This window comes from Amborella trichopoda, chromosome 4 (assembly GCF_054954075.1).
Source record: "Amborella trichopoda isolate Santa Cruz 75 chromosome 4, AtrichopodaSantaCruz75HAP2 v2.0, whole genome shotgun sequence".
Classification (NCBI taxonomy): domain Eukaryota; kingdom Viridiplantae; phylum Streptophyta; class Magnoliopsida; order Amborellales; family Amborellaceae; genus Amborella; species Amborella trichopoda.
Genome location: NC_142339.1, coordinates 41,494,222 through 41,566,310, shown reverse-complemented (window position 1 = coordinate 41,566,310; position 72,089 = coordinate 41,494,222). Strand labels below are relative to the sequence as shown.

The 72,089-nt window shown below is 36.7% G+C and overlaps 1 protein-coding gene across 2 annotated transcripts; it reads left to right on the top strand.

Annotated features, from left to right (window-relative positions):
* The first annotated feature begins 29,106 nt into the window (after positions 1 to 29,106).
* Positions 29,107 to 61,312, top strand: LOC18425054 (dimethylallyl, adenosine tRNA methylthiotransferase). 2 transcript variants are annotated; one of them, XM_011630921.3, is made up of 7 exons: positions 29,107 to 29,444; positions 29,587 to 29,675; positions 29,816 to 29,945; positions 43,243 to 43,341; positions 43,532 to 43,663; positions 43,903 to 44,162; positions 60,962 to 61,312. In XM_011630921.3, exons 1-7 carry the CDS (start codon positions 29,258 to 29,260, stop codon positions 61,070 to 61,072), a joined length of 1,008 nt encoding a protein of 335 aa, XP_011629223.1. In that variant the 5' UTR covers positions 29,107 to 29,257; the 3' UTR covers positions 61,073 to 61,312. The 2 variants fall into 2 exon arrangements, with proteins under 2 accessions (XP_011629223.1, XP_011629222.1); XM_011630920.3 differs by having other exon boundaries at positions 43,900 to 44,162.
* Positions 61,313 to 72,089: the final 10,777 nt, after the last annotated feature.

Sequence of the window (72,089 nt, the reverse complement as noted above, 5' to 3'; positions counted from 1 at the left end):
ATCAATAACCGAAAAGAAACAGAGAGCAATTTTTGATGCTTGAACAAAAGAACACCAACATGATACAACAATTTGAATAGAAGTAATCTACATCAGAACTGCATAGGGTATCAATCGGACGATGGTTATTATTTAGGCCAGAAACCTAGGCATCAAAACTGCAGAGTATTTATGCGTTCTTTATTATTTTAGTCATTTTAGGGTATCAATAGGATGATGGTTATTATTTTATTTTAGTATACTTGAGTCATGGCTTTAAAAATCTAAGCTGATGTCATCTCTGTAAGATGATCAACTCTCTCTGTAAGATTGGCGTTGTTGCCTTCTGTTAGGGACTTCTTTTATTATTTAATTGAGTCTATCAATTCTCCAATTTTCTCCCTCCAATTATTCTCTGGTATGTTTCTTGATGACTGCTTGTAGTTTAACTAGTTTCAATTGGTCTTACTTTGATTTGTAATGCTCCTTTTTTATGGTTCAGTTTTTGCCATGCTTTTTTTTTTTGGGGGTAAGTTAGTGGGGTAGAAGGCCCTTTACCCATTTTTCATTAATAAAAAACCAGAGGAAAACAATTAAGGTACAACCCTACGAAAGGGAACTTCTGTCAGATCATGTAATAAAAGAGAAAAAAGAAAATCTGGTGATCTATAGTGCCACATAGTGGCACCAGGGCCAGCATCTGCCCTCTTAGCAAGGGCATCGACAACCATGTTAGCCTCACGAAAGACATGTGTGATGGACCATTGATGAGAAGACAGTTTGGTGCAACAATTGTCAATAAGCAAGAATTTTGCATGTCAACAAGCAAGAATTTTCAACAAACAAGCAAGAAGATTTGTGCAACCATTGATGAGAAGATAATCTTTAGCCTCCATGGAGCATTGCATCGATTCTGAATGACATTCACAAGCAAAGCCGTCACTTCAATCTGAATTGGAAAACAATTACTTTGAATAACCTATTGAACTACTTCCTCAAAAGCAAAAAATTCTGCATGGTTATTGGAAGCAAGACCAAAGTGCTTTGCAAAAGCAGCAATAAAACCACCTGCACTGTTCTTAATAACTCCACCACCCACCTGCTAAGCCTGGATTTCTTAAGGAAGCACCATCAATATTTAGTTTGTAAATTGTGAGTCTCAAGAAAAGACCACGCCATCAATATTCAGTTCCTGCCATGCTTCTATGTCTATTATGCGCTCTTACTATTTTTGTCATTTTAGGGTATCAAAAGATGATGGTTATTATTTTATTTCAGTATCCTTGAGTCCCGGCTAAGCTAATGTAATCTCTGTAATCAACTCTCTCTAAGATAGGCCTTGTTGCCTTCTGTTAGGGCCTTCTTTTAGTCTATCAATTCTCTGGTATGTTTCTTGATAGATTGCTTGCAGTTTAACTAGTTTTGATGGATTTTGTTGAATCCTAATGCTAATAGCACTCGGGCTGGCCTCTGACAGGTGTTCTCTTTGTTCAAGCTTCGAAAATTGATCTTCGATTCTTCTTGGTTATGGATTAGAGAGCTTTCATTGTAACCATTGTAACTTGATTCTATAGTTTGCGATAGTTGAACTAAAGAACACCAACATGATACAACAATATGAATAGAAATGATCTTCAATAGCTTAGGCATCAGAACTACATAGGCTAAACAACAATAATGCAATTCTATTTTAGTCATTTTTTGATATCTTCGGATGATGGTTATTATTTTTGTAATTATTTTATGTGTATTTATGCACTCTATACTATTTTAGTCAATTTAGGGTATCAATAGGATGATTATTATTTTATTACAGTATACTTGAGTCACGGCTTAAAACAACTAAGCAAATGTTATCTTTGTAAGATGATCAACTCTTTGTAGGATATGCCTTGTTGCTTTCTGTTAGAGCTTTCTTTTATGATTTAATTGAGTTTATCAATTCTCCAGTTTTCTTCCTCCAATTATTCTCTGGTACATTTCTTGATGATTGCTTGCAATTTAATTAATTTTGATTGGTTTTACTCAGTTTTGTAATGCTCATTTTTTATTTTCAGTTTCTGACATGCTTCTATGTACATGTATGTACTATTTACTATTTTAGTTAATTTAGGGTATCAATAGATGGTTATTATTTTATTTCAGTATACTTGAGTCACGACTTCAAATGTCTAAGCTAATCTAATCTCTATAAGATGGTCAACTCTCTGTAAGATAGGCCTTGTTCTTTTATGAGTTAAGTGAGTCTATCAATGCTCCAGTTTTCTCCCTCCAATTATTCTCTAGTAAGTTTCTTGATGATTGCTTGCAGTTTAAACTAGTTTTGATTGGTCTTGCTCAGATTTGTAATGCTCATTTTTTATGCTTCAGTTTTTGGAATGCTTCTGTGTATTAATGCACTCTTTACTATTCTTGTCATTTTAGGGTATCATAAGATGATGATTATTTTTTTATTCAGTATACTTAAGTCGCGACTTCAAAAGTCTAAGCTAATGTAATCTCTGTAAGATGATCAAACTCTCTGTAATATAAGCCTTATTGCCTTTTGTTAAGACCTTCTATTAATCTATCTATTCTTCAGTTTGCTCCTTCCAATTATTCTCTAGTATGTTTCTTGATGATTGCTTGCAGTTTAACTAGTTTTGATGGATTTCGTTGACTCCTAAAGCTATTGCACTCATGCTACCCTCTGTTTCTCTTCTTGGTGATGTTGTTTTGTGGTATCGATTCGAGAGGTGTTCTTTTTGTTCAAGCATACCTAATAAGGTTTCATCACCATACTTTTGTTTCTGGCATGCTTATGTGTATTTATGAGCAGTATGGTGATGAAACTTTATTCCTCCGCACACAATAGCAAACTCTAATCAATAACAGAGAAGAAACGGAGCAATTTTTTATGCTTGAGCAAAAGAAGACTAACATGATACAACAATCTGAATAGAAGTAATCCACAATAGCTTAGGGATCAGAATAATGCTATTTTTGTCATTTAAGGGTATCATAGGATGATTGGTCATTATTTTTGTATTGCTCTTTTTTTATACTTTAGTTTTTGGCATATGCTTCTATGAGTATTTCTGCTCTCTTTACTATTTTAGTCCTTTTAGGGTATCATAAGATGACGGTTATTATTTTATTTTAGTATACTTAAATCATGGCTTCAAAGGTTTATTTTATTGAGTCTGTCAATTCTCCTGTTTTCTCTCGCCAATTATTTTCTGATATGTTTCTTAACGACTACTTGCAGTTTTTATTTTATTCCTTTTTTATGCTTTAGTTTCTGGCTTGCTTTTCTATATGTATTTATGCACACTTTACAATTTTAGTCAGTTTAGGGTATCATAAGATAATGGTTATTATTTTAATTCGGTATACTTGAGTCGCGGCTTTAAAGGTCTAAGCTAATGTAATATCTGTAAGATGATTAACTCTTTGTAAGATAGGCCTTGTTGCCTTCTGTTAGGGCATATTTTTAGTCTATCAATTCTCCATTTTTCTCCCACCAATTATTCTCTACTATGTTTCTTGATGATTGCTTGCAGTTTTATTAGTTTTGATGAGTTTCGTTGACTCCTAATGCTATTGCACTCGGTTGCCCTCTGACTCTCCTCTTGGTGATGTTTTGTGAAGTTCGTAAAGAGGTGTTTTTTTTTCAAATATCGAAAATTGCACTCTGATTCTTCTTGGTTATCGATTGGAGAGCTATCATTGTAACCATTGTAACCTGAATTGCTTCTGGAATGTTTTTGTGTATTTATACGCAGTATGCTGATGAAACCTTATTAAGTATGGTGATGTAACGTTATTCCTCCTCACATAAATAGCAAACTATAAAGTCAAATTACAATGGTTACAATGATTGCTCTCCAATCGATAACGTAAAAGAAACATAGAGCAATTTTTTATGCTTGAACAAAAGAACACCAACATGATACAACATTCTGAATAGAAGTAATCCACAATAGCTTAAGCATCAGAACTGCATAGAAGTAATCCACATTAAACAACAACAATTCTCTATGTTTTTCATTTTAGGGTATCATAGGATGATGGTTATTATTTTTGTAATGCTCCTTTTTTGTGCTTCCATTTTTGGCAGCTTCTATTTGTATTTATACGATTTTTACTATTTATTCAGTTTAGGTTAACATAAGATGATGGTTATTAGTTTTGTAATGCTTCTTTTTTATGCTTCAGATTTTGGCGTGCTTCTATGTGTATTTATGCGCTCTTTACTATTTTAGTCATTTTAGGGTATCATAGGATGATGGCTGTTATTTTATTTCAGTTTACTTGAGTCACGGCTTCAAAGGTCTAGCTAATGTAATCTCTGTAAGATCAACTTCTCTGGTGTGTTTCATGATGATTGCTTGCAATTTAACTAGTTTTGATTGGTCTTACTCAGATTTGTAATGCTCCTTTTTTATGCTTCGATTTTTGGCATGCGTCGGTGTATTTATAGGCTCTTTACTATTTTAGTCAATTTAGGGGATAATAAGTTGATAGTTATTATTTTATTTTGTGTATACTTGAGTCATGGCTTCAAAGATAGGCTTTGTAAGATGATCAACTCTCTGTAAGATAGGCCTTGTTGCCTTCTGTTAGGGCCTTCGTTTAGTCTATCAATTCTTCTTTTACTACATCAACTCTCTAATATGTTTCTTGATGATTGCTTGCAGTTTCATTAGTGTCTCCTAATGTGCACACGGGCTACCCTCTAACTCTCCTCTAGGTGATGTTGTTTTGTGAAGTTGGTAAAGATGTGCTTTTTTTGTTCAAACATCAATAATTGCTCTTTGATTCTTCTTGATTATCGATTAAAGAGCTGTCATCATTGTAACCATTGTAACCTGACTTTATAGTTTGTTGTGTGCAGAGGAATAAAGTGCGGAGGAATAAGGTTTCATCACCTTCCTTCAGTTTCTGGCATGCTTCTATGTTTATTTATGCGCTATATGGTGATGAAACAATATTCCTCCACACACAATAGCAAACTATAAAGTTAGGGTACAATGGTTACAATGATAGCTCTCAAATCTATAACTAAGAAGAAATAGAGAGCAATTTTTTATGCTTGAACAAAAGAACACCAGCATGATACAACAATCTGAATAGAAGTAATCCACAATAGCTAAGGCATCAGAACTGCATTGGCTGAATAACAACAATGCTCCTTTTAGGGTATCATAGGATGATGGTTATTATTTTTGTAATGCTCATTTTTTATGTTTCAGTTTCTGGCGTGCTTCTATGTGTTTTTATGTGCTCTTTACTATTTTAGTCATTTTAAGATATCAATAAGATAATGGTTATTATTTTATTTCTGTATACTTGAGTTACGACTTTAAGGGTCTAAGCTAATGTTTTCTCTGTAAGATGATCAACTCTCTGTAAGATAGGATTTGTTGTCTGCTGTAAATAATAAGTGCATTATAATGTAGGTCTTACTTTTGCTTCTTTTTTTTTTTGTTCGATTTTTTTTTGAAGTGTATGATATAGTTATATTTGTAACAATTGAAATGGGATTATAATTGCAATTGTTGTAATAATGGAATTGAGATTGTAATTGTGTAATGGAAATGGAATTATAATTATGTTGGCAAAGGCATTCACAATTTCAAATTTTTTATTATAAAAAAAAATTGATCTTGCTTTAAAATAAATGTCTTGGATTTTGAAATTTACTTAGGATCAATAATGCTCAGTTCCTTCTTAATATTTTGTTTTTAGTCGGTGTTTTTATTTGATTTAATAGCATCAAGCTAGTTTTGTTATTTGCAAAAAGTGCATAAACATTCATTCCTAATGTGAGCGATTTTTGTAAAAAAGAAACTAGAAAGTTGTAAGGTTTGGGATGAATATGTTAATTCTTGAAAGATGATATTACATGAGAAAAATATCTTCAATGAATATCCTAATCTAGAAAACAAAAAGATTTTTGTGACCTGCTTGGGATCATGCACAAGACCATAGTATTCAAATGTTAATTTATAAAAAGTTGTTTCAATTTTTATTGTAAGATAAAGGTATGTAATAAGATATAGTACATTTAATCTAAGTTTTTCTATTTTTATTTTTATTTTTTTGGGGGTTTTTGACCCATTTTAAATAAAAAAAATCTACTTGACCAGTTAATCCGGTTACCTGCCCCGAATAGTCCGGTTCCGGTTTAAACCGCTCCCAACCCCATATCTGGTTAACCGTTCCGATTCAATTTTGCAAACATTGGGCGAAACCAAGTACTCCTGGAGTTGTGTCATGTGTGTACAAAACTCAGGGCATTTAAAAAAAAATCCAAAAAAAAAAGTAAAAAATAATGATACGATGTCATACAATTTTTTTCTTACATAAAGTTTTTGGCAAAGATTGGTAAGTGGTTTATGCCATAATCGCTATTTTTATATTTTTCTTTTTTTTATATTTTTAACACTCCCAACTGTAAATCAGGTTTTTTTAAATCCATGATTTTCTCTACTTTTTTTTAAACTTGTTTAAATTTTTTAAAGTTGTTTAGGTTTGAATACACGTTTTTTTATATTTCAATTTCTTTTTTAAAAAATTTGTTTAGGGCCTTTTGTAGGGCCTTTTGGCCTTGTACTGGACTTGAACCTTGCCTCGGCCCAACGGACGAGTCCTGTCACACCAGTTCTTCTGCAGAGAAATGAAAGCATGCACCTTATGCAGAAGCTAATTTTGATCATTTAATAACTAAGAACAGGATCCTTGAGGATCACCTTTTAAACAAGGTAGAGATCACCGACATCATGAGCACATGAAGAGAATCCAAGAGGAGCATAACGGAGGGTCAACTATAACTACGAATCGTCAAGGAAATGCATGAAAGACTTAAAAAATGGATGTTTGGACTACCCAAGATGGGCATTTTCCAGATTCTCATATTGCTAGAGAAACATTTTGAAGAAGTTACCACAACAAGAAAAATACATGGCATGAGGTTGTCGAGCTTCCGGGATAGCAGAACGAAAGTGAATGCATAAACAAAATAAAGAAGTGATTGATGCACAGTTGAAAGGCATGTTGTACAATTACAGGAGAAAGGATTCCACAAAAGGCATAAACTCAAATAAAAGACTTTTTCTTGTAGTACTGCATCAGTTGAATGCTCGACTTGCAATTGGAAGGTATGTTCACCAGATTGGAGGCTGAATCAGAGAAGCTGCCTGTTCAGTTTGCTTATTGGTCTAACCAATTAGATCAGGTGACTAAAATAAAAAAAATAACAAGTTTTAAAGGTGCAGGATAAATTTCCAATTCAAAAAGGCCAATTAAATGTGTTTCATTCAGTTTTTCAGAAAACCTTATTTTTTTATTGAAGCAGACATGTTTTGAGCCTATTTCCTGGTCCCAATGGTTGAACACCACAGCTTAGTCTGGTTTCCCAACAGTGACTGGACAACTAGATGCCAAAATTGCATTTTGATAACAGTAAAGAGTAGGCCAGTTTTTACAAGTACACCAAAGGTTTTGCCTAAATAAAAAGAAAATGCCTTTTTCACATGTAAAAGAATCCATGCTGTGCATAACCGCACCCAAGCTTCAAATCAATGGCACAAAGTTTTAATCCTCACTGATGAACCAAAACTTGAACGGAGCAAATACAGTTAGTACAATATTGCAAGCATCAAATGAATGTAATTTTCATCAAATTGGTACATCAATCATTCCCTTATCATCCACAAAAGCGAGGTTGCGATAAATAATGAACCAGCAAGGTTGGGATCTTCAAAATGTATTTATGATTCATCAAATAAACAACGATCTTCTTGAGATCCCAATGGTTAAAGGCCCATGAAGAATGCAAAGCCAGATCTTTTCCAATAATCAAACTATGACCTAAGACTGTCTTATGCCTAGATATCACTGAGGTAGTACAGTCTATCATTAAACATGTCACCAAACCCTGTTGTGATATATGGGATAATCTCAATTTTACAACCCTTCAAATTACAAAAGTTCAAGATAGAAAGAGTTGTGAAGGGTGGATTTATTAATTTTGTAGTTTATTTTTTTAAAAAAAAGTTACTTTTGTGGGGTAATTTTGTAAATATTACTACAAGACAAATGGTACTTTGTTTATCTCTATAATGGGTAAAGTTGAAATTTTAACTAAAAGACAATAGTACTCTACCAATAAAGTTTCAGAACATTAACTTCCAAAATGCCATTGTACTTTTGTGAAAGTTTCAAATTTACCCTTGTTTGATGGTAAAGTTACCTATTTAAATAATTTTTTTATAAAAAAGTAATCATTGTTTTAATAAATACATTCATCACAACCCCTTCTAACTTAACTTTTGTATTTTGAGGGGTTGTTAACTCTAAACAAACCCTATATATATATATATATATATATATATATATCTTGTAATATAATGAAACCACACTTCTGAAAAACCATATTTGTGACATTTGTATCGACCACAAATTTTTTACACACTCACTTAATCCCAATAGTCAATCACAAAAAAACAAAATTTAATTTGTATCCTATGGTCAAAATAAGTCTCTTCCATCAATGAATCTAGACCATCCAATTGTTGAGTTTCAAGATCTAGGTCTTTACAAATTCCAAATCAAATTTTCTTTTTCAATATTGTTAATCCAATGATAATAAAGCCATCTAAAAATTTTGAAAAGGAAAAAAATCTCTTAAAGGCCTAGATCTATACAACTCACTCAAATGGACGGCCTATACTAATTGAACTATAAAAACATTTTTTCGATTATGTTTTTAAATTTTAGTTTTGAAAAATTGTTTCATGCAGGCTGGACCGCATTTCTACATATGCCGTCCAAAAGTATAAAGCATCCATCTTAAAGATGGATGCAAATATGTGGTTCATCTAAAAACAATTGAAACTAACGGTCCAAATGTTTTCTTAATATAATTATTATTTATAGTTTTTAAAATTTATTTATTTTTTCATGTTCATGATTTCCATGTTAGAGATTACATATCCTTAAAAATTAAGTTAAAAAATCCATCTCAAAAATATATTTATTAAGGAGCCCGCATTTCTACATGTTCGGGGTTTGGCCCCGCATGCTAACCGCGTCCTCTATTTTTTTGTCATTATTTATTAGAATGAAAAGAGTGTATATTTAAAAATTGGGGTGAAACAAATAGGCCTAGCATAGTTTTTGAAGAATTTGCTTGAAACAAAAGATTGACCAAAATTGTTCGTCAAACAGTGTGTAGATTTTGTACAAGAAAAAAAGCAAAAATGGGAAACACCCCCCAAAGAATGGGAATGATTAATTTCACGATTTACACTGCTGGCCCCTCCTTAGCAAGTGATTCTGGACACAATCAAGTGATTAAAAGTTAAAAAATAATCAGAAAACTCTACAAATTTCAGTGATATGATCAAATACCTGTCCTAGCCTCGAAGGACACCCTGAGGCACTACTCGCCCAGCTCATAACTTTCTTAGAATCAAAATAAGCACTAGGCCCCAATATTGGTCAAATAGTTTAAGGCCTTCAGGGAGCGCCTTCGCCTCTGCCAAAGTTGAAATCTCTAACCCAACAAGGCCAATTAGGATGGCAGCAGGGTGGATGAGGTATCTGAAAATGCCCACGACCCCGGCTGACCCATGGTTTCCTAAAGAGCAAACATCAAAATTAAGTTAGATGGCGCCTTGCTCTGGAGCCACCCAAGAGTGCAGTACAGCAATCGCCATTAGAGTGGGCTGCGACATTGATTTCCACTTGCACAGCCGAGGCTAAGAAGGACTGGAACTCCTTCCAGTTATTTTCCCAAAAACTGATAACGGCCCTGGTCTTGTGTTTGATAGCTCCTAAATGTGAGTCTTGGCTTTTGAATGTTCTATTGCATTCCAGCCATATTATCTATAAGGAGGCCAGGACAGGGGCTCGCCAAAGGAACAAGGCCAGGCCAGGGAAAGGGATGAAGAAGTAGGCTCGAAAGAGTTGTTGCATCGTTACCTGGAACATAAAGTATAAAGATGGACTGTGCCTGGACAATGGAGAGTGGAGAAAAAGGTGGTCCACAGTCTCTTCCCTAACTCCGCACATGACCCACCAGTTTGTGAGGGGAAAGCCCCTTCACTGCCATGAGGTGTCTATTTACTTATCAGGTAAACACCTGGATCTTCAAAGGGCTGTGACAGCCATGTCTTGTTAGAGCTGGGTTCTCACTACCGGCTTGCTAATTTTTGTAAGGGGCACCAGTTCCGAAAGCACTTTGCCCCTCCCTCTTTGGCGGATGAATTGTGAATTAAATATAATGCAAAAAATCAACATTAAAAGCAATGGACAGGTGCATTAAGTATTTCAGGACTTCACCGATTCACAATGAAGGCGTATGAAATTGCGGCAATAAAATTACACAATTATCCTAAAATTTGGTTTATCTCCAAACGAATTCAAACACTGAAAGATCAAGGTGTCAAGTATCCAGATTTCCAGGTATATCGCATACAAATTTCCAGGTATATCGCATACAAATTCAGGCAAACTAAATTTAAAAAATCAGAATGGTACTTCGTACTTCAATACCACAGCAAATCATATAAATCAATGTCTTGATGCGTTAAAAAAAGCTCAAAGTAAGTCACATTTAAATCGTTGCAACAGAGTAAGCCGGCCCTCAAAGTAACTACCATAGAAGACAATCACTCAAATCCAAATTTTTCTCATGTACAAAAAGCCTCATCTTATTAAATGCTTTTTGACATCAAGAAATGCAATACTTCTAAAACTCAACACCCCAATTTGTCCTCCACCACTAATCTAACACGGTAAAATCCCATCTCTCTCTCTACTTTGATTTATACAAAACCCTTTTACAAGTCATAAAACGACAATTAAATCCACCCATGTCCATTCTGGTTCCACAAATTTCCCCAAAATGAAAACAACCCTAAAATCCCAAAGCGATAACAATTCTCACGCACCCAAACGTGAGCTCGCAACCCCATCTTTATGCATCAATTACCTCCTTGTTTCTATCATGAAGTTGCAGGGATGTGATAGACATGAGGGAGTGGATCTTCGCTAAAGCAGAGGTCTTATCGGGAGGACATTTGGCAAGAGCAATTCGAAGAGAAGCGAGAGCAGGCTCAAGCTGACCAGAAGCTATGGCTGAACAGGCTGACTTGTAAGCCTCATCTGCTGCCTTAACATCATGGAGTTGAGCACTTTGCTTTGATTTTGAATTCGATTTTGGAGCCGCCATTTTCAGATAGGCAGTGGCGCGCTGGTACTCGGATGCAGCAATGGCCGCATCGATTTCGGCCATTAAAGCTTCAGGAGTCAGAGAGCGGGGGTCGATAACTCCTCGCCCCATGAAATAGAGAGAGACAGAGAGCAGAATAGGAGGAAGAGAGATGGAGGGGGTGTATTTGTATAAAACTACGTTTTCACGGTTTCACCCTGTGTTCACAAACGCTAATGATGCGTCGAATCGGTCTTCCAAGTGTTTCGAACTGGATCGCCGTGATTCCCCTTTTTTTTTTCTTTTTTTGTCTTTTTTCTTTTTTTCATCCGTTTTGTTTTTCAAATAGACTAGGTTACGGCTGGTTTGGATGTCAAATTAATAAATCCTCACGGAATTAGGAGTTAGGGCTAGTTTGGATGTCAAATAAAAAACCTTCTCATCAGAAAAAATTGTAAGCTTTTTCATCTTTTATTAAGAAATATCATATTTTATTATTATTCTTGCTGGATTGTGGATGGTGTTTAACATGCTTAAAGCAAATTTACATTTTACCCTTCCAAAATTGTCTTGCCAATCCAAAAGGTTTTTATGCATCCCTCCAAAATTTTCTTGTCGATCGAAAAGCTTTTTATGCGTCGCTCGCATCAAAATAAAATTTGCTTCCATATAATATGCAAAGCCTGCAACCCGAGCGAGATCAAAGCTTGCAACCCGAGTGAGATCAAAGCTTGCAACCCGAGCTTCTCGCTTATAAACTTGAGCTCTAAAACGGGCCATATTGATCCCCCAGTTATAAATTTGAGCTCTAAAATGGGACAATCCCCCCCCCAGTTTCGACCATGAGCCAAGTGATCCCACCCCAAATGCTCAATAGGGCTTTGAAGGGTGCACTCTTGCAAATATCGAAGGGGATCATGGCGTTATTTGCCAATGACACAGTGTACCGCTTTAATGGAAATATGGTTTCGCAGAGCGACAAGGCTCTGAGGAGAATTTCTTGAATCCAGCTATTAGAGAGAAGAGTTATGGGCTTTGGATTACAGGAAAGTGGTGGCGATTTCAAAAAAGATGAGGGATTCTGGGGTGAAAAGATTGTTTGGGAGATTTGGGGTGAGGGGGGTGAAGTAGAAGCCTAAGAAGGAGTATTTGGATGCGCTGATTAGGATGCTTAAAGACGCTGCTTAGGGCTCTCTATGGATGGTGCTTGTGCTTGTCTGGTTTTCTTAGAGAGCGAAAATGAAAATGCTCCGCTCATTCAGGAATATAAGGGGTTTCCCATAGGTGGGGTATGAGAGAAAAGTTTTGTTTTGTAGAGAGAGAAAGGACCTTGGGCTTACAAAGATACCACCCAGGCCTTACCATGGATGGGGCTTGAGCTTCTCTAATTTTTTAGACAGAGAATGAAAATGCTCTCCTCCTTGAGGAGAAAAAGGGGTTATCCCGTGGGTGTGGTATGAGAGAAAAAGCTCGTGTTTTGCACGGGTGAGAGAAGGCTGCACTTTCATCCGAAAAGATTCAAGTCTAACTTGAATTATTTTGGATGGTAACTTTGTCTTGATATGGCAGTAATTTTTGTTTTTCAATCTTAAAATCTAGCGGTTGTCCAAATAGGTCAAAGACAGTTTCACAAGATTTTTGGATTGCAATCCAAAAATATTCCAATTTTGGGTACATCTAAACCGACACTTAGCTTTTTGAAGTTATTAGTAGGGTGGTGCTAGCGGTGAGAATGGAAACCACAACGTAGTGACCCCAATTTTTTTTTTTTTTTTTGGTCATTCAGTGGGGAAGACGAGCTCCTACCCGTTTTTTCAAGTGGATTAGGAGTTAACTTTTTGAAGTTATTAGAGAGATGGTGTTAGTGGTGGGAATGAAAACCACAACATGGTAACAAGGGTGTGGAGTGCTACCATACCACGACGCAAGCCCCTTTCTCCAAGTTTTAAAAAGGAAAAGATTTATATCCTCAAGTCTAAGTGTCAGTTTGGATGTACCCAAAATTAAAATATTTTTGGATTGCAATACAAAAATGTTGTGGAACTGTCTTTAACCCATTTGGACAACCGCTAGATTTAACTTATTTTTAGATTGCAAGAAAAAATTACTGTCATATCAAGGCAAAGTTACCATCCAAAATAATTCAAGTCTGACTTGAATCTTTTCGTATGAAAGTGCGGCCCTCTCTCACCGGTGCAAAATGCGAGCCTTTTCTCTCATACTACACCCATGAGAAAACCCATTCTCTTTCTCAATAAGGAGAGCATTTTCATTCTCTCTTTGAAAAAACAAAGAAGTTCAAGCCACATCCATGGCATGCCCTATGCAATATCTTTGTAAGCCCAAGGTCCTTTCTCTCTATACAAAATGAGTCCTTTCGCTCATACCAATGGGAAACCCCTTCTCTTCCTGAATAAGCAGAGCAATTTCATTTTCGCTCTCTTTAAAAACTGATTGCAAGCCCTAGGCGACGTCTATCAACGTCCTAATCAGCGCATCCAGAGATTTCTTCTTAGGCTTCTGCTTCCCCCCCCCCCCCCCCCCCCCTCACCCCAAATATCCCAAACAATCTCTCCTCCCCTAAATTCCTTATTTTCTCTAAAATCACCACCACTTTTCTGTAATCCAAAGCCCCATAACTCTTCTCTCTAATCACTGGATTCAATATATTCTTAAGATGGTTACTTAGCAAAAGATTCACCATCTGCCTGGCCTCCGCCAACCGTTGCTTCAGCTCCTCAGAGCCTTGTCACTCTGCAAAACCCTCAAGCAATTGGAGGTCAACGTATAGCCCCAAAACCGCACTTCCATTAAAGCGGCCTCCAATATTTGCAAGAGTACATCCTTCAAGGCCCTATTGAGCATTTCGGGTGGGAGCACTTGGCCCATGGTTGAAACTAGGGGTCAATATGCTCCTTTTTCAGGCTCAATTTATAAGTGAGAAGCTCGGGTTGCAGGCTCTGCATATCGTATGGAAGCAAATTTTGTAGTGATGCAAGGGATACAAGAATGCAAAATTGCTTTTAGTATATTAACACCATCCAAACAGTCCATCAGAATAATAAAAAAAGATGATAATATTTCCTAATAAATGATGAAAAAACTTACAATTTTTTCAATGTGAAGGTTTATTAATTTGACATCCAAACTGGCCCTAAACAATCAAATTAGAGCTTACCTCAAAAATTTCACTAAAAGAGGTTGTTTTGATGCCCAAATATCTTCAAATTGATCATCTTGACATCAAGATATATGGACATGAGAAAAAATAGATTTCAAGTTTTCGGAAATATTGCATCTTGTAATGTATTTTTGGACCGTCAATCTTCCAAATTTTCAAGTTGTCATAGAGCTGCTCGATCTACACTATTTGTTAAGCTTGAAATTTTATAATCAGAGTTGAAAATATATTTTAAGGCTATCACAAAGATTTCTAGTGTTAAAACTACATTTGTCGACACTAGTTGAAGGTGCTCTTTACTTTGATTGTTTAGAGACTTGGTTCTATACAAACCGCACTATTTTAAAAAACAAAGGCTCTATAACAACAACACCCTTTTAAAAAACAAAGGACCTATATCAAAATAAGTAATGCTTCGTCTCAAAACTCACCAAAAACCATATTTTTTCATAACAAAGCTTCAAAACAATCATCTCGTGCTTTACTGTTGTAATTGAAAAACCAAATGGGATTTCAAGCCTTAAAGATGATGTATATTATAACGTATTATCTAGACTGTATATTTGACCCTAAAAATAAATATTGAGGATCCGTAGGATCTGTACCCTTTTTTAAGCTTCAAAATTTATAGATAGTGTTTGAAATTGCTTTTTGAGCCTAATTGAGATTTGATGCTCAAGGTGCTTTCTGGATTAGGATTCTAGGCAACATGTTGCTTTGTTTCTATAAAGCCTAGGTCTTATAGAAACTGCATCATCATATCATCATCATTAGAGTCTTTTTCTAATAATTTGGGCTCAGCTACAAAAAACATGTTCTACCGTCCTGCTCTATCAAGGGTCACACCCTTAGTGAGATTATAAGTTCTCATATCTTTTTTCAATACTTCAAACTATGTCGTTTTAGGTCTACACATTGCCCTTTTTGGGCTTTCCTCTTGAACACCTTCCAACATGTGTTTGTATTGGGTCTGTGATGCACATGGTCAGCCAACCAAGCTTACTTTTCTCATCTTATTGCCTATTAGACACACATGACTTCTCCTGAATGCATTCATTTGAATTCAATCACTTATGGGTCGTTTGGATACCTAGAAATATATTGTCTGTAAAATATATTACCGGCATAATACATTGTTGTGTAATACATTACTTGCAAATGAATTATTATTGTTTTGGTAGTATTTAGATGCAACTTGGGAAATACATTGCCACTGTTTGGCTATGTCTGAAAGAAAAAGTAGAAATGCATTACCAACATTTTACCAGTACTTGCCTATAAACTATCATTTATTTCTTTTTTGTCACAAATTTCTATTGAAATGTGGAATTAAAGTCATCACCACAACATTCTAAAAAGATTTTTTAATAATAACATCATCACCATTCCAAAAAGATTTTCTAGTAATAACTTTTACTATTCTAAAGTCATCATGACACCATTTCCTATTTTGCATGCATTTGGCACTTACATGGAATCACATGTCTTCTAATATGATGGTTTCAAATGATAAGTTATTGGAATAATATGATTGGAATGACATGCTTTTATTATAATAAGCCTTATTTTTATTTATTTATTATAGAAGTCTTTCAAATGTCTCTCTATATAATTTCAAATAAACAATAAATTTATGATACCAAATTCAAAATCTGTATGGTACACATTAAAAATGGGAAGAAATTTGATTAGTAAACTAGAAGGTTTGGTAATTGCAATAGAAAATTTTGAGGCATTAGAGGAAATTAAAGATAATTACAGTAGAAAATTTTGAGGCATTGGAGGAAACTAAAGAGGTATCTTATTTCAATTGAGCTTTTACTAATCTCTTATGAGGATTATGTTGTGTGAATTTTTTTATTATGATTGTATTTTGTAATTTATCATTGATTATCAATTATTATTTTTATTATTTTTGTTTTTATAAGAGAGTTGGTGGATTCTGAGTAGGGCTACAACCCAAATTGGAGATAAAGGGACGTAGAAATGGATATGCACGGTAGTGTAGAAATGGATGTGCGCAGTATGTGCAAACCCTTTTAAGGGGTGTTGAGAGAGAAAGTATAAATGAATGTCCCAAGAGAGAGGGAGAATAGCAGGAGAATGGATGTTCACAGGAGAGAGGGAGAATGTGCACTACTGGAGTTGAAAGATAAAATATATTAGAGTTGAAAGAGAGAAAGTAGAATTGGATGTGCGTAGGAGAGAGGTGGAGTTGAGAGAGAGAAAGTCGAGTAGAGTTGAGAGAGAGAAAGGAGAGTAGACTTGAGAGAGAGAAAATAAAAATGGATGTGCATAGGAGAGTTGGAGTTGAGAGAGAGAAAGTAGAGTAAAGTTGAGAGAGAGAAAGGAGAGTAGAGTTGTGAGAGAGAAAGTAGAAATGAATGTGTACATGAGAGAGGTTGAGAGAGAGAAAGTAGTGTAGAGTTGAGAGATAAAGTAGAAATGGATGTGAGAAAGGGAGAATGGCAAGAGATTGGATGTAAACAATAGAGAGGGAGAATGGCAGGAGATAGAGGATTTTTTTTACAGGTAAGAGACACTCATAGTTATAGTACTTACATATTTCGGTCATTGCGCAATTTCATGTATTTTGTGGAAATCTTGTGTAATTTTTATTTTCTTACTGTTGAAGTGCACCCAAACATGGTAAATCTCATATTTCCTTGTAATAGATTTTCAAGTACCCAAATGACCCCTTATTATTTTGCCCTTGATCCATCTCAACATCCTCATTTCACCTATACTCATCCTAAATATATGTTGTTTCTTGACTGCCTCATAAAAGCAAAGTCGGTTTTGTGTGAACTTTTCTTACACTTCATTGGTATGGATTATGGAGTGGTCATATAAAACTACAGTCGCATATCTCCATTTTGCCTACCCAGTTTTAATTATATGTGCGATATCTTCCTCGATCTCTCTATTTTCCTAAGTTATCAACCCTAAATATCGTAAGTGTGCTCTTTTTTATATTTATTAGCCGTAAATCTCAACTACTTCTTTGTTTCTACTCCTATTGTTATTAAACTTACATTTTGTATACTTTATTTTAGTCCGGCTAATTTTAAAACATTTAGAAATGATATCATTTATATAAAAATTATTATATAAAAATTATTGATAATATTTTAAAAGTTTTATTAGTTTCGATTTTGTTTTTCTTAGTTACATTACTCCCATGCTATTTTTCACTGTTTTTTTTTAATTCTCGAAAAACGACCTTCACAGACCTAATATATTCGTAAAAGCTCGTGCTTGGGTCAGGTCCATAGGACCCCAATCACCCCTTTACATACCATCAACCACTAGGAGTTGATATTGCTAAATCTCTCAAACTAACTATTGTTTAGCTTGTCTTAGTAACCCTACACTCAGGTCCAGCCCTCCATACTCCGTCAGCCCAAGCCCCGATTGCTCGCCACCACTCCTAAGTATCATCTCTTCCACAATAAGCAAACAAGCAGTCAGCCCAAGTCCCATTTACTCACCACCACTCCTTAGTATCATTTCTTCCAAAATAAGCACACAAGCCATAGTAGGGCCTTTACTAACCTTGTAGGTCAAGTTTTCAAGAGCGGCAAGAGCACATCTAGTATTTTAATTTTATTTTTTATATATCAAATTGATTTTGAGTGTCCATACATGTTATTATAATACAACCATATAAATATAAATGTAAATACAAATAAACAAAATGACCAAAATATCAAAATACCCTAATAATTTTTTACTTGTATGAAAAGTTTAAACAAAAATTTAGAATTTGGAGATGCTATCAAACACGCCACTTTCTAAAGAAAAAAACTTAAATAAGGTCGCAACTCTTTTTTTGACAAATATTATGGGCTTTTATTAATAAGATGCTTCAAAAGCATGAAATCACAATAGAGTCAAAACATTAGAAATAAGAAGAGATGGGAGTGAAACTCCAGATTTGGCCAAGCCATTTGCTAGATAACATTTTCTTCACGAAGAGTGTGGCCAAAAGAAATCCTCATATTCGGTAGCGCACAAAGGTCCAAAATTTTGATCCAAAGAGAGAAAAGGGACCAATGAACCCTTTTTTCTCTCCTGCACCATTTGATAACATTAAATGAATCCTCTTCTACAATAATATCTCCTGTAAAACCCTTGTCAATAACAATTAGCAAACCTTGATGGAGAGCAGTCAATTTAGCTTGATTAGTGGTCATATAACCACATGGACCATAATAAGAGAACAAAATCCCACCTAAACTATCACGTAGTAGACCTCCAACAACTAAGGACCTGGATTTCCAAAAGAAATGCCATCAAACTTAAGTTTGAGGCATGCTTTTGGTGGAGCAATCCAAGGCATGTTAGGACGTTTAGAAATGGTAAAGGAGTTTGCTAGATGTTTTATATTGACATAAATGTCAGTTCGAAGAACTCCGCACCCTTCAAGAGTAGATGAGAACCAGTTCCACAGAGTCTCTAAAATGGAGTTCTTGACCCGCTCAGCTCTCTAAGAGATTCCATCAAAGGCTCTTCTGTTATGCTCTAGCCAAAGGTGCCATAGGATAAAACTTCAAAAAAATTTCCATAGCAAAACACCCTTCTTGGGAAGACCAGATACAACAAGATGATTAATGAGGGCAACCACGTTTCAGGGGAGCATAAGGGAGAGATCCATAACCGAAAAATCCCAAAACTATAAATCGGAAGCAAAAGGGCAACGGAGGAAGAGATGTGTACTAGATTCTTCATCAGTTTCACACATCAAACAAATATTAGGAATAATTTATCCCTCTTTTGTAGATTGTCTATGATTAGACATTTGCTTTGACAAGCAATCCATAAAAAGGCTTGCATTGTGGTAGGGATAGGCCCCTTTCAGATAGAAGCAAGAGAGAGATTTGTGTTGCAAACCCTATCCATAAAAAGAAGTATGTAGGTAGATTTACCAGAGAAACGGCTATCAAATTCTAATTCCCAAATAATGCCATCCTCAAAGTAGGAGAAATATAATCAGTAACTAACTGAAGGAGGCTATGAAGCTACAAGGTAACCATGTCTGGCAACCTATTATAAAGGCAATTGATGTTCCAGACCACTGTTGGAAAACCCAGTCGATCTAACCCCTAATTGCCAGGTTAGATCAGAACAGGCCAGTTCTGGTTTAGGATGGTTTTGGTGACCGACCGGTATTTAAAAAAAAAATCAAACAAATGTATATAAATTTTCAAAAATAAGGAATTTGGTTTGTAATGTATTTTTTAATATTCTTTACATTATGATAAATATTAAAAATTGTTTTAGAAATTAATAGTCACTTTTATATTTTTCCATCTTTTTAAAAAAAATTTAAAAATATCTCTAGGCATAAATCAATTCATTAAAATCTATTTTTTCATGAATTTTCAACTTCATTTGAATGTGTTTTGTTTTAATAATTCTTTATATACCTTTCATATTTTAGTAGATTTTTTTTTTTGCATCTTTTTTTATTTTTTTAACATTTTTTTGGCTGCCTGGGACTTGCTCGGTTAGAACGGTTGAATCGGCCGATTTATTGATTAGGCCAATTAAACTGCTTTCTGACCAATGTCCGGTTAGCCGTTCCAGATCGATTTTGCAAACACTATTTCAGACTACACGGTTAGAGGATGAAGAGGAAATCAAGTTCCAAATTTTAGCCTCAGGATTAGCTACTTCAGCAAATAGTACTGGATAAGTACAAGAAAGAAATGCATCATCTAGCCATTTATTGAATCAGAAATAAGTATTATCTCCATTGCCAATAAGCCATATGATATTACTGAAAACAACATTTCTGCAACAATAGATATCCTACCAATTGGCAGAGAAAAAATAACACCATAAAAATAAAAGGAAAAGGTTGAGAGAATATACCCTCCCTCAAGGTCTGCAAGGGAATCCATCCCAAGGTTGAGAGAATATACCCTCTCTCAATGTCTACGAGAGAATCTACCCCAAAAATCTCTTCATGAGACCAAATTCTATTAACTCTTTCACTTTTCTTACAATAAAGAGAAACCCTATTTAAATAGACTAAAAAATAAAATAAATATTAACAAAAAAACCTCTCTCTACACTTTTCCTATTTTATCTGTTCCTCCCTATTTTCTCTCTCTTAAAATCACGTGTCAAATATTTGCTTCTATCCCATGTTTTACTTAAAATTCTCCTCAACTTTGATTATTGTTGATAAGGATAAACTCTCTCTAAACTTAACCTTATCCTATTTATATTCCTAAACTAACTAACCCAATCCATAAATATCAACTCACACAAACTCTATGCCCACAAATATCCATGCGCACTTCCTCTTCTATTCCTGAAGAGATAAACTAAAGAATAATAAAAATTTAAAATAACCTTAATATTATTTGCACCATTCTCCTCGGGTTGGGAGAAGCTCGACCTCGAGGTCAAAAGTTGGTGATGAAGTCCCACCATGAGCCTTGATACTTTTTCTTCAAGACTGATATCTGCAACTGCGTTCCAAGAGTAATTGTTGAATACGAGATTAGGTTGATTATTCCTAACTATGAAGGGGTCCAGCTCCCAAAAAACAAGTTCAATCGATGAACACGCTTGACCATAAAGTTTTGGGAGATCTATTTTAATGTCAAAATTTCATAGTCGTTCTATAGGATGTGGTGGATCTGGCTTCTCTATAGAACAATGCGGATCTGGCTTGTAAATTTCTTTAGTATGCTTGAAATCAACATTCTTGGTTTGTTGTAGAATTACTAGTGCAAGATGAATGTGGTTGCGAGCACTTTCTTCACGATGAAGACTGTTTTCCATTTGTTGCAACCTCTGATCCAACCGTTGTATCCCTTGGTTCATCTCACGTAATTCAGTTCGAAAATCCTCTACGGCTTTAGTCAAATTTTCTATAGCTTTTATCTAACGATCATCCATAGCGAACAAACTGGATATCTCTGGCTCTTACTAGCTCTTTGTAGATCTAACTTCTCTTCAGGTTCTGACTTTCTCTGATACCATTTAATGCAGCTCTAATACCAATTGATGTAGAGAAAAAATAACACCATAAAAATAAAAGGAAAGGTTGAGAGAATATGCCCTCCCTCAAGGTCTGCACGGGAATCCACCCTAAGGTTGAGAGAATATACCATCTTTTAAGGTCTGCAAGAAATCCACCCCAAAAATCTCTTCACGAGACCAAATTCTATTAACTCTTTCACGTTTTTTACAATGAAGGGAAACCTCCCTTTAAATAGACTAAAAAATAAGATAATCATTAACAAAAAAAAGCTCTCTCTACACTTTTCCTATTTTATCTCTTCTTCCATATTTTCTCTCTCTTAAAATCATGTGCCAAATATTTGCTTCTATCTCATGTTTTATTCAAAATTCTCCCCAACTTTGATTATTGTTGACAAAGATAAACTCCCTCTAGACTTAACCTTATCCTATTTATATTCCTAAACTAACTAACCCAATCCATAAATATTTACTCACACAAACTCAATGCCCACAAATATCCCGGTGCACCTCCTCTCCTATTCTTAAAGAGATAAACTAAAGAATAATAAAAAATTAAAATAACCCTAATATTATTGCATCAAATTTTGAGGGTATGCAAACCTGGTCTCAATTCACTAGATGGAATTTTCTTCGATTATCATCCACATTAATAGAAACAAAATTTAGACAAGATAAAAAAAGTGTATCACTCTTTCTTTTTGAGAGGAGAATGTAATAAAATAGGAAATTATGTATTACATGTAACAAGATAGGAAAGTATACATTCCACCCTTGTATTACCATTATATATACAATGAAAGAACCATTACAAGTATTGTGTGGGGCATAATTATTTTTTCAAATAGTTCATCTCTCTCAAATTTCTTTATGGTATCAGAGTCGAGCCTATAGGCTTGTCACATGTCAAATATTCGCATTAGTTTTCTCAGGAACTAATATTTTTTTGTTCTATGGCAAGCAACTAAAGATCTATTGTCTAGGTTTGAAGCTTCGAATTCAAAAAGGCTGGTATGCACTTTACCCAATCCTATATTCCTACTAGTCTTGTTAAATCCCTTTCTCTTTTGCATCCAAACATTACATGCATTCACTGATTATTGCTTGGTAATGCTTTTGTCTTTTGCATCCAAAACATTACACTTTTTCAATTGTTCATTGGTTATTACTTCTCCTAGTGGCCTTTGTAATGCCTTTGTCTTTTGCATGGAGAACATGACACTTTTCATTGTCTTTTGCACCTCATCATTCTCTCTCTAGAAAGTAGGAATCAATTCCCTTTTCTCTCACTCACACGGATTCTCTCCTCTAAATCCACTCTCATACAATCTCCAATAATAATAATAATGATAAAACCCTCAAAATCCAATGGATGTTTCATCATCATTAAACAAATATCCCTATTCTTCAACTCTTAATATAAGAAATTTTGTGTTTATTAAGTTGACACATAACAAGTATCTATTATAGGAAACTCAAATGCTATCTCTCATTGATATTCATGAACTTTTTTTATCATATGAGTTGAGGCACCAATGTCTGGGAACTATTCCAAGTCTTAGGAATTTGTTATAGTCATTGCAGCAAGAGCTTGAAGAATGTCTCTTTCTTGGTACATATGATTGAATAGATGCCAAACCTATTGCAACACCAATAGCAATGAATAATAATATTCATGTGCCTTCAGCTCAATTTCCTAATCCATCCCTTTTTTATCGGATCATTGTTGGTGTACTTCAATACATTACCATGACATGGCCTGACCTTTACCATAGTGTTAATACATTGTGTCAGTTTATGCATGTCCCTACAGTTGCAAAATTTCAGACAGTGAAGCAGATTCTTCATTATCTCAGTGGTAAACGGTCTTGTGGCATAAGAATATTATATGATAGTTCCCTGGAGTTATATGCTTTCTCTAATGCAGACTGGGCTGGGTGTCCAAATACTCATTGTTCAACCACTGGTTTTTGCACCTATCTTGGTTCTAACTACATTCTTAGAGTGCTAAGAAACAATCAATTGTGGCTTGTTCAATCCTAAACCCTAAACCCTAAACCCCAAACCCCAAACCCTAAACCCCAAAACCCCTAAAACCCTAAACCTTAAACCTTAAACCTTAAACCTTAAACCCCTAAACCCTAAACCTTAAACCCTAATCAGAATACCGATCTATGACATCCATTGCTGCAGAATTTACATGGCTTTCTTGTATTCTTCAAGATATTAGGGTGCCACTTCCTCAGCCACCAACACTTTTTTGTGACAATATTAATGCTCTCTACATGATAGTTAATCCTGTTTTTCATGCTAGGACAAAACACATTGAGTTAGATTATCATTTTTGTGTGTGAAAATGTTACTCTTGAATTACTTATCACACGATTTGTTTCCTCTCGAAATCAAGTAGCTGATATCTTAACCAAGCATTTGAGATGTTTTTTTAGATCTTTGCTTCAAACTCGAGCTTCAAATGCCCCCTCAGCGAAGTTTGAGGGGGAGTAATATCAACAACTCTTGAACAATATAGAAAAGTGTATCACTCTTTCCTTTTGAGAGGATAATGTAACAAAATAGGAAAGTATATAATGCACGTAACAAGATAGGAAAGTATACATTCCACTCTTGTATTACCATTATATGTACAATTAAAGAACCATTACAAGCACTGTGCGGGGCATAATTATTTTTTCAAATAGTTCCTCTCTCAAATTTCTTTACACATCACCCTATATGAAATTTCTCCATATGCTTGTCAATAAGCTTGATAACATCACTAGGTATCTGCAAAATAGACATCAAATAGACTGGAAGATTTGCATAAGATGATTTAACCAAAGTGATGCGCTCACCGAAATACACTCTTTTGATCTTCCATAGGTCAAACTTTACCTGATATCAATGAATAAGAGGGTCCCAAACAACTCTAAAGAGTTTTCGATCAGAAATAGATACCCTCAAGTATTTTAAAGGGAACTTGTCAATTTTACTGTTCAAAACAAAGGCAGGAGAGTTCAATAGACTGTTAGAGCATGAGATACCCATAATCAAAGTTTTGTGAAAATTGACTTTGAGACCCAAAGCAAGCTGGCAGCAAAGGAGAAAGGTGCTCAAGTATCGAAGTTGTTCAATCTTAGCATCACAGAAGATCGGTGTATCATTAACATATTTGCAGATGAGAGATGGTAGGGCCAATTGATGATACTTGAAAACATGTAAGACGACTTGCATTCACAATATTTTTAAGCATAGACTAAAATCCTCAGCTACCAGAGTAAAAAGGATAGCAGAAAGAAGGTCTCCTTGTCTGATGCCTCCAGTAACACGAAACAAACCCTTAGGAGATCCATTAATAAGACTTTAGAAATGTGCCGAAAAGATGCACCCCATAATCCAAGAGATCCGTTTGATACCAAACTTCTCATAATCTTTGAAGTACCTGCCATTCAACTATATCAAAAACCTTCTCTATATCTAATTTAATAAACACATCTGGCAAGTTTGAAAGTTTCATAGAGTGGATGCATTCTTGGGCAATGAAAATGTTATCCGTAATCATACGGTCTCTAATGAAAGCAGATTGTTCATTAGAGATCACAAAAGGAAGGACCAGCTTAAGTCTTTTTGCAAGTATCTTGACAATAATTTTATAAAGACTACTTAAAAGGCTAATAGGTCTTATATGACCAATCTCAGCAATAACATCTTTTTTAGGAATTAAGGACATGTAGTAGATTAATGCTTTTAAGTACTGTCCTAGTAGTCATAAATTCCTTAACCATGGAAACAACATCAACTTGAAGAATATCCCAGAAATGCTGAAAGAAAATAAGGGGGAAGCCATTAGGGCTAGCAGCTTTGTCCCCAGGTAGAACAAAAATAGCCTGTTTAACTTCTTCAACAGACACTTCTCTCTCTAAATCTGAAGCCAAATAAGATGACATGGATTTAAAGGGAACTCCACCTAAAATAACCCCAAGATTATATCACTTGAAAAATCCCTTTCAAAGTGATTAAAAGTTGCCAAATCACGAGCTAAATTGTCTCCCTCCATAACCCTGGTAAGCTCAAGGCCGAGATGTCATTTTGCCTTCTTCGCAATTCACAATAGCATGACAGAATTTAGTGTTCATGTCACCTTTCTTAAGCCATTTAACTCCTGATCTCTGCTTCCAATAAATTTCTTCCATCCTGAGTTTATCATGTAGCTTATTAAGAAGGCCATTCATGTTTACGATCATCTCATCAGATAGACTTTGATTTTCCTGTATAGTGTTTTCAAGGTCCAACAAAGTGGTTTCATAATTCCTTTTGAGCTGGTATTGATTATATTTTTTCCAAGAGATAATTTATGTTTAAGGCAAATAAGTTTTTTGTGGAGACAGTAACCAAAGCTACTCAAAACATAACAACTTTGCCAAGTTTGCTGGATGATATCATTGACCTCTGGCTCCTCCAACCAATTAATATCAAAATAAAAAGGTTTATGCTCAGATAAAATATCATTAGTACAAAGGCAAATAGGTAAATGATTAGAGGAGAGCTTGGTTAGAGCATTAACCTTAACCAATGGAAAGGCTCTTTCTCATGCCTCTGTAACAAGAAATCTGTCAATCTTTGACATAACCAATTGAGATGAGCTATTATTGGACCAAGTGAAGTGAGCCTCAGAAATAGGAAGGCCTAAAAAATCATTCTCCATTAAAATCATTAAAAAGTTGTATTTGAGAGTTAAACCGAGAGTGAGAGAAAATTTCATCAAGATGACGAATAAAATTGAAATCCCCCCCAATACATACAAGAAGCCCCGAGGAAGAGATAAAGGACTTCAAATTATCCAAAAAAACCACTTTAAGAGATGCAATATTCAGTCCATACACATTTATAATCACCCAACGAAAATCCCTGGTCGGGCCTAACAGCAAAAATCTATCAGATTTGAAAACATTCAAGCACATAAGAATTGCTGGGTCCCGGAGGACCAGCATCCCTCTAGAAAAACCGATAGCATCCATACCCTCAAAACATACAGAACCATTACCCCACAGGGACTTAACTTCCATAAGAGAGGGAGTAAACACAATTAGTTTCTTGCATGACAAAAGTAAAAGGCTTAAATTTAGAGATTAAGAGATTTACCACTTTTTTGTGACACTTGTCACAGAGGCAGTGCACATTCTAACTTATAATCTTCATGGGAGGGCTCGCTAGGTCCCTCGAATCCACCATCTTCAAAGGAGCTAAGAGAACTGGAGGAGGAGGTACTGCCATTACTAGAGGTGAAAGATTTAGACTTCTTCTTAGAGAAGGTCCCCCGACTTTGCTTGAAGACAATTCCACCAGGCGGTGGAACAGAATGACCATGGTTAGTAGCTAATTAAGCCGAAGAGTGTTTAACCTTAGGCTCAGTCCTCTTATTGACCTCGGGATCAAAGAGCAAGGAACAGTCCTTCAGATTAGATGGTCCAGTAGAGATACGCTCTGGTATCTTGGCCAAATCAAAATGGATATCTTCATTAGTTTCTTTAACAGTTTTTGGCCATCTGACAAACAACCTTTACCGATGCATCCATAGCAACAATCACTACTTCTATAGAAGAAGCAAAGGTGGCACCCACCTTCTTGAAAATGGCCTGGATAGCAGAACGACCAAGATAGATAGGGTCTGAAGGTTGGTGCTCCACAGGGTGTTCATATGAATGAGGTTGATCCTCCATTGCACAAACCGGTGCTATTCCAGGAGGCCTCCTACCATTAGAAACATAGACCTCATTGCATGCATCTTCCAGAGAGACATATTCTTCATCATCTTCCATAGGGTTGTCTTCAACAATAGCATTGATGTCCATTGGATCCAGAAATGGTGGTTCATCAGGTGCCATAATGGCCAGTGGAACAACCATATCTTCCTAATCATCAATTGAGACCATGTTGCTAGGCCCCACTGCGGGCAAAGGATCAACAGACAAAGGAGTATCAGGCAAATCAACCTCATCTTCTGAGTCATCAATCTTGACGAAAACGGTTATCTAGCTAGGAGCAGGGAAAGGAGTAGGTCTCAGAGCTCTAGGACGTCTGACTAAGAGGCGAAATGGTAGGAGCTTCTGATGAAACATGGTGAGAAGGAACAGTTGGGTCGAGAGGGGGTGTCCAAGAGAAGAAAGGGAGCAGAGGAGGAGAAGGAGATCCCAGGAATCCGAATGCTTAAATGGGACAAGAGGTCCAAATTGAAGCACAAAGACCATCGGGGGAGAAGACGGAGAAAAGAGGACGATTGTCATGTTTCACCAATGGAGGTCGAGCCTTGGTAGGTGGCCAAGAATAGCTGTAGGAGGGCAAAAGGGAGGCTTCACTTTGGATTTTTTAAGAACATCAACCCAAGAAAGATTCTCCTAACATTCTTCTTGGTGGGCCTTAGGAGGGGCTTTCTGGTGGTCAAAAGAAATAGGATTAAGGCGAGCCAAAGGAGGTGGGATCAGGGGGATAGGGATAGCCGCCTTCATATCCTCTGAAGTAATTTTTATAATGAAAAGGTCTGATCCCACAAAAAGGTTGATAAACAAAGGTAAGTAGGACCCGACAATTATGAAATATTGACCCTGATTGAGGAGAGATCAGGACCCACCATGCTCTCCCTATCAATGTCAATGAAGACCCCTACTAAATTAGCAAGGCATTGGAACACGCTCATGTTCCAGGTATGCAGTGGTAGTCCTAGAAATGGACCCAACAAGAAGAGCATTGAGTGAGGTTTGAATGATCTTGAGGTTTTCAAGAATCCACCAAAAGTAGTTTATTTCTGATGCTACGAATGTGAAGAACATTTCTAACATCATCAGCAGAAGAATGGAAAAAGGCAATCCAGTCGCTCCCGAGGGAACAAACCACATGAGAATAGGGCGTATTCCAGATTCTCTTAGCCCAATCGCTAAGACCTTAGATATCAATAGAGGGAGGAGAGAAAGAACCAATAACAAGCAGTGAGGTAACTTTGAGAGACTCATATAGAAAAGATGGTGTAAAGGAGAGAAGACGAATTAGGATCCATCAAACCAGGGTGCTACCCATTGTCGTCCTCCTCCATCCTTCTCTTCAAATGTAGAAATGCAGTCTCTGTAGCATGAAACAATTTTCTAAATGGGTACCATTAGACTAGTGCAGAGTGGTGCGCAACCCCAACCCTGCCTCAAGAGGTTATTGTGGATTAGATAGAGCTTACTAAAGGTTGTAGTTTGAGGCTTGGGTTGAGTGGGAGAGGTAAAAGAGCTCAAGGTCTACAGAAGCTGCTTTGGCAGAGATAGTTGGGGTCTACAAGAAAAGAATGTATTGTTGGAGTTTGTAAATCTTCCGATTGATCAACATGAATTTGTCTTTGAGATGTATGATTATAAATTTAATTTACAAAAAACACCTCCCCATTCTCCATATTTTATAGGATTTAGATGCGCCTAACCTATTCCCGGTCTAAAAAGGTTAGTTCCGATCTGTATCATCCAATTTTTTAAACAACGGTCTCAAGTTTGAGTAGCCATCGTCGAAACAAATTTTATGAGGAGTTGAGATACCCAACGTAATCATATCGTGCAATGATGCGCACGACACGACATACTCGTTTAATACGTCGTCGCACGTCCAATTAAATTAAAGTACTCTTTCAAATATCACAGACAAAAGCAATTTTTCTTCCTAACGAGTAGAGAGAGACGGAATAGAAAGAGAACGAGAGACTACCGGCGAAACGAGCCGCAAGAGAGAGAGTGTCCTAGAGAGAGAATCCTAGCCGCAAGGGAGAGGGAGAGTCCTAGAGAGAGAGAATATTAGAGAGAGAGAGTCAGTCCTGGTGCAATGGCTTCTTCCCGGAAGAGAAGCCCGAAGGGGTAGCTTCAGATGAATGAGACATGGCAAGGGGAGGTTTGGGTTTGGCTGATTGGGGAAATGGAGGGAGATCAATGTGCTCCTACAAGCGAACGGCCATGATCGTTTGCACCATTAACATAGGAGCCGCTCTTTATGTCCTTCAATCTCTCTTCTCCTCTGTCTACATTGTCTCCACGCACAGTAATGGCGTCCCCCATTCACAAACTGGTGGAGTACTTCTCTCTCTCTCTCTCTCATTGTTCTCTATTTCTATCTCTCTTCCTTTTTTTTTTTTTTTTTGAAAAATAAACTGTTTTATCTTTTCCTGTTATTGAAATGTTTGTTTATCTGTGTTGTATGAGCAATTCAGCCACTACATACACCAAAGATCAGATAAACTTTATGGAAGAGGCCATTAGAATTCGACATATGGCTGAACCACGGGAGCTTCTTAGATTGGTAGTGGATCTGTTTCTCTCACCTCCTCTGCTTATTTTTTTCTGGGAGTTAATTAAAGTGGGTGATTTTTCTGCAAGAAAAAAAAAACTTCAAATTGCAACTTTTGATTGCTCATGAACTGTTGGGAATTCTCAATGCAGGTTATGGAAATTGACAAGGAAACTTCGAATGAAGAAGCGGTGAATATGCCTCAACCCATGAAGCAGAAGATAGCTGAAGAGATTTTGCATATGCTAAAAGAGCTTAAGGGAAATGCGACTGAACAAAGAGGTATTTTGCTTCTTGGTTGGCTGGGCGTGTTATGTTATAGCATTCTTTTTTCTGGGTTGTTGGTGGTTTAATGACTGATGTATGAGATGGGGATTTCAATTATTGTGGAAGCTTCTTACTTGCTTTTTTAATGTACAAATGATTCTTACTGTTCAAAAACCAATTAGGAGTGATTCTTTGGGTTTATAATGGTTTAATTGTTATATGAGATGGGGATTTTAAAGATTATGAATGTTTCTTACTGGTAATGGCTAACATTTGTGAGAGATTCTCTGCGTTTGTAATGTTTTATTGATTTGTGAGATTTTATGAGATGCGAAATTTAGTACAATGCAGGAACTTTCTTTGCAAATACAATCTAGCAAAACTTTAAATCGCTCTCTAATAATGATTCAACTTTTTCTCCTAGTATTCCTCTTGCTCTGATATTTTCAGGGGCTTACAGTTTGGTCTGATTGGATTGTCATATAAATTGAAGGATAACTATGTCGTGATTGGATTGCATATAAATTGAAGGATAACTATGTCGTTTGGGAGATAAGGGAAGTACAAGAATAAACAAAATGTCTTAAGATATTAGGGAAGTGTGATAATGGAGAAATTCCAATAAGCTATGGTCTACTACTGTTTGGTGATTATATACACATCTCAAATCATAAACAAAAATATATTGATTTCTTAGATTTATACATATTTCTAACAAAATGTATAAATATATCTGTGGGATTTCTACTCACTAGCACAATTTTTTTTTTTTAATCTTCTGGGACAATATCATTTCTTCTCTTGCAGAAATGAAAATTCTAGGCCAATTGGAAGTTTGGTACTCAAAATTCCTTTGACATTTGAAACCTCTATAATGGCCTACCCACCACTGGCAAATGACCTGACCCATGGTGTTGTGAGAACATGCAAGTTCATGTTGTGTTTTTCTAGATTTATTGATGTCATAATCATTTCAAAAAATTCAAATACTGGTAACAATTGGTATAAAATCGCCACATATTAAAGCTTTTGGAAATTATTCACTCTAGGGTGAGGGATTCTACCTCACTATTAGCTTCTCTAGGCACAAAGGAAGAGAAGGTAGGTAACTCTTCCCACACCACTTTATTTTATCCCAATTTATCTCTCCACTACCCTTGAATATCTCATATTTTAAAATCTCAAAGGGTATTCTACCTACGATAATTTTTTTTTGATAACATTGAGCACTGTGTCTGCCACAATTAGGCTTCTTTAGATAAAACAAAGATAAAAAAAAGTCTTTAAAGAAAACATTATATCTGGGGTGTTTTTCAGCGTGGCATAGAAAAGAAAGAGAGATAGTCGTCTTGAACTATAACAACCCTCATATATTTGGGAGAACTTTTGTGTGGCTCCAATAGGCAATACGATGTGATAAAGTAGGCTTAGGTGGGTTGACCATGTGCAATGTAGGCTCAATACAACACCTCTGACGAGGTGCAAGTTGGTTTTAGTGGAAGATTCATTGTTCAAAAAATGCCGGGCGTCGAGGTGGCCAGGGGGGCAATGTAGCCTAGAGCCTAGGCGGCCACTCAAAACCTGGGCGGCCTAGGTTCCAAAGGGGGCAAATGGTGTTCAGTAATCCAGTTTAAAGTACATATTTTGTATAAAATATGCATGTTTAAGCATTTTTTATAATAAAAACAAAAAAAAAACCAAAAAATACCCCACTTGATGGGTATTTTTTCACCTAGTTGAGTGCAGTCCCCTAGGCACCTACCTAGGTACCCTCGGCACTCGCCTAAGCGGGTACTAGGCGGGCGCTCAGGGACCAAGGTTTCAATAAAACGCTAGGCGGCTTGCTTGGCGCCCAGCGCCTAGGCGGGCGCCCAGAACCTTGGGTACCCTGCGTTGCAAATTCTTAGTTTTTTTTATATATTTGCTATCCAAATGCACATATATGCATATATTTGTGTCAAAATTTGTAATTTATTCCATTTGAAATTGAAAATATCGCAAGTTCGCAACATACATTTTTATTTACAAACATATCACATGTCTTAGTCTCCCAGGTAAGCAGGTTTAGAATAAACTTATTCAAAAGTTCGAACCATCCAAAATGTTTAAAAGTCTAATAGGCTACTGTAAGGTCTCCAACTCTCATATTCTCCATATTCCGTATCCATAAAATAAACCATAATAACATCCAAGTCTCCAACTCTCCAAGTCATCAACAAACTGACTTCCAAAACTATAAAAAAACATTAAACCACACAACGAAATAGTCCAAAAAGGCAAAAAAATTGCAAACTACATAACTAAATAAAAATCCTTCAAACTCTAAATGTCTAAAGCCCAAACCAAGTTGGTGCAAAAGAGTATTAAATTTGCTTCAAAAGAAGAGAGAAGACAATCAAGATATCAATAAGAATCAAAATCATCATCTTCATTTGCTTTTCTCTGCATCAGAATTGAGGCCGTCATCATCAGAATCATCACCCTCTTCAACATATTCCTCTTCTTCCAGAGATTCTTCTGAATCTGCCTCTTCTTCATCTATCTCCCTCTGTGAAGTACCAGCAGAAGAAGTTGCTTGAGTGGCCCTCCTAGGATTAGAAGCTTGCCCCGAAGCCTCTTCGACCATTTCCCATGTCAAACCCTCCCCAGGGAAGACCTCCTTAGTACCAGGGTCACTAACTAGCCAATCTGAAGCATTCTCCATATCCTTCGAAGAGATGGGTCCTTCTTTAGCTGGTTTTTCTTCTCTTTGAGCCTTTGATTCTCTCTAACAAAAACCAAGTCATTGAGCTTCCTTTGCGCAAGCCTATTTCTTCTCTTTGTATGCACCTATAAGGAAAAATAATGCATAAGTAACTACTATAGGTCTATGATCTTCTTACCTTTTATGAATCTATATTACAAAATGAACTTATAGACAAAAAAAGCATATAAGATTGTAAAATAGTAAAATACCATCACAAACGAACTCCAATTGCGCTCACAACTAGAAGAGGTAGTTGTCAAACTCAAGATCTGCATAGCCATCTTCTGGAGGTTTGGAGCGTTACTTCCATGTTGTTTCCACCATTGGGCTGCAATATGTGGGCAACTTTTATAATTAATTTAGGTATTTAACATTATCAAAACTTGAAAGAAAATTATAAATTTATATTTTATAAAACAAAATTACATAAGTCAAAAGAATATTACATGGCTCGTCTTTGTTTATCTGCCTTAATGCCATATCTTTCCCAAATGACATCAAAGAACACTTGTACGAAACTAGCTCTTCAGTTGATAACTTATCTTGGATATTGGGATCAGGAACTAATTTTTCAAGGCACTCATTAAAACCATCTATAATTACCCCTTTTGACTCAATATCTGCATCTGCATAAAAGAATTTGGGGTTCAAGTAGTACCTCGCTGCATGCAATGGTCTATGGAGCTGCCTATCCCATTTGTCATCTATAATCTCCTAAATTGGGGCTTACTTCACTGCATCATTTCTCAAATTCTCTACAATCTCATTCTTAGCCCTTTCCATTGCATCATATATAAAGCCCATGGAGGGCTTATCAGCATCAACTAAGAGCAAGACCTTTACCAAGGGAAGAAATACTAATATCGTATGGTTCACCCCACACCAAAAATATTTCGAAAGAATAATATCTTGTGTCTTCTTTCCCTTAGTATCTCTAGACCACTTACACCTACTCCACTCATTTGAAGCCAACATAGACCTTAATGCGATCCTCCTCATATAATGCTCTGTAGACTAAAGTACAGTGTTTTAAAATGCGGCCGCATCGCCGCATATGTGGCTGCTTCATGCGGGATGTGCTCGCATCCGCATCGCAAACTGGTGCCTATGCGTCGCATCAGGCCGCATCATGGGCGCATCCCGCATGGCATCGCATCAGACCGCATCGCACAACATCTGTTTCCGCGGAAAAAAATTTCGATTTTGCCCCTCGGGGAGGGGCAAAATGGTCTTTTTGTAGTTCCAAAGTTTAGGAAAACTGTTTGGGGGGTTATCATACCCCATAAACAAAGATTTCCAGCCACTTTTGTGGCTTTTTTTGCATCAAATCAACGGAAAAAAAAAATTTGGCGAAATTGTTTTTTCATCCAAACCTTCGATTTGGCGGTTGTTTGATACTTGGATGTTCATTTGATGCCTTTGATTATTGATTTGGGGATGTTAAGGTGAATTTGTGATAAGAAATTGGGGATTTCAGAGGCCGTGAAGAAATCGAGGACTACTTCACAGAGTCGGTAACTTGTTATTCCTTCTTGTACAATAATACTGTTATACTTATTTTTTGGGGCAATGTCTTCTTCCCAATCTTCTAGTAACAAGGATCCGGCTTGAAAATATGCTAAACTAAAAAATCTGAAAGATAGAAATTGTGTGATATGCTTGCTCTGTGGAAATACTATATGGGTGGTATTTTTCGACAAAAAGAGCATTTAGTTGGAATTTTTGGGAATGTAAGAGCATTCCCACAAGCTACAGATGATATAAAAAAGGAGATTAGAGAATATTTGGATAGATTGAAAAAAGATAAAGAGAAAAAAGAAAAGAAAAGAAAGGAATTACTTGATGATATGCAATTATTTGATGATGTGATGATGATGATGATGGTGATGATGATATGTCTGAAGTTGCCATGAGGCAAAGGGGTACTCATACTCCAACCTCAAGAGAGAGGGTTATAAATATTGATGGTAGTGCTGAAAGAAAAACACCTCTCTAAGGGGCCAATGGATTCTTTTTTCACCCCTAGCCTCGAAATTGTGGTTCAGAAGAGAAAGAAAAAAATAAAACAAACCACAATTGACAATAAATATAAGAAAGAACAAAAGAAGTCGGTACATGGCCAGCATTCCTTTTAATACTATAACTTTGGATATTTTTGTATGTATGGTCTAGGCAATTGGGCAATATGGCCCAAGACTTATTCCTCCTTCACCACATGAGGTTATGGAGCCCTTGTTGAAGGATGCTGTATTTGATGTGAATAAAATTTTGATTTCTCATAGAGAAGGGTGGGAAAAATATGGGGCCGCTATTATGTGTGATGGTTGGTCCGATGGGAAATCAAGGGAATTCATTAATTTTTTGGTTAACTGCCCAACGGGTACTTTTTTTGTTAAGTCTATTGATGCATCAGACAAGTCACATGATGGTACATACTTATCTGGCTTGATGGATGAGATTGTCGATTTTGTTGGGGAGCAAAATGTGGTACAAATTATCACTGACAATGAAGCCAACTATGCTGCAGCTGGGCATTTCTTGATTTTGAAAAGGAAGCATATGTTTTGGACTCTTTGTGCAGCTCATTGTGTTAATCTTATGCTTAAAGAAATGGGTACATCTTTATTTAGTGGGATGATTTCAAGAGCTATGTTTGTTGTTGGATTTATTTACAATCACACCATAGTCCTATGCATGATGAGGTCTTTTATAAAGAAGAGAGAATTAGTGAGATCGGATATCACTAGACTTGCCACGTCATTTCTCACTCTTCGAAGCCTAGCCAAGCAAAAAAGTGCCTTGAGGTCCATGTTTGCTTTAGAGCAATGGAGTCAAAGCAAATGGTCAAAGCATAAGGATGGGAGAAAGGCTGAAAAAATTATTCTGAATACATCTTTTTGGAGTCAAATAATTATTGCATTGGAGGTGGCTCACCCTTTAGTGAGAGTGCTTCGACTGGTTGATGGTGATGCAAAGCCCGCCATGGGCTACACACACGAGGCAATAACTAGGGCTAGAACTGAAATAAAAGATGTTTTAAAGGATGATGAAAATATGTGCAAGGCTATACTTGAAATTATTGATAGGAGATGGGATACCCAGCTTCATAGGCACCTCCATTTAGCCAGTTATTTTTGAAGCCCATCTCTTCACTACAAGCACCCATCCATTGAGTTAGATCGTGTAATAAATGGTGGGTTCTTAGATGTGCTGGAGAGGTTGGTGCCAGACAGAGATATCCAGGTAAAGGCCAAAAGCCCAAAAATAATCTTACTTGTCTCTTACTTTATGTATAGTTCCATTATTTATTTTATGCCCTTAATTTTTAACTATATTCTAAATTATAAAATATTATACAGCCGCATGGTGGGCATTACATGGAAGCGAGACACCAAATCTAGAACGTCTCGCTATTTGAGTGTTGAATCTCACATGTAGGTCATCTGGTTGTGAGCGTAATTGGAGTGCATTTGAGCATGTAAGTCCTTTATTCCTTATTCCTTAATCCTGAAATCTTGAATTTCAATTTTCTAATCTAAAATCTAATTTATCTGATTTCAAATTTGCTCCATACAAAAAAAAGAAATAGGTTGGAGCAGAAAAAGTTGAATGATTTGGTTTATATGCGGTATAACGAGCGGCTTAGGGAGAGGTATGAAAATCGCATGAAACTCAACCCCTATTCAATTATATGAAGCTGATGGTGATTCCATAAGTGAGTGGACCATGGATCCAAGACAAGAGCGTGTGTTTGAGGGTGTGGATCTTACATGGCTTGATGTCGAGCTAGCAACTGGGGCTAATGAAGAAGATCGACCTAACACTAGAGCACAAAGGAGTAGAGGAGCTGTTGGGTCTAATCGCCCTCGCACATTAGCTTCAGAGGTTGAGGAGGAAGCTGACTCAGAGGAGATTGATGAAGAAGAATACATGGAGGCTGTCGAGGATGATATTGATGATGCACATGACGACTCTCAAGATGACTTGTCTGATTGATATTTGAAAAAATGAAGTTCAAATTTTAAAATTAACTCTCAAAATAGATGATTGTATTAAGTTATTATTTATTAACTATTAACTCTTCTTGAACTTGACTTTTGATTTGTATTTTGTAATATCATTATTTTATGCTTATGGTTGTACTTATGGTTGTGCTTAATTATAATTGTGCTTATGGTGCAAATTTGTGCTGATGGTTGTTGATTGTTGAATGCTTTATGAAGCTGGTTTTAAGTTTCTAGTTTCTATCAGGGGATAGTGGATAACTGGATACAGAATCTCAGACAGCTAATAGTTTTCAAGTTAATCATTAAACTAAAATACCTACTATCACATATATCACCTTCACATTATTTTCTATGCATTAACTTATTTTTTTAGATTTTTTAGAATTTTTTTACTTTTATTGACCGCATCGTTGCGATGCACCCGCATCTGGGCCGCATCGGCCCCCCACCGCATCAGGGCCGCATCCCGCATTTTAAAACACTGTTAAGGTAGGCAGTGGTAAATCTAGTGACCCCAAGCCTCACTAGCTCTCTCTTTTTTGTAAACTTGCGCATCATGCTAAGGGTAAGTATGTGATTATATATGAAGATTGTAACTTCCTTAGCCTTAAAAATAATTCCTTTAATAGGAGGCAATTCACCAATTGCCTCAAGCATAAGATCTACGCAATATGCAGCGTAAGGAGTCCAAAATATACGAGGTCTCTTTTGTCGAAGCAAATGATCTGCAGCTAGATTGGGAGCAGCATTATCTGTGTCCACTTGGATTACAAGTTCCTCCCCAACCTCCTCAATGCCCTTATCAATGAAAGAAAATATATAATGCGCATCATGAACATCATTGGAAGCATTGATTGAGCGTAAAAAAACTGTACCCGTGGGACAATTTACTAGTAAGTTCATGTTACTCCTCCTCCCCCTATCACTCCACATATCTATCAGTAAAGAAGCCCCAAATTTAGCCCATCCCTCCTTATGAGCATTGAGATATTCATTAGTGTACTCGAGTTCTTTCTTCAGTAGTGGCCCTCCAATCTCATAAGGAGTTGGAGCTTTCAAACCTGGCCCAAATTGCCCAATTGCTTCCAACGTTGTATGGAAGCTATTCAAGTGAGTAATGTTAAAAGAAATGCCCACATAGTAAAACCACCGAGCAATATTCTGAATCACCCTGGCTCTATCTTCCTTCTTAAACTTATTTTCAATTGTCACCTGTTTTTTCCCCTTTCCCTTGCCTTTCTTAATTATTGTCTCAGGGCTAGGTGTAAAAAAACTATCTATAGGCCCTCTCGTACGAGCCTTCTTAGACCCAAAATCCCTCTTGGTCTTAGAGCTCTGAGTACCAACCATGGCTACCTCGTCTTCCCCCTCTTCATCATCCTCTTCTTCAGTTTCAATATTATCATAAAAATATGAACCCTTGAATTTAATTCTGCTATATCCTTTTTTTTGCAACTTTTTTTACTCTTTTCAGCTTCAATGTACTCCACAATTTCTTTCTTTACAAGATCTGAGACTTTTTTACATGGGGCAACATCACCTCTAATATTGGCATGATGTTTCTTAAATCTATTTATGCCAGTATTAGAAACATGTCCACATAAATTGTACATAATTTTATTTCTGTCATTCTTATCAGGGTGAACACTATATTTTCATCCCGGATCTCCACCCTTAGTAGACCCTGCAGAAGATATCACAAATTGAAAAAATAAAACTCAAATAAAGATTACAGATTGACCTTTTCTACCCAATCTCTGATATTTGATGTTGGTTATCTCAATCGAGCTATGAATCAACTCAAAAGTCTTCTAATACCACCAATACCACCCTCAAAGTAGTTTCAATTAGAAAAACAAACTGTGCTGGGTGCCCGCCCAAAATTGGGTGCTGGGCGCCCGCCCAGATACGGCATCCCGTGTTTGGGTGCCCAGGTCGAGGCGTGTGAAAATTTTGTTTTGGGCGCCTAGGCACCTGGCGGATCGTTTTTTTAAACATTGTCAGGGACAACCCACCTAGTTGGTTCGCCCAGGCCTGGGCGGTGCGCTCAGACCCCCCATCCCACCTAGGCATTAGTCCACGAGGACATGGTTTGAAGTAGTGAGAAAAGATATGGGGATTTATTGCCTCAGTAAGGGTATGGCCCTTGATAGAGCAGAATCGTTGACCAGGATTCGTGGAGCTGGCCCCAAATAGTTGGAAAAAGGCTTTGATGATGATGATGATGCACAAATATATGTTTCTCCTACCCTCTTAGCATATTATTTCCATGTGATTTGTTTATTGGCTTTATGAAAAGTCATTCCTATATTGTCAATTCTATATATTTTCTATACCTATATTTTATAGCTATACTCATTTCAGAATTGTTACCTCTTAAAGGATACAACTGTGTTTGGAAAAATATGAGGCTCTAAAGAAAGACTCTCTTTGGCATAAAAGAGCTTTGGGAAGAAATTAATGCAGTTGCAAAGTATAAAACTACTCACATTGAGGGCTATAAGCCTTTCATACCCCTTAGCATGTATTATCATGAGAGGATACAACTGTATTTGGAAAAATATGAGGCTCTAAAGAAAGACTCTCTTTGGCATAAAAGAGCTTTGGAAAGAAATTAATGCGGTTGAAAACTACCCATATTGAGGGCTATAAGCCTTTCATACCCCTTAGCATGTATTTTCATTTGATTTTGTTGCTGGTTTGAAGGAATCATTCATGTCTAGTCAGCTTTGCATATTTACTTCACTTTTTAGTAAATTCATTTAGGATTCTTGGCTCTTCAAGGATATGGATTATCATCATAGCAACTGAGTGTGAAAGGTTGTTTCATTCAATGGTGAGATAAGTTTGACCTTACCATTTTCTATTCATTATTTTCTTTTTTTGAATGGTTTCCTTGCCTGAGATTTGGTTTAGTAGAAGACAACAAGGAACATTTCAAATGGCTCAGAAGCTTTCAAATTATAATTTGCAAATAAATATCGCACAGGAAATTCTGCTATTACTTTATTTTGATTGATCTAAGCATAAATTCTTTTAATGTTATGGAACATGTAGGACCTAAGTAGGTTTCATATTTCTTTATCCTGGTGTTTATCACAATGTTGTATGACCCATTCTTTGAATTTCTAAATAATCAATAAATAATTCCTAATAACATTCAATAATATTTGTAATACTATTTTGGTGAAGACATTATTGCATGACGTTAATACATAACATGTTGTAAGTGAGCAGATTTGAACCTACAAAGCATACTCACATGAAGCATGAATACTAACCTGTGCTGGTTAAACTATTAATAGTGAACTATTCTGAGGATTTAGCCCCAATAGGTGATGCCCTGAAACTCTGTAATGAACTTATCCAAATAAATGGAGGTCCATATTGATTTTGTTGGAAAAAGTAAGAAATGAATGTTTAGCACGTTTTCAGAAAAAAGATCTAGAACATGACTTTCTTAAGGAGAGACAAGATGCAGTGAATACGAGCCATCCATTATAGGAAAGAAAAATGGTCTTAGATTGAGGCCCTTGAGGCATTTCCTTAAACCCAAACTTTATAGTTCGCCTCAACATCACTAGATGAACACTTTAGAAAGAAAAGAAAGAATGTTTTTTGAGTTAGTAGAGTGTTAGATCTAGTTGCCCTATTAAATGTATTGTCTGCACTTATTGAGTCCAAAGAACTATTTTCGGAGTATTTTTTTCCACCTTTTCTTTTCATTTTTTTGTGCTTCTTCATCAAGTCCAAGAGGATGCATATGTGAAATTTAGTGCCAAAAAAATGCCCCCAAGGCCCCCAAAATAAGTGAGGGCAGACCAATGTAGCTGCTTTCCCTTGGGCTGACGAAATGTTTTCCCTTGTTTCTATAGGAAGAATCAGATTTTCGTGAAGCCTGTTACAGTTGGATGATATATAGATGTTCTAGATGCCCTTTTTCTTCCGTCATGAGCACTAGAGGTTGAATATCTAACCCAAGCTCAATAAGAGGGAACAATGTGGAAATATGAATAAACCAGTCCTCTATATTATTTACAAGGTTAGGTCAATTTGTTATTATCCAGGATCAATGATCAGGTATCTTTTTGAAGATTTAGTGGATGCATTGTTTGATGTCCCCCTTTTGGAGGGATCCTTATGATTTGGGGTGGGAAATCTCATGGTCTAATAGATGCTCTTTCCTCAATGTATTTACTTAGGGTTCATTGGTTAATGGCATGTATGGCAGTGGGGATCTTCAGCTGTTGGCTGTTGGTCTTGGTCCAACCTATTATGATCCAGATGAGTGTGGCATTCTTTGAGGATGTCTGCTTTGGCAATTCTCCATGGCATTTTACTATTCTGGTCTAGGATGGATTTTTTATTAGAGTTATTTGTGATCAGACCCAAGGTTTCTTGACTTCTTCGCCTCTAGTCTTTGAGGTGTTCAGAGGCATCCAAATTTTGGAAAGACTGATTCACAAAATTGTGAGAGGTGATAGGTCTCCAGCGAGTGGTTGCTATAAGTTTTACTACAATTTTAGCCCTTTTGGGAACTCCAGGTTTGTCCTTTTGTAGTTTATTTTGGTACTACCAGGGAATGGTTAACCATTCATTCTTTGGCTCAATCGACAAGTAACAAAAATATTTCTCTGGCTCAATTGGTCTTTGCAATTCTTCCCAGGCAGAGGTTATGGCCTTTCCAAGGGGCTCAGGATTTTCCTCTCTTTTAGCTGGTCCTTTGTTGGTTGAAGTGGACTCTTTCAATGTCATTAGCTGGGCAGTTGGTGACCCCTCATTCCTTTTGGTGCTTCGTGAAGGCGAACACCCTGATATCGCAGAGTATATTAGCAAAGGATCCAATGTTTTTGACCATATCCTTCATGTGGCAAACTAGAAAGCTGCTTTCTTTGCTTGTGAAGGTGTAAAGAAGCACACTGGATCCTTCCTACTAGGAGATTTAAATGAGTCCCATGTACATGCAACATACATGCACCCTTCTTTGGGTGTTCCTATGTTTAATATTTATCGAGTGTTTACCAGCTATGACGTTCCCATTCTCATTGCAACAAGGGATGAAAAACATGGGGAAAGAAAGATAATGCATACATATGACTAACAATGTTCGAAAATTAGGCCGCCCGACCGCCTAGGTGAAATTTTTTAAAAACGCCTTGGCGTAGTCTGGGAGGGCATTATGCGCCCTGCTTCTGGGTGCCCACCTTGGCAGTCAAGGTGCCGTCTAGGCGCTATTGTCTGGGCGCCTGCCTAGGCGCCGCCCTGTGACACCTTGCGGGTGGGCAGAAAAAAAACCCTCGATGAGGGTAAAAAATGTAATTTTTCCCTCTAAAAAAGGGCGAAAAGGGTTTTAGGGGGTATTCTAAACCCCCCCAATAGAAAATCCGTGGCCTTTAGGGAGAGAAAAACTCTAAAAAACCACTCTTTTGTGATTTATTGACAGATCGATAAATTTTTTATTTTTTCGATTTCTTTCCAAAACAAAGGCAATAGTTCGTGGGTAGATTTGGAACTTCTAGTAGTTGATTTTGAGAACTTTTGGCGACCCAATAGACGAGGTTTGTACCGACATCAATTTGATTTTGATATTTTTAAAATATTATCATATTTGAAAGAGGGTTTTGATTTTATTTTGCTACAACATATTATGTTATGAATCATGCGTTTTTTCTTTTACTTTTTTTTTTCTTTTACGATATATTTACATGTTTGTAGTTAAAAGATTGATTTTTTTGGTGATTAATTGAATTTTTTTCCTACTTGGACGATGTTTGGGTTTGGGGGGGGGGGGGGGGGGGGGTTTGATTTTGGTGAGGGACCTTGTCTTTGGGTGGCCGCCTAGGCAACCCGAATCCATCTTTTTGAACAATGATGATTAATAACATAATGTTACAAAATTACATATAATTACACAAATATTCAATACTTAAATTGCTCCTCCAAACACTTTGTTTCTGGCAAAGTCCAATAATTCATCAGCCCATTAATTTAAGACATATAAAGCAAACTGCATACACATGGAGCACATTAATTTGCTGGTGCATGAAAGTTGGGGGAAAGCGTAGAGAGGGCTTGCTTGTGGTGAGTGGTTTGGAAATGACTACAGTTAAGGAAGGAGGCAAGTGGGTTAAACATAAGGGAAAAGGAGGCCCCTTTCAAAAGATAAAATAAGGATCTTATAGCATCGAGATCATGTTAACTAGAAACCTGTTTCTTCTTAATATACATAAGTTTCTTATGAAGTAAACTCGAACTTCTACTTGGTCTTGTACATTCTACAAAGTGAATTGAATCCATGAACATGATCTGGAATTTCATCTTATTGATGCATGGCATACCTTTATATTGCAATGGTAGAATAAATCTGAATATAGCTTTTTGCAGTATTAATTGATAAAAGTCTACCTCTTTTTATATTTTTTGTTAATTGTCAGATGAGCTTTGGGTTCCAAATTGGAGTTCTTTTTATATTTTGATGTTCACCTACAAGAATGCAGAACATTTCAAACTTGTAGAACTTGTTTGTATAGAAAGTATGATCATTATTTCTGATGAGCAGAAGCACTTGAAATGTGGCGCAAGGAAAAGCTAGAAGAAGTCAAGAAACGGATAGTTCACAGAAAAAGTTCAAATTTTACAGACTTAACAGAAGAAACTGGTATGCTTTTTTTTTTTGAGTGGATACAAGCCCTCAAACTTTATAGTATTGTTTCTTATGTTTTGTTTCAGTCAACATTTTTTTTAAAGTTTATGAAATTCCTTGCGGATACCATTATGTTGTCTCCAGTCCTTCCCTGTTTTCTATAACTTCTCCATATTGCTTGTCATGCTTTTCTCTTTGTCAACAGAAACATTCTCAGAGATGATGACAAGAGTCCTGGAGTCTCAGTGGATCCCCTTACTGGAGGATATTGGTCTCTGGATGCCATTTGAAGTTCTAAACAAGGATGTCTCTAAACTGGAAGCCGAAGAGGAGCTAGGTAGTATTTTCTAGTATCACATTTTTTTTTTATTTTCCTTTAAACGGTTTTTTTATTACTTGGATTTGTCAAGTTTCTTACCATCATAAACAGATATTGCCACAATGCATTTGTAAATTATTTTTCCAATTTGGAAAGTGTTGCTTTACTTGTATAATATGCTATGTTTGCACGGAAATTATCTCATAACATATCCATGTGTTAGAAAGCTTGAATTTTTCATGTGTTCTCTGCAGAAGATGAAATCATAGCCGGTAAGCCCCCACCCCCAGAATGCCATGCTGAGAGGCATACAGATTATGATGGTGCTGCTGTTAGGTGGGGTCTTACACACCATAAAGAAAGTGCCGCTGACTGTTGTCAGGCTTGCTTAGATCAAGCTAAAAGAGCAAAACCTGGTGAGAAAAAATGCAATATATGGGTTTATTGCCCATCTGAAGCTGGTTGCTACTCCCCTGATATTTATGAACACAAGCATCAGGAGTGCTGGCTCAAACAGGTATGGATTCTTTTGACATGTGTAACAAATTATTTTCTGTAAACTTGCATTCTCTGATCACTTGCATGTCTGATATTTGTAAAGAAAAGCTATTGATGTGAACCCATTTTGTTGGTAGTTGCTGCAATGCGTATTGTTCCTGAAATATGCACATGTAGTATACTATGATTTGAACTAGAAATTGTTAATTTGATCTGAAATTATTTCGTACTTACATCAAGTTTCTAGCTGCTTGTCTGTGTGTCCTCTGAGATGTCTAATGTAAGTTGGATTTTCTTGTTTATTACATATTTCTCAAGTCATAATTTTATTATAAGAACTGCAAGGGAAGTTCTTACCCTATGGGTTACTGCCTCTCTTTTTTAGATGCATGGAAGTTGGACAAATTATTGTGGCTGAATGATTTATAAGATGAAGTTTGAGAATTAATCTCTAAAATATCTTGGAAACATTATACCTTTGAGTGTTCATTAAGTTTAAGGGATGAGTTATGTATCCTTTTAAACTCAATTGCTCCACTTTTCTGTAGATTGTGAAGTCAGGTGTATATATTAATAGGGCTTTCCTGAGGGTGACAAAACAGAAAACCATTGAGTGGACCTATATGGCTATATTCTTCCGACTACACCCCTCCCATGAATTTGGTAGGGATGCTTATAATTTGGTCACATTGCTTCTTAGTAAGTTATCTGATGAACAACATAAATTTGTGAAAGGTTTCCCTAGGTTACCTCAATGGAACTGCCTGCACCCTATACCAGAATTCCTTCGACAATGCCAGTATTGGAGGTCGATCATTGCTCCAACTTGTGAAGCCACAAGAACTCCCCAATTCACACTAATTGCTCTCCAATGGGCTGAAATGGTGTAGGAGAAATAGTTGTAGAAGCTACTACAAGGGTGTGCTAAAACTACAAGTGATGGTGCTTAAGACTCCACAGAAACTAGTTTATAACAAGAGCATAAGAGAGGGCTCAAAGGGGTATCGCAATGGTGACTAAAAGTGACTGAAATTGGGCTGGAAGAGGCAAGTTTCAGTCAAGAGCGACTGGCGTAAAGTTATATGAAGTCGCATAGCGAAACTATGCTAATTGGGGGAAAGAGTAATGGTCCAGTATGAGAGAGGTGAGCCAAGGTTCTACAATACACCATAGCTATAATCTAGCTTGGAGGCGGGGAGCTCTTATGGACACAGGGTGCAGGCTAAGGCAAGGTTTACACTCAAATTTAGTAGTGTAACATTACAATAGAGAGGTGAAGAGAAGGGGTACCTAGGCCCCTATTTGTGGACTTGAATTAGGGCTTAATGGTCTAGAATGTTCTTTTTAATCAAATTCAAATTGTATATAGACTATAGTTGTTGGAAACATTTGTGATTCCGAATCGTTTCTAGAATCGGAACAGCGGAATTGCGTGTATCAGAAGTTTCGAAATCTCGGAATCGCTGTCTGTACGATTCGGAAATGAGAAAAATAATTCTTACTATTCGGAATCGCGATTCAAAAAATTAGGAATCATGTTTCTTATTTGCAAGCATCGATGTCCCTTCCTGTTGGAATCATGTTTCAGACCTATATGGAATCACACGTGACCCCACTTATTTCGGTGGTTGCTAGAATCGCGATTCTTAAAAATATGAAATCGTGATTCCTAAAAATAAGGAATCGTGATTCCTAAAATTCTAGAATCGTTGTTCCCATCAACTTGGAATCAACATTCTCACCATTCTGGAATCGTGATTCTCCCCATATTGGAATCAAGATTCTCCCCTTACTCAAATTGCGACCAATTCCCTCTGGTATATGAGAGAAGTATTCAAAAAATATATAAATTTACCCATTACTACAAGATCGAATTTTGGTATGTATATTCTCAACCCAAGACTCCAAGTACTAATGTCAACCTTTATGATATCTTTGTGGACAATCCCATACAATGGACTCGATCTACTGATAACCCTATTATGTCTACAAGGTCTGGAGCTAGTCTACGACATACAAGGAGTGAGAACAAGGGCAAGCTTCCTTTATCTCCTTTTCTTGAATTATAAAATAAGTATATGACATAGTAATTCTTCTTTGTTAAATGTAGTTTTGAGTCTTTTAACTTTTAAAAATTGAGTTGTTCAATTTTTCATCAATTTCTCTGATATTTAATGATTAATTTAACCTAAAAGACCACATAGGGCACTTCGCTCATATCCTTATTATCTTCTTATTTTACTTAAAGAAAAACATTTTTATCCTCTTAATCAACTTGAAGAAATGATGGTACCAATCATATATTAAAAATTATTACATTAGTAGTTTAGTACCCACATCATTTGCCAAACATTATTGAATTTGAAGTAACATATTTTTTTAGTATTATTTATTCTTGGTAAGAGTTCTTAGAAGGTAACATGGAATGAAGGACGGAAATTAGTAAATAAGAAAATAAAAAATTTAACATATTACTTATATTTAAAATTTTGATTTTATTGCTGTGTGCAACAACTTCAAATTCTCTCACGCTCTCATACATGTCGCGCTCACTCATGATTGAGCACACATCGAGGGGTTTTTGCTCTCCCTATGCTCACATATTAGTCATATCTTAAATTTTGATTTTATTGTCGTGTGCAACAACTTAAAATTCTCTCACGCTCTCATACATGTTGCACTCACTCATGATTGAGCACACATCGAAGGTTTTTGCTCTCCCTATGCTCACATTCCTTCCTGACAATATGGATTCGCAATTTCTTAATACTTTGAATCAATGTTTAGCATAAGTAGAATCACATTGTTGTATAGCAAGGAATCACGATGTTTGCGATATAGAAACTTGATTCCAAACAACATGGATTCGCAATTCCAAAAATTTGGAATCAACGTTTCTCATAAGCAGAATCGCATTCTTGTGTAGCTAAGAATCGTAAAATCCTCTATATGGAATCTTGATTCAAGCAATCCAGGAATCTAGATTCCGAAATTAGGTGGAATTGCGTTCTACAAAAAATGGGAACGTGATTCCTTTCTTTTAGAAGCGACTTTCACTCGGAGAAACACCGAATCAAGATTCCAAAACCGAATCGCTACCCTCATAGGCGATTCGGGTAACTATAATATAGACTATAGAGTAATTCATATTTTGGATTATAAATCGTATTTTAATTAACAAATTAAAGCATTTTTTCTAAAAAGATGGTATTTTTTTGAGACCATATGCATGCATGTAAAATATGGCAATAAATTATATTCATAAGGTCATATGATAATTATAGTAATATATTAAAAAAAATCTTTATAATAAGACTTTTATGCTCTAAAGGACATGCATAAAGATGTGCATGTCCTTTATTGTTACTTTCTAATTATTGCCTTCTAGATAATAAATGCACCATTAGGCATTTATGGCATTTGACTTTAGTTAGTAGATACAATTAATGAACATATAAGTAAAATATATTCCATAAGTATGCATGCTTTAAATGGATTGCGTGGTGGTTATTACTTTTAATGCCATCGCAAATTGTCATGGGTTCAAGTCACACAAATGCATTTTTTAATATACAACAAAAAATGCACTGCATGTCCAAAACATCGACATGTAATGTCAAAGTGTCGATACGTCGTGTCTGATTGATGACTTATACGACATGTACAGACAACGTGCCGGTCATGGTCTAGACACGTGTTCACATGTGGTGCTAGAGAAACTATGGAGTGTCAAGGTAACACTGGTGAAAAGATGCTTCATTCAAGCCATTCAAACCTTGTTGACCTATCATTAATTAAATGCTGAGATTCACATCTTATTCGCTATTCAATCCTAATTTCCCTGTAATTTAAAACTATACTCAACACCATGACTTGATTGCTAATCAACCTTTTGAAATAACTTTTCGTATATATATTGCGATGCGCCCAGGTCCTCAGAACTGCCTAGGCGGCCGCCCAGGCATTGGGCGGTCTGCCTTTTTGAAACACTGTTAGAGACTAATACACTATGGACCTGTTTATGTTTTTCACTAAATTTTTTATGATTTGAAGTTTTGAATATGTTTCAACATTCATACATATATATTTGCATGAAAGAGTTAGTTAGAATACATATAAATGTAAAACAAATCCAAAATTAACACAAATAATTGAATATATGTGTGTTGGGACAATACATATATGCATAATTGCGGGGATCTACTACTTTGGTAGGCATCCTTTCTAGGATCTTAATTTTGTGGCTCTCGGCTTAAGGATCTCGATTTTTAAATTTTGGAATCTCAATCCCTATTATTAAGTATCTCGATTCCTGCTGTTAGGGATTTCGATCCTAACCTTAAAGACCAAGACAAGCACCAAACTGATGATTTTCTTTGTTTGTAGCTAGTTAGCATCACAACTATACTTTTAATAAGTTGTATTGCTTGCTTGCTATAAATAATGAGATCCCTTCATTAAAAAGCATACATAATCCTAGATTATCTTACACTTTAAGGCCAGTAGCAACATCCCCAAAAAGTTGGGATCAAGATTCCAAAAAGTTGAGATCAAGATCCCCATAAGGTTGGTATCTCGATCCCTAACAATTGGGGATCTCAATCTCATGTGCATTACATAGACTACGTTAGCAACCATAGGGATCTTCTAGCATTTCACGATCCCCCACTCCCGATCCCGATTCCGGTACCATTCCAACAACTATGCATATGTTTATATTTCTGAGATTTTTTCACCTTAGGGCACTTGAGGTTCTTGGTGCTTGCTTAGGCGCTGGGCGTTAGGCCGGCCGCTTAGGGGCTGCCTAGCATTTTCTGAAACTTTGATCCTTTAGTAACTCTCCCATCTATTCATGAAGTCTATAATTGATTTCTATAGGTGTATTCATCAGTTTGACCCCCAACATTCTAGACTGTTTTAACAATATCCCACACATATTTCCTCTCAGAGATAGTGATTCCCTTCTTTGACATGGCCACTTCAATACCCATCAAATATTTTAGTGGACCTAGATCTTTTATGTTGAACACTCTTCTGAGATAATATATAACATCTTCAATATCTACTAAGCTATCCCTTGTTACTATAATATTATCAACATACAATATGAGTGTAGTCGAACACTTTTTTTCCTCTCAAATTGTGTATGATCAACGTGACACCTTTTTAGCCCAATTCTTAGCAAGGCTTCACTGAATTTCTCAAACTAGGCTCTAGGCTCTTAGCAATTGTTGAAGTCCTTATATCGCCTTTCTCAATTTGCACACCTTTGCTGTCTTCCTCTGAAGCTGAAAACCTGCTATCAACTTGCTTATGAAGATCTCCATTTAATGACATCCAGCTTATGCAAGGATCAAGATTTATTTACAGCCAAAGAGAGAATAATTCTAACAAATATTCAACTTCGCTATTAGTGTAAAAGTCTCTTTGTAATCTATACCCTGAATTTGGGTTAAACCTTTTGCATTGAACCTCGCCTCTTATCTTTCAAGCTTGTCATCTGCCTTGCATTTCACTGTAGATACCCACTTGCATCCCTCCGCCTTCTTTCCTTTAGGAGGTTTAGTGTGCTCCCAGGTGTTGTACATTGCATGTCCTTCCACATCACAGCCTTCTACTGATATTGTGATGGCCTTTGTTACACAGGATGGAATTTAACAGTAGACATAGATTATAGGAAAGCATGATAGTAAGGTGACAACATTATAAAAAACAAAGTTACCTATAGGATATTATATACATGAATGTTTCCCTTTGAATAATGCGATTGATGAGAATCTGAATTGGGATTGGATTAGGGGGTCAAGAAATAGTAGGATGAGAAGGATTGGTACCTGGTTGTAGGTCGACACTTGAGCCATGATCATCCTGGATTTCAAGTTGTACGAGCTTCTTCCTTTTAACATATGTCTTCAACTCCTTTTACCTGACTGCAACTAGAACATTCCTATCTTCATTTTCAGGCATCTCAGAAATTTCAACACTGAAGGGAGTTGGAGTTGGAGTTGAAGTAGATAAAAGGTAGTGGCACAAGATTACTCTCTTCTTGCCTACTGTGCCCCCCCTGAACAGTACATTGCTGTTCATTAGGAGAGCAATATGGAACAAATTCAAAAAAGGTAAGATCCATAGTGACATAGTGGACTATGCTAACAGGAGCACAACATTTCAACCCTTTTCTAGTTGCTAGATACCCTAAGAACATACATTTAAGGCATTCGGGTCCAATTTGTCTCTTTTAGGCCCCAAAACAAGTACAAAAACATACACTACCAAAGACTTTGAGAGGTATAGGAAAGAAATAATTGTCAGGAAGAAGTATTTGGATAGCAGACTTGCCTTGCATTATGACATACACTTTATCAACAATGCCGCCGTAAGAACAACATCAAACTGTAAGTTTTTTGGAATTTCCATTTCAAACAAGAGAATGCGTGACTTCCAACAAGTGTTGGTTTTTTCTCTCAGCAAACTTCCATTTTGCTGACTGGAATTCTCAAGTAATCTCCAAGATCCTTGGAGACACCTTCACCCCCATTGTCAGAATTGAGAGCTTTAACACTTGTATTGTATTGCGTTCTAACCATTTTTGAGATGAAAAAGAGTTGCAACTTCATCCTTATGTTCATTAAAGAAAGCATGTTTAATTTGGTGCAATCGTCCACAAAAGTAGCAAAAGAATGAAAACCAAAATAAGATACAATTGAGGAAGGCCCCCATAGCGAGGGGAAAATAACGAATTTTATTACTGATAGGAAAATATATTCCACAATATTCTTTAATTGACAAACCTCACATTGTAATATTCCTTGACTTGATAAAGGTAAACTTTTAGGAAATAATGAATGCAAAATAGATAGAGGAGCATGACCAAGCCGGTTATGCCATGAATACACCCTTTTTTTATTAGCAATGCTTAACAAGGTAGTGGTTCGAGTTTTTGTAGAGACTATTCTATTGTCTCTTGAAGGTACGACTCTCTACGCTCATTACCACACCCAAATATCTTCCCCATCACCAAGTCCTGAAAGACACAATATGGCATAGCAGTTCAAAGTTTTTTTAAGATTACCAACAGATAGGAGGTTATCATATAACTTGGGAACTTGCAAATTGGACAACAAATCTTTGGAGGAAGTTACTGGGATAGTCCCTTTCCCATTAATGGGTAAAAGGATCCATCAGCAATCTTTATAGATTCATCATTTGAATAGGTGGTATATGTGGAAAGGTGATTAGACACACTAGTCATATGTTTAGTGGCACCTGAATTAATAATCCAAGGAGCCTGAGAAGTCATGGAAACATGGTGTGCACATTCAAATATTGCCTGATTGGGCAGGATGGGACTTGTAGGAAAAAGAGGGCTCTAGTTCATAAGTGGAGGCATGCTACTTAATATTAAAAAGCTCTTGCTTGGAAATTGTCGCAAAATCATCTGCAGTTAAAGAAGGAATCTAGTCAAGGTGTGGATAACCAGCAGCATCTTGTTTATGGGGCATGGCAATCTCCTCATTTGTCACACCATCATAAGCCCTAGACATATTCCATTTAGGGTTCCCAATAAGATCCCAACATGTTTCCTTGATGTGCAGAGATGTCCCACAATGAGCACATTTTGGCTTATCTTTCTCATCCCTTGTGAAGCCCCTGCGGCCGCCACTATGGCCAACACCATGATCATAAAAAGAGTTGGAAATTAGAGCTGATCTTTTAGGTTCACCAATGGATACAACCAAAATTTTCTGACAAGCTTCTTCTCGTTGAAGTATGGAAAAAATTGTTCCATGTGATGTTAAAGTTTCGCCAGCCAAAATATTGGATTTGATATTTTCATATTTGCAAATAAGGGACCTAAGGCCCTAAAGGTCAAATACTTTCTTTTTTTCCACCCTTCTCTATGCTCTTTTGCGCATTGGGAGCAATTTATGGGTTAGTCCTGATTCAGCTCATCCATAAACCCGTAGTGTAGCATACACCAGCTGATAAATCTTTTTGTTTGAAGCTACTGATTTGTTGTTCCAACTCATATATTGTTGCTATATTCTTTTTTTCTGAATGGGCCTCAACCACTACATCCCATTACTCCTTTGAAGTACAATTCATAAACTTGCGACTATAAAATTCAGAATCCATTTCATACTAATGAACACATCAGCTTCCCAATCAACATAAGAAGGCTCCTTTACATCTTGTTGCACTATACAAGCATCAATCTAACCCAACTTTTTCTTGCCTCCAAGAAATAACCTAACAGATCTGGCCCATTCTAGATAGTTTGTATCATCAAATTTAACCAGCGTGATTTGGAGTCCAAAGTACTCCGTACTTGATGTTTGTTGTGACATTGTTCCTTTTTAAGGCACAAGAAAACAAATTGTGATGTTGCTGAAATCTGGATACACCTACAAATTTCTATCTAAACACTCTTCATAAACACCAAATGTACGGACAGTGCATTGGCCAATCGATTCTAGAATTGTGGCCACTAATTGCAGATGTACCATGGCTGCAAGGGTATTTGATCCACGTCAAGCAGCTGTTACCCATCCCCAAAAGATAAAATCTTGATATATATTCCAAGTTTCTCATAAGAAAGAATAACCTCAATCAATGGATCACGAAAAACCCTAATTTTCCCCTTTCTTCTCTATTATTTTTCATCTGGGGACAAACCCTAAAAAATCTATACCTTTTGCAGAAAAATTAAATCCGAGAACATACCCTAGAAAAAAAAACTCTTTATTAAAAAAATTGTACATAACTCACAATGATCTTCAAAAAGTAGCTTTTTAGGGTTTCTTATTTGCTGTACTTTCTTCCATTGTCTGGCCATACAGTTAAAACCAGCAGTTACATGGCTACTATTTCACCAGCCGACTCTTACTTCTTAAAATATGCATGGGGTGATTCGAAGGATTTGGCCCTTGCTTTCACATGTCATCTCCCGGGAAGGCTATGTCGAGGATTTGAACCTTGTCCTCACAGCTTGTCTTCCCATGTGGGATTATACTCCTACCTCCAGGCACCAACTACAGGAACACACCGACCTTTACTAAGTGATTACCTGAAAATCCTCATTGTAACCCGGCCAATTGCCCAACCCTGTGGTCAAGGGTTTTATGACTCTAAGACACCTCTACTTGGCCCCAGATCACTTAGGCCCAGTGAGTCACTACAGGTAGGCAAGTTACCATGTTAGATGAGCTGAAGCTCCATACCATCCGGTCTCCTTTCAATTCCCATAGGGATCCACACATGGGCTTCATGCTGTCCCCCCATAGTGATGATGTTATCCTCTGCACCATTTTGGGATACTGGAAACTCTATGGTGGACTGGTGTGGAATACTTGTCATTGTGCACATGGAGTGTGTACAGAGGGCGGCAAACAATGGTCAAAGGGCAATTTTCTAATTGGTCCAAGGAGGTGCATGTTGCACAAGATCCCCTCTCCATGTATAGAGTTATTTGGGATGTATGTCACTTATCTAACTAGGGCACATGTTGATTAGTTAAAGTAAGAGAGCAAAGTTGAGAAGAGTTTCCATCTTTCTTCTTTTTACTTAAAGTGAGAGAGAGAAGTTTAAATGAGTTTCCATCGTTTTCCTTTCATGTGAAAGGAGAGATGATCTGAACTTGGATAACACACCACACTCCTCTCTTTGACTATATATATATTTTCTCTCTCATATTGTGTGTACCAGGTTGTAATAATGAATTGAAAAGTTATTTCTCGGGGTTGATTGGAAATTAAAATATGGTGTTCAGTATAATTTTAAATTAAAGGGAAATTACGGTTCATATGGCTAGGGGATGTGCATCTCAGCCCTTGATTCATGATAGCCCCTTCATCCCATAGATCTCTATGATCAATGACTCCATATTGCTCCAAGTTAAAAAGAACGTTCTCAGTGTTTCAAAAAGTGTTAGGTGGGTCCTAGGCGGCTTGGTTGAATCCAAAAAGGATTCTACAGTCTCTAACAATATATATATTGTATAAAATATAAAAATTAGGTATTTAGGAGACATCATAATTCAGAGTATACTACATATTAGCACACACTCCACAAGCATAACCATAAGTCGGTCAATATCCAATTAAAACTTAAAATTTACTAACCAAATTACCAAATACCAAACCTGTGGAACTACAAATCCACTATCCACAATACACAACCAAGAGGAAGAAAACAAAAATGAAAGTAATACTTGAAGACTCAAAAGAATCTTCAATCGATGTTCAACGTTTAATCATTATTCATCATTCATCATCAGAAAAAGTAGGGTCAGCCGCATTTGCATCATATTCATTGGAGTCGTCACCCTCCTCAACATATTGGTCGTCCTCCTCCGTCTCTTTTGAATCTGCCTCTTCTTCCTCTTCTTCCTCCACCCTCGTCCTTTATGCAGAAGATCTAGTGACTCTAAGATGGTCGGCTGATGTCCCTGAAGCATCCATGACTATGCCCCATGTCAATCTTTCATGCCCTTCGACCTCATCATCATCAACTAACCATTCCATAGTATTGTCCATATTTTTTGATCTGATGGGGTCTCTCTTATCTCTCTAGCAAACCTGTCCTTCAAGAATCGATTATACTTGATATAGACTAGGTCATTGAGCCTCTTTGATTCAAGCGTGTTCCTTTTCTTTATATGAATCTAACAAAATCAAATGAAACTAATTAAAATCTATGGTTCATGTATTATTAATACAATATACAAATTACCCTTATGGCCTTACATCTTCAAAAGTACTCCAATTTCGCTCACAACCGGCTGAGGAAGTGGTAGGTTTAAGATCCGAATGGCCAACTCTTGTAAATTTGGATAACCACACCCATGTTGGCTCCACCAATTGGCTGCAAATATATAGAATAAAATCATAAATAAATAATAGAATTATAAAACTGAAATTTGATTACTTGAACTTGATAAACTTAAGAATATTATTACTACCTGGATCAATTTTGGCCCGTTTCCTCATCGCCATTGGACTCCCAAAAGACTTTATTGAGCACTTGTAATTTATCAGCTCATCAGCACATATAATATCTTGGATATCAGGATCAGGGACTAGCACATCTACACACTTATTAAATCTAGTCATAATTGTGTCATTTGTGGGTATATCCTTGTCAACATAAAAAAAGCTGGTTTCAAATAATAACCAGCTGCATGTAATGGCCGATGTAGCTGTCTATCCCACTTCTCATCAATAATCTCCCAAATAGGTTTGTAGCGGTTCTCATCATCATCAAAATTTTGGGCTATCTCTCTTTTGTATTTCTCTATAGCCTCATATATGTAGCCCATAGAAGCTTTGTCACTATCAACCATGCGAAAGACTTTGACAAGAGGAAAAAATACCTTAAGAGCGTCCTTCACCCTTCGCCAAAAAGCCTTAGAAAGGATAATTTCTCTCACTTTCTTCCTAACATGATCCTTGGACCACTTGCATGCTCTCCAGTCATTCGAAGTAAACATCTGCCTCAACTACACTCTCCTTGAATGTATGCTATCTAGGCATAAGTACCAGGTCACAAATCTCGTGACTCCAGGCCTCACAATCTCTTTTTTCTTTGTAAATCTACGCATCATGCTGAGGGTGAGATGGTGGCTATAAATGAAATTTGTAAGTGATTTTGCCTTCTTCACTGCACCTGATATCTCGGTTAAACCGCCAACAGCCTCAAGCATGAGATCTATACAATGTGCTGCACATGGTGTCCAAAAGATTCTAGGATAAGCTATGCGCAACAAATGAGCAGCAGCAACATTGTCTGTGACAACCTGTACAACAAGATGCTCCCCAACCTCCTTGATTCCCTTCTCTATAACTTGGAATATGTAATGGGCATCATGGGTATAATCAGATGCATCAATAGACCTCAAGAAAGCAGTCCCTAAAGGACAATTCACAAGCAAATTCATCTGACTTCTTGTCTCCCTATCACTTGAAGCATCAGTCATAATAGAACTCCATACTGAGCCCATGCATCATTCTTAACTTCTACAGAATCCTTCGTGACACTCACCGCTTTTTTCAAAAGAGGCTCTGAAAGCTCATATGGGGTTGGAGGTTTCATCCCAGGCCCAAATTGGTCAATTGCCTCTACCAAGGCATAGAAGCTGCTTAAGCGAGCGGTATTGAAAGGAATGCTCGCCTCATAAACCAATGTAGCAATATAAAAAGCATCTCTATCTCTCTCTTCCTTCATTCTATTTTCAATGGTGGTTTACTTCTTTGTTTTCTCTCTTGCAACTTTAGGGTCAGGCTGGGGCAAAAAACTATCTATAGGGCCTCTAATCCGAGGCTTCTTACTCCTAGAACCAGAACTAGAACCAGAACCAGAAGCAATTACAACTCCCTTTCCCTTTCCCCTAATAATGGATTGTTCTATCTCCTGACATCCCTCCCCATCCTCATCACTATCATTATCATAACTGACCGGAACCTTATACCCAATATCTGCTATGGAGGCAAATTTCTCATCTTTTTTCATTTTTACCATTCTCAAAAAATTTGATATTTCCTCTTTAACAGCATCAGGAGTCTTTTTACATGGGGCATCATCCCCCCTGATACCGACAAGATGTTTCTTGAACCGGTTTATGCCCGCTTTTGTATCATTCTCACAAAACTTGCATCTTATGTAATTTTTGTCATTAGGATCTGGGTTGTAGCCATATTTCCAATCAGGATCACTACTCTTATTAGATCCCAAAGAAGACATCTCAAAATAATACAACTTATACAAGCAAAAAAAAAAAATCACTTACTTTGATTGTTCGATCTCCAAACTTCCACTTCAAAGATGTTTCTAAAGACTCAAAATCTCCTAAAAAACCCTCCAATAGATTTATAAAACATCACAAATTAAATCTAATATAAATGGATGATGTTTTAATCAATTTCTCATATTTTTGAGAAACCCTTCAATCTTAAAGAAATTTTTAAAAAATTGTTTTTTGGGATTTTTCTCTCTCTAAAATGGTTTCTAATGTGTTTTAGGTTACAAATAAACCTAAAAACAAGAAATTTGGCCTTTTAGTTTAAAAAAAGACAAAAAATGCCCCTACCAAAATTCATTTCTGCCTCTTGGGCGCCCAGGGTTTTCCTCTTTTTTTCCCCTCCTAAGTTTGGGCGATGTGCCCAGGCCCCCAGAACCGCCTATGGGTTGGGCGGTCTGTTTTTTGAAACATTGAACATTCTAAACTCTCACTAAACCCTAATTCAGAGTTTATACATAGGGGCCTTGGGCACCCCATTTTTTGCCAAAATTGAGAGCAAACCTTGCCTAAGCCTCCACGCTATGTCCATTTGAGCTTCCCCAATCCATGCTAGGTCACGGTATGGTGTAGTATTGATCCTTGGCTCATCTATATCATATTATACCATTGCTCCTTGCACCCTTATGCAGGGGTCCCATGAGGGGGTTGATGTCACTCCTACATCATCCTCCACATCGGGTGACGTAGGATCCCCAGGCCTATCCCATGGACACTGATTAGCCTTTTGGGTGTTTCGTGTGGGTCTCGGGAGCTGTCCTTGTTTGTCATTTCTCCCAAACAATTCTCGAAAAAACATTTTCTTGCCCATAAAAATCTGAATTTTTTTTTAAAACTGCACAAAATCATTTTAATGATTTTCCTACAAAATAAATCATTTTGACTATTTTAAAACATTTTCAAGGGAAATTAGGATCCTTGGAGTTGAATTACGAATCGAAGCACTCCATTTGGCTAGACCTAGAATCCAAAGCCATATTCTCGGTATGATCCAACAGACTTATGACCCACAGTGTATATTCAGGGGTTCATGATATCAGTCTATCAAAGTTAAACCAATGAGTGACCCTAAATCCCCATGTATAGGTGGATTTCAGGTGCACCCCTTAGAGACCATGCACACAAAGGTGTGGGGTTTCCTCACTTGGCACATGTACATAGCTCTTACCAATGGATCCCTGGAAGGGCGGCTTCCCATGCATTACGACTGTATATGCACATGGTACGAGAAGGTTCTAAGTGTCAAGAACTTATGCCAATGTCCTCTATTGGCCCTAACCTTCTTGTACATGTCTATTTTGTCATCGAGCTCATATCATGTAATCACATAAACACATAAATCACATCGCTTTCGCTCGTCACTCAGTCATGAGGCACAAACATAATAACCGACACTGACTAAGAGGTAATCCTTGACCCTCTTGGTATCTCCCATGCATATAAATCCTCCTCATGACTCAATCAGGGTTCCATGACTCTTGGTCGCAGTGCGCTACGATCCTAGAGTCATGTCGCTCTTTTACTCCCACTGAAGTTAAGAGCTATTAAAATGTTGCAATTTAAGACATTAAAAGGACATATTTCCAATAATTACTTCATGTTTGGTAGACTGTTAGTAGGAGTCATTTCTTGGTTTAAAGCAATTCCATCAAAATTGGTCCACCCACTACAACAAAATTTTTGATGGAAATACTACTTAAAAAACATATATTGGTAAATCAAGAGTGAAAAAATCTTTTACCAATAATTCATGAGTTTTGAAGTACGCATGAAGTGAAATATGATTTCTAGTAATATTTAATTTATTTATTTATTGTTGGGGTAAGCAGTAATACTTGAAATTTAAATGCATGTAGTCTATTGTGTAACATAATCTTACAAGCATGAAACTGAAAAAAATGAATCAATACACATTTTCAAAAGCATCTTATGCTTATATTGCTCTAATGTTTTTAAAATTAGATTAGCCTATTGATATGATTTAACTTTATTACTAAATTTTAATCGGAGACACGTGTTTGGAATGGACTGTTTGATACTAACAATGACACTTGTGAAGTCTTTTTGATGGTTTGAATGTGTCTTGAGTTATAGAAAAATTGTCAATTTAGCTGGTAACTCATTTGGTGGAGATGGTAATGAAGGTGATGATTATATTTCCTGCCTTTGAGCAGCTAAAATGCAACACACTTTATGCTTTGAAAACTTTGTATATACCCATTCAATTTGTCTTTGTTTGTTGGGTATCCATTCTTATAAGGACAGGCTCTTCTTATGGCCTCCTTCAGCTAATTTATTTCTGCATGGTAATATTATATATTACCATATAGAAACAAGATTCGTCTAGCCTAAGCCAAATAGTTGGGATAAGGCCCTGATGATGATGCTGATGATGATGATGATGATAGTAATATTATATATAGCCCATTACGGATTATCATAGTTGAATGATTATCATAGTTGAATGTGCAACATTTACTTTAATGAATGGTACATGACGAGAAAGAAGTCAGGATAACTGTTGTAGATGGTCATAATTCTGTTATTAGTTAGGGGCTGTTCAGTTTAGCCATTCCTTAAAAGTAATGTTGATCTTAAGGCATTGCTTGGTCTCACAAAAGCACAACTGAGCTCTTTACCTCCCAGCCACTTTTAACTTGTCCTCATTGGGCTATGAACAAAAGCTTGTTTATAAGTATATTTATTTAATGCTTGGACGAAGCCTATAATATTTAATCTTCTTTTACTTTCTAGACATCCGTGACTTCAAACTTGAGGAAGCAATGCCTTCTCTTAGATGAATCCTGTTGAAATAAAATTTGGAGAGCAATGCCTAAATGTGGCTCTTGCTGAGAATCTAGTTTGAAGAATAAGGAGGAAAAGAAATGTGTGCACTAACAACTCAGAGGCCTAACCAAATATAAAAAGTGTTTTGCGACAAAGCTATGACAAAGAATTTGGTTTTGTTCTTAGCAAGAGGATATATGTTGAATATATATCTTTACTTATCCATAATTCGATTTTAGATGTTGCTGTACTCACTGACCACGGTTATAATGGTTCATACATTTGAATTGCTCTCTAACTTTCAAGGAATTCAATGTGGATGATGGCATTGGTCCTTCATTGAGTTTTTGTAGGCACAACTTCTCTACGACCCCCACAAGTGGATGGGGGTTTTCCCATTTCTTTTTTGGCCAATATTAGCGCTGTTTCGCCGTTTTTGGTCTTCTAGCCTTTTTTGGTCTTCCACAGGACACTATGTATGGTACATTATATTAAGGAAAACAAAGTATGAGGTTAAGTTACTTAATGCCTTTTTTGCACATGGATTAGGAAATTAAGATACTGTAATACGGACTTTGAGTGATTAGAACTTGTTTATTTTGAATGGTTGACTGCTACATTTGAATGGTTTGAAGTGTTTATTAATTGGCTTTATGTTAATGAATGATGAATGTTTATGAATCATGATTTCTTTTCATGATTCATGAGTGTGTTATAATATGAATATCAGATCTTAAGGTTTTATTTTTCAATTGTGCTTTCTCAATAATTTAAAAATCCATCATGTGATTCAGTACTACTAAATATTAGCCAAGAGTAACTCAAAACGTTAAAGTTTCCCTTTTTTTGGTTCTTAAGTATATTTTTCATGAAGTTTTCCAATGGATATGTGTCTTTGTTTGTGTGTGTGTGTGTGTGTGTGTGTGCGTGTGCGCATGTGTACAATACATATGTACATATGTATTGTATACACATTTTTTATATGCAATTTTTTTTAAAATTGGACACAACTCAATGAATTGAGTCTTTTAGACACTTGGTTGTGTGCTCAAGACTTGGGTAAATCTGGAACCGAGTTTGAGGTTTAAGCATTGGTTATGAATTACTTTTCTTGCTTCTCAGGGTAGTAAAAAATCAGTTTTATGTAATCATTATCTTTTTAAATTGGATAAATCCATGATAGCTTTCCTCCTCTCTTCTATTCACATTTGATAAGATAATTTTCTTGTTGAAAACAGGCTGATACCCCCCGATTGAACTTTAAGGACAAGTATTCAGCATCATACAGGAGTGCCCATCCAACAGCACCAGTGCGCGTACCATGGATCTCTGGAGTACTGAGTGTCTGACAACCTTTATATTCCTGTGAGTGAGAAGCATCCGGATCTTTGCCTCATCGAATCTCTGTGCCTATGAAAATATTCACCATTCTTTCTATTATTATTTTTCATGCAGGTAAATTTTGTGTTTGATTTTATTAAAGCTTTTTCTTCTTGTAGCCGAAGGGAGACATTTTTCTTTTATTAAAACTTGTTCTATTCAAGGCACAAATTTCTATAGACAGTAAATCTTCCATGATTTTGAAGCCACTTAACATGTTTTTTACTCATTCTTGTCTTCTTATAGATGACCATGTCAATTGTTGCGTACGGAGAATGTATCCTTCTGTTCTTGAGTTAGGAGTGATATTCATTAAGCCAATCAGAATGTTCTAGTTATGTGGTTTCCTTTGTCACTTTCGGTTTCCTCAATTCAATAAACAATGAGTCTTTAAAGATTTGTTAGGACTTAGGAGAGATCATCGATCAGACATATTGTGGCCGATAGTTGCTGATGCTTTCTCAAATATCACTGGTTTCTAAAGGTTTACTTGAATTTCTTGAGAGCATAAAAATGGAGAGAATCAGGTCCAATGAAGAAAATTTGAGAACTTCACATATTTGTTGGCTCATCTTTGCTATTGGGCTTTAATAGGTCAGCTAGGAAGACATACCTTAAGCCACATTGCTGTTATCAATGCCTTAATCTCAAAGCCTAGAGGTTAGACTTAAAAAATAAAATTTACTAGGATCATTGTGTGATTGGACGTTAATTGCTGCTAATCATATGAACCTGCTTATGAAGATAAGTGCTGCACACATGAAAGCAATCAATTTTTTTGTTAGAACCTGGAACGTAGTGTTGTGGATGACAATACCTTGACTTTTTTGGGGTAAAACCTGGGATGTAGTGTCATGGATGACAGTACCTTAACCTATCAAGTCAGTGAATGAGTACCTATAAAAAACCATCTGGGTCATTGTTTTGTCAACAACATGCTCATTTTTGTCAAAGGATAATGTTATACTGGGATTAAAGTGGAACATTATTAGAAAAAGAGAAAAACCATACCTATGGGTTGTAATATTTACTTCTCAACCATATCTTATGATTTCAAATAGCCTATTGTTTGTTTGATCAAATTAATGGCACATCATTGTGGGTTATGAAATTTATCAAAGCACAGTTGTGGTGAATGTTAAATATTTTCACTTTTAGGTATGATTTGATAAATTTCCTCCCTTAGAAAAAGTATGATATTATTTGAAGTAGAGGAAAGTATCTCGTAATAAAACACATCATACTGAACTTTTGCTGATGCATATGGATTGTTTATTTAGACATGGATAATTTTCACACAATTAATCTGTGCATGAGCTTAATTATTTGTTTCCTTATGGACTGGAGATTATTAATTCCTTCACTTGACAAAATTTGTGTGAAGCTACAAATTATTCTCACCATTTGTAGTTAGGATACAAATGGTAAAGATTGGGAAACTTCTGTGAACCTTGTAAGATTAATACCCAGTTCCACCATGTCATAAGCCTTCCCAACTATATTATGTATAAGATGGACAACTAAAAACCTTGCTGGGGGTGAATGAAATGCTCTTGTTTTTTAGAGTTCTCCTTTTGGGTTGGCTGGCGCCAGTTGTTTATGCTAGCTTTGGACCCAAAATCATGATATCTGCCACTGTCAAAATGCCAACCCAACTTTGATCTCTTTTTGGATTGATGTCATCTGATTGGAAAATACTTGATTACTGTCATAGGACTGTGCTAGCCTGGCTAGCCTATCCCTAGAACCCGGCCTGGGCCACTAAAGTTGGCCTGCAGGCTGAAGCTCAGGCCTGAAATCCAGGCCCCGTACAGGGTGGGCTAGGTGTCCATGACTTGCTCCAGTCTATCCCGAGCCCATAAACATGGTTTTTATATGCATATAGAAAAGTTTTAAGAGAGGGCCCGATTAGGTTTGATCCCAAATAATACTAGCTTGCGTGCAAGCTAACCAATAAAGCTCCAACTCAATAGTTGTAAACTATTTTACTTTTTAACAGTAAGGAGGTCACAACTGTTCCCACTCATTAGATATCAAATTGGCTTGGGGTAAGTCACGAAGTCTGAGAATTTGTTTTTTGGAACTGTCTAATCAACAACCGCCCATTTTGAAATCTAAAGGACAAGAATGATTGTGACTTCTTTATACATAAAGTAAATGGTCTCTTTGTAGACAATCCCACCCCCCAAACACAAAACTATCTCTATCTTTCCAGTTTCAAAAAAAAAAAAAAATCTCTTTCAAATACAAAAACCACTCTCCTAGCTCTCTCTCTCTCTAACCTACAAACGAGCTCTCTCTCTGTCTCTTTCTACCCTCACCCGTAAACCTAGCTGCTTATCTCTCTCTCAACAACCATAAATCTTGCCTTCTCTCTCTATATAACACAGAACCTAGCTAGCTAGTACCTTGCCCTCTCTAGAAAGCCAATCCTTTTGGTTTCTCTTTTCTAACCCAAATAACATTGGCAAGGGTCAGCTTGCCGTTTGTTGTGAGAGATAGACTGTGTGTGTTTAGGGGGAGAAAGAAGCAGTTTGGTTTTGTGTAGATAGAAAGAGAGGGGGTAGGAACTATTAAGATTCTGTTTAGAGAGAGAAAGCGGGGCTATTGAGCCTATCTTTTTGTAGGGAGGGACTATATTGCCTAGCTTTGTCTGGGCTTCAAGGAGAGAGAATAATAGTTTCTGTTCCGTAGAGAGAGAATAGTAGGATGACTATGTAGAGAGCGATAGCTTCGGAGGAGATTCCTACGGATTTCCCACCCAACCACCTGAAAGCAGGACTGAAAACAACCAAAAAGGAGTTTCATAGGGCAAAAGGTTTAAGGTTTTGGAGTATGCTTAAGCACTAAGGGATTCTGGAGTATGCTTAAGCAATAATCCCTTAGTATTAGAATCAATATATTGGATACGCCAAGCCTGGATACCCTATTGTTGGAATCCAGATCCTCTACACTCTTAAAGACCTAAACAAGGTGTTCCCCTAATATTAAAATCGATGTATTGAAGGGCCTTTTTGAGGTTCTGGATGGAACAAAGATCATAAAAATACTTGATTTGTGAATAATGAAATTTAAAAACAAAATATTTATTCTGGGTTTTCAGAATTTAGGAATGATATTAAGTACAGTTTGTAGACACCCATAGAGTTCTTAAACACCGATCATATATTAAATAATAATAAATATGAAATATTAGAATGTTTCACTTGTCCATTAGGGAAGTCGTGCTTGTGTTTATAAAACATACAAAATTGTCTTATTTACAATTGAAAATAAGATTTTCTTTTGACATATATACTTGAAGTTGAGACTTTGTTTGTGTCTTCTTGATGCTCTATGTTGTAATCCATGGGAATTGATTCGAACCCAATATTCTTTCCTAATTCTTTTTAAGGAGTAGTTGACGAGTTCTAGAGCTAGTAGAAAAACAAGTTGTGCAAGAATCCCTAAATTTCTTTTACAATATTCGTGATTCAAAAAAAAGAAGAAATGGATTGAGATTCTATAATGCGAGATTTTATGTTGATCAAAGCACAGTTTTGTGTACCTATGAACCTTGGTATTGGATGCTGTGGAATTTGGAGTCCAAAAAAAATTAAATCAAGATTAAATAATGTGGAATCAAGGTTCCTAATTTTACAGAAACAGGTTCGATGACGATTCGTTGATGGAACCGCCAGATCGGAATTCTAAAGCAGTATTGCCAGCAGGGGAGAGAGATTCCAGTAATTATGATTTATATCTATTATATATCTTTGAAGTAAAATAACATACAAGTAATGTGGTGGGGCTTTAAGTGGTAATAAATATGCATGGTAGTTACTATTTTTAAAGTTTGAATCCCTTTTACCTGCATTTTTTAATTTTTCCTTGCCCTTTCGCAAAGTTAAATGCGCTTGAGCCCAGTAGGCCTGGCCTGCTAGAACCAATAATAGGACTGTGCTGTGTCATCTCACCCTGTGTATGGTCAAACCTGGGTTAGGGACTCTAGCCTGATCTAGGCCTGGGTAGACCTTGGACAGCCTTGGCCTAGCCCAGGCCCCGGCTGGGACCATGCCCAATTAAAGAATGAATAATAAATATGTAATGTTATCTTTGTTTTTTTTTTTCATAATGATCTTTATAAACTATTGTCTTCTTTAAGTTAGCCAAAAGAAAGATGATGCCTTATGTTAGTGGGTTGATGAAACTTAGGAGTTCTTATTTTTTTTCAACATTGACTTGGTACTCTTTCATTGATTATATGAGCTATATATCATTTACACCATCAGATCAAAAAGTGAAAAGAACATAAAGCTCAATATACCTAATTCCTCCAAAATCAAAGTCTATTTATGAACAAAGGTGGTCTGTCCACGAGTATCGTCTCTATTGTGTTATCTGAAAATATGTTGGAATAAGACCTTCCTCAAGTTCACAAGGTCCTTTAACTTATCGTAGATTTGCTGAAGGTGCCAAGGCATACCCTACACCGGTTAATAATATTTAAGGAATCCCCTTCCACCAAGATTCTTTCCTGATTTCAGGCAGCATTCTGAACCCTTATAAAAGAGCATGGGCTTCAGCTTAAGTGGCTGAGCAAGCACCACTGAAAGTTAATATATGGCCCATAATCGACCCTAAGAGTATCCCTATACAAGCTTACCCAGGATTTCCAATAGATCTACCTTCAAGTTTAACTTTAGGAAAAACCATGGGATGTTTTGCTATGAATTCTGGATGAGATGGTTTATCCTCAATCCACAGCAATGGGGGCATATTGCATTCAACATGAAACAAGAAGTGGCACGGAAATTGAAAATCACAATAAAGGTTTCATTCTAAGAGTCTCTTTTGACAAAACAGAACAGTGAATGCCACGGAAATTGAAAATTACAATAAAGGTTTCATTCGGTTTTCATATTTGATTTGAGTGAGAAGGAAACTCCAAATTTCAAACCCTTTCGCCCTGTTTGATGACCCAAAACTTTATTAAAAAAATGTAGATGAAAATATGTGAAAACTAAGTTTATTTTTTCTCTGGAGTTGTGAGCATTTTGGTGGCATTTTTGTAATAAATGGGGGATGGAAGGGCCCATACCCTTAAATGGCGGAGTGGACCAAACCATTTCCTTATGTTGTAATGAATGGGGGAAGGAACGGCCCATACCCTTGAATAGCGGAGTGGACCAAACCATTTCCTTCTGCAGTCCTAAATGGGCAGGGCAACTGGACTTATTTCTTAGTAAATGGCCCTTCCTAGAGAAATGTCAACTGAACTTGCTTGATTTTGTTGACTAATTTCGTTGACATTCCTCTTAGTGTCGACCACTAGGCCAAAACAGGAATGTGTTTGCTAGGAAGTTAACATCCCCCATATTAAAGGCTTTGGCGATGCACCATTACCAAGGAAAAAATAGAGACAGTATTAGGAAATTGGTTATCATGGCTTGTAATTATGCTTGGATTGATTGGAATTGAGCCTCCAGTTTGATGAATTGCTTGGTTGCTTACTGACTGACCGCCTTGGGTGTGCCCACACATCCAAACCCACCACACGAACCACCTCTTTCGCAACATTGGACAGGTAGTAGATAGCACCTTCCAAAGGAAAACCAGAGTTGTAAAAACACAGTAGGTGAGCAATTACACTTTTCTGGGACAAGGCCAGGCCTTTGGTCGAAAGGTTTGTCAAGACAAGTTTCTCAATAGAGCTATGCCTGTCCTCCCCATGGTCTTGTTCATACACTGAGTGGATGCTCTGCCCTACAACCAGCAAACAAATGGCTGACTGGAGTGGATTGAAACCGGAAGGAGATGATGCTTTGTCAACAGTCAACTTTGGAAGTTTGAGCCCTGATTAGCCAGCTGCTAATGAAGACAATAATTGGAAGGAAGAAGGAATGTCGTCATACACACTGTCAATTTGTCAGACGACCATTGGTGTAGTAGTATTGCCAACAAAAATTTGAGAAATGCTCTTCTCACAAACACGTAGGGATACAACAGCTTCATCTGTGAACCCAGTCCTTGTTGAAGTCACTATCCCTAGGAAGACTAGTCTCAGAAGGAGGTTGTGCTGCCACCACGACCCATGCTTCACGTGCAATATTGGAGGATGGCTCCTTGAAGTTGCCCCTGCAACATTAAAACGGTTGATGCAAAACTAGGCGTCCAAAAGCACAATGTTACTTGGGTAACTGCACAATGTTACTTGGGTAACTCTAAGTTGTCTTTATGTATATATCAGAGACAAGGATAAACGTGTGAGAGGTGACTCTTTGGGATGGTTGCGTAAACCACCTATAGCTGGGTATGTTATCTAAATTTGCAACCTTATCTTGTGAAAAAGAGCTAGTGCCAATACTCATCAAAGTTCCATGATGAAACATCCACTTCAATGTCGGGAGTCCCTGACCAGGGTGAAGCTCGTCCCTGGCGATTAGTTGCCTTTTGAGCAGTCCTATGAGATTGTGGTTTCCTAGCTATCTGTCAGAATCAGATGCCGATCACACCTTTATTTTAAAAGGACGATTAGGAAACCGCTGCCTGTGGAGGCCCCGTAGGCCCAAGAAGGGTCATCTCGTCACTCTAAGGCTATTCAAAATAATGGCTAAACAAAAGAGAAAAATAAGACGAAGAGATTGAAGATAACTGTTGATGGCAGCATCACCATGGTAGAAGCACACCCAGTTCGCTCATGAATAGAGGAGAGCTCTGATGGTCATTGGGATGCTGGTGTCTTCTTCGCAATAACTCCCTCCCCACTGGATTTCATCCTAGATGATGCCTCAAAATGTGGTCTGTGAATGTTCTCAATGTCGAACTATATTTTCCAAAGATTGCAGCCTCATCTGGCTCTTCCCTCTTGATGGTTGAATCACTCCTGGGTTTCTTAATGACCGGCCTAAAGGAAGCTAGAGTCTCACAGGAGGAGAGTGATGCAGACCTCTCAGTAACAGGAGTCTTAGGAACCTTGGTCCCGCCATGTGTGGACTTCTTACTTTAGGGGATGTAGCTTCAGCCCCTCAGACATTGCCAACTTGCTCGGGCAAGCTCAGCCAGATTCTGATGCACGCTTGCCGCATCAAGCGGAATGACTCGAGGTTCAAACAAGCTAGGGTGACACCAAGATCGACAAAGAGTTCAGGGGTGAAATCGCTTCAAGGAATTCTTTCTGGAATGTCGTTGTACTCGGGGTCTCATCAGTTGCCTTGAGCTAGTCATGCTCTTGATGAAGATACTTTTCAACGGTATCATAATGTAGACGCTCATATCTGCAGGTGAATCCCTCGAGGTGATCATAGTTTGGCACCACAAACTGAGAGCATGTGTTAGCAGGAGGCCCATGTTCCTATGACTTGTGTCTCTGAGGTTCATCATTGTAGCTGGATGGTATCATGCATCGGATATTCTGATCAAGACCACGCTGCAGCATGAAATAGTGAGGGTTGTTTGCCATGACCTTCATGGTGAAACCTTTACAAAATGATAGGTGAGATTCTCTTATACTCATCACAAACCATGTTGCCATCCAGCCCATGGGCTTTCCACCAAGGAGATCTTCCTGCTTTCCACCAAGGAGACATTCCTGGAATCCTGGAATGCCAGTTCTTAGAAAGCCCGACCTGGAAGGGCTTAAGGCATGTGCCTCGGCATGAGAAAAGCACTGTACAAACTGGTTGGCTATCTTCAGGAGGAAGGGGCGGTCCTACCCCCCTAGAAAGAATAAGCCCTATAGGTCCTGATGAAATATGCCCCAATCCATCCCTGAACATAATGAATGGGGAACACGACTTTTGAGTTGCCAGTCGATTGAGGCTTGCGGCCAATAGACTTGGCTGTTCCCATGTCTAGCATAACCCCGGTATATACTTTTTTTTTTTTTTTTCTTTTGGGTGAGTTAGTGGGGAGAGGGCCTTACTTTTGGCACGAATTGAGCCTAAGATGTAGTAGCATTGCAAATCGTAAGCACTAACCAATTAAGAGCACCGGCTGTGCTAAAGCGAAGCACTTGCGTTAAGCCATCCCGCAAGAAAAAATACAGTATTGGAAGAGTTGGTTAATAATGGATGAGTGAGAGGTGATTGGTCATATTGGCTAAACCATACCTTGTCAAGAGTCTTTTGCTGTATATAACAATGACTGATTAATACCTGCAAACAATTAAAATGAAGAGAAAGGGAACAACTACAAACCAATTACAAAATACAAATGCCAGCATTTGCGTGTCGTCGAGGATATGGCCTAGATCAGAATAGAGAACTAGGATTCATGTTGTTGACCACAATTAATTGGAAAAAGACTAAAATGATGATGATGATTAAACTGCGGCATTTATTTTTCCTATGGAGGAACATAGAAAAAAAAAGAGAAAGCTATAGTGTGTTTGCTAGCCATTTCTTATTGTTGTGATTTCCGGATCTTCGTTTTTCTCCATATTTTCAATTGTTGTGTCGGCATATATAAATTGCCAAAATACTTTATACTTCCATGGATTATACTGTTTGTTTACTCCCTCAGATAAAATTTAATCTAGGACTAGTTTTAACTCATAGACTAACATAAATAAAAGGGTGCGGTTTGTATAGAGCCCTAGGCTCTAAACAATCAAATTAGAGCCTACCTTCAAATAGTATCAAGAAATGTGGTTTCAATATTAGAAATTTGTTTGATAGCCTTAAAATATCTTTTTATATTAATTTATAAAGTTCAAAGTTTCAAAAATAATGTAGATTGATAGTTCTATGAAAACTTGAAAATCTAGAAAATTGACAGTCCAAAACTTTGTTACAAAATACACTATTTCTAAAACTTGAAATCTATTGTTTTCTCATGTCCATGTTTTTTGATGTTGGGATGATCAATTTGAAGATATTTGAACATCAAAACAACCTCTTCTAGTGAAATTTTTGAGATGGGCTCAAATTTGATTGTTTAGAGCCTTGGCTCTATATAAACTTTTCCCTAAATAAAATAGTTTTTAAATTTCACTCTCTATAGGCTTAAAAATATGTTGTCTCAAGAATGAAAAAGACCATCCAAATTTTGGAGGATGAGATCTAAGTACTCAAAATACATTTTTTTTTTTTTTTGAAAATAATCACCTAGCAATTATTGTGGTTCCCACAATTTCAGAAAAAGAAATAAAAATAAAAATAAATCTTAAGTAGGTGTTCTACCCGAAGGAGTAAGTAAGTGTAATATATTGCTCCTATAGGAGTGCAATTATCTAGCAATTATTGTGGTTCCCACAATTTCAGGAAAAAAAAAAAAATATCCCAAGTAGGTGTTCTACCCGAAGGAGTAAGTGTAATATATTGCTCCTATAGGAGTCCACGTGGTCTAATGTACAATATTGCTTCCACGGGAGTATGGTATGCGTGCTCTTAGAGATTCTGTTTCGAAAAAGTATACAATAAGATTATTTATCTTTATAAGGAGGTCACAATTAATCTCGACTATCTGGTGTGAAATTGGGTGGCTGTATGTATTCTATTGACAAATTAAAGATCGGAAGAAATTTTCTTGAACTTTGTGACACCAAACATATAAGGTTTCACATCGGATGGTTATAAGTAAGAGAAAGTATATAATGAGACCATTTACTTTTTACACAAAGTGATTACAATTAACCTTGATCATTGGATGTCAAATCCAGTGGTTGCATTTATTTCATTAATCAAACTCAAAGTTCAAACGAAATTTTCTCGAATTTTGTTAGACATCTAAGCTATCAGATTTCACATCGAATGGTTGTAAGTAATTATGACCTCCTTGTATAATAAGTAAATGATCTCATTGTATATAATCCCTATAAATAATGATATCCTTGTACCAAAGGTAAATATTCTTATTGTATACAATACTTTAAAGTTCTTGTGATTAGTTTAAGATAATCTAATGTATAATATGACGTGAGCATCCTTCTGCCTGGCATTGTTGAAGAAAGTTAGGAGGACTAATTCACTCTTAGGAGTGCGCCATCTCCTGTTACGTATCCTTTCGTTTTTGAGTTGTTTAATGAGTTAAACCCATAGTTAGCAAGTCAAAAATATCCGCAGACAAAAACATCCGCAATAAATCAATTTTATTTTAGAAGTCGTAAAAAAAAATCGTATAAAAAATATGGATCGCCAAAAAATATGGTAAGCTATAGAATCGTGAATATTTCGGATTTGATTAAAAGCAATGTAGTGAAAAAATCTAGGATTTTGATTTGCAGCTATTGTATAGATATACTAAAGCCACTAAACAATAATTTTATAGATTTACTAGTGTTATTAGAATAATACTTAGCAATGTTTTGTTAAAACTTTAAATAAATCCAACAACAATGCTTATTTTGTTGTCACATCACAAAACATATCGTCCATCTATTGCGAGCACAAAATGAAATAACAACAACAATACTAAACACAAGAACTAATTAGTAAATAACAAGAACTGTTAACCAATGTATATGATTATTTCTCAAAAAAAAGGGCCCTTAATTTAGGATTGCTGCTAATTAAAAAAAGTAAAAACATAAAGACCCAAATATGTAAAATAGGGGTTCATTGAAAATGCTATGCTGAATAAACCCATAAATTACAATAAAAATAAAATAAATATGAAATTAATCAAACTTCTTTATACGTACAAAAAAAAACAAAATGCTCAAGAAAATTTGAATCTCTCATTGAATAGCTACCTAAATATTTAGTATCATTAAATCTCTCGCTTGCTCTTTACAAGGACGCTATGGGTTTAAAGAAAAAAAAAAAGATTTTTCTTTGGGTTTCTCTTCTTCTAATTTTGCCTATTATTTTAAGATATCCTATTGTTTTAATTTTTTTTTTTTGAGGAATATATTGCTTGTATTTTTGGTACATTTTTTTTAAGATAACTCATTGGTGAAATTTTTGATGGATTCTTTTTGTTAAATCAATAATCTTATTTTACTTCCATTGTTAAGATATTTATCTTTAAATTAAAATTCAATCATATTAAGTTAATGAAGAAATA

What these genes read in the sequence shown, in the direction of transcription:
- LOC18425054 (XM_011630920.3), top strand. Translation starts at nt 29,258, where the DNA reads ATGGCAAGGGGAGGTTTGGGTTTGGCTGATTGGGGAAATGGAGGGAGA. An exon ending in AAATGCGACTGAACAAAGAG is followed by an intron (nt 29,946 to 43,242) that starts GTATTTTGCTTC and finishes TCTGATGAGCAG; the next exon opens with AAGCACTTGAAATGTGGCGC. An exon ending in GGAAGCCGAAGAGGAGCTAG is followed by an intron (nt 43,664 to 43,899) that starts GTAGTATTTTCT and finishes TGTTCTCTGCAG; the next exon opens with AAGATGAAATCATAGCCGGT.